The sequence below is a fragment of the Cryptomeria japonica genome, chromosome 11, assembly GCF_030272615.1.
Source record: "Cryptomeria japonica chromosome 11, Sugi_1.0, whole genome shotgun sequence".
Classification (NCBI taxonomy): domain Eukaryota; kingdom Viridiplantae; phylum Streptophyta; class Pinopsida; order Cupressales; family Cupressaceae; genus Cryptomeria; species Cryptomeria japonica.
Window position 1 is genome coordinate 67,685,755 of NC_081415.1, and position 72,089 is coordinate 67,757,843.

General features: G+C 37.6%; 1 protein-coding gene and 1 long non-coding RNA gene across 3 annotated transcripts; both read left to right on the forward strand.

Moving 5' to 3' along the window:
- The first annotated feature begins 32,519 nt into the window (after positions 1-32,519).
- Positions 32,520-48,888, forward strand: LOC131859884 (disease resistance protein Roq1-like). 2 transcript variants are annotated; one of them, XM_059214128.1, is made up of 6 exons: positions 32,520-32,777; positions 33,010-33,512; positions 33,655-34,744; positions 34,856-35,125; positions 47,539-48,207; positions 48,299-48,888. In XM_059214128.1, the coding sequence occupies exons 2-6, from the start codon at positions 33,016-33,018 to the stop codon at positions 48,743-48,745; spliced, it is 2,973 nt and encodes a 990-aa protein (XP_059070111.1). In that variant the 5' UTR covers positions 32,520-32,777; positions 33,010-33,015; the 3' UTR covers positions 48,746-48,888. The 2 variants fall into 2 exon arrangements, with proteins under 2 accessions (XP_059070111.1, XP_059070110.1); XM_059214127.1 differs by lacking the exon at positions 32,520-32,777 and having other exon boundaries at positions 32,785-33,512.
- A 19,836-nt stretch (positions 48,889-68,724) lies between these two features.
- On the forward strand, positions 68,725-69,209 carry LOC131859727 (uncharacterized). The gene is made up of 2 exons (XR_009359309.1): positions 68,725-68,807; positions 68,911-69,209. It is a non-coding gene; the product is annotated as an uncharacterized LOC131859727 (long non-coding RNA).
- Positions 69,210-72,089: the final 2,880 nt, after the last annotated feature.

Genomic DNA, 72,089 nt, shown 5'->3' on the forward strand with positions numbered 1-72,089 from the left:
ATGTTCCCAAAGAGTTCTTCATTCGTGTCTTGTCTACCCAAATAGAAAACCTCAGCTGTGTATGCCAATCCTTGGGATTCTTGTCCAACAACTTCTTGATCGCACTCAATAAATTCTTATTTGTTGACTCAGCCAACCCATTACCTTGGGGGTAGTAATTTGAAGAGAATTTCAATGTGATCCCATACTTGAAGGCCCAATTATAAAACTTCAATGATGAAAACGCAGGGCGATTGTCGCACACAAAGGCGTGTGGACATCCAAACCTTGTAATAATGTTCTCTTCCAAAAAGTTTATCACTACATCTGTGGTGCATAATTTCAGTGCTTGTGCTTCAGACCACCTTGTGCAATAATCAGTAGCAGTAAGGATAGATTTATGCTGAGATGAAGAAGGGGGATTGATTGCTCCGATAAAGTCTAGCCCCCATTGGGCAAATGGCCTCACTTCAAAAACTAGCTGAAGTGACATAGCAGGATTCTTCTCTCGAACAATGGCCACTTGACATGTATGACATGCTTTCACATGTTCATATGCATTTTTAAACAACGTGGGCCAATAATATCCTGCTCTAGCAATCTGATGTGTTGTAGCCAAACCACCTCCGCGACTTGTTCCAAATCTACCATGAAAATGCCGCATAACTTGTTTGGCTTCTCCTTTTCCTACACATCTTAAGTATACCCCCTCATGATTTTTCATGTATAGCACAACTCCTTGTAACATGTATCTCTAGCCCTTCATCCTTAATGCCCTCTTCTGGACAAGATTCAAATGTGAAGGGCATCTACGGTTCAATAAGTATTAAACAACATCATCATACCATTCTCCATGAGATACTTTCTCAAGAACATAAGTTTGTTGCACTAGTTCAGGTCTTGTTGTGGCAATTGTCTGTTCTAACGGTTGACCTCAGCCTATTTTCATCGGTTGTATTTCAATGTCATATTATTGGATCGTGGTGACCCACTTGCCTCTTCTTTCATCCAATTCATTTTGCATTAATAAAGTCTTCACACCCGCATCAGGAACAATGGCAAACACCTTGCTTCTCAATAAATAATGCTTGAATTTCTTGATACCCTTGACCAATGCATAGGCCCGTTTCTCCACATTCGGGTATCTCAACTCCACATCCTTCAACGAAGCACTCATGAAAGCAATTGGATGTTCATCTTTCTCCTCAGTTCTCTGAGTGAGAACTACTGCACAAATATGCTCGAAATCAAAGGAGTACAAATAAAAAGGCTTGGTATAATTTGGGCTAACAAGGATTGGAGCATTAACAATTTCTTGCTTTATTTCCTCAAATGCTCACTTCGTTGGAGCTGTGCATTCTATCTTTGCTCCTTTCTTCAATATGTCATTCAGTGGCTTCACGATCTCAGTGAATCCAGTAATAAACTTCCTAATGAAATTAATCTTACAAAGAATGATTTCAATTCTCTTTGACTGGCAGACAGGCCAATCTTTGAAATAGCCTTGATGCGCTCTAGATCAATAGAAATTCCCTTCTTAGAAATAACATGTCCAAGAAGCTTCCCCTCAGTTACACCTAACATGCATTTCTTGGGATTCAAAGATATTTTGTACCTTTTGCAACATTGGAATTTAGATCATCGATATGATCTTCTCTTCTTTTGGAAAATACCATGAGATCATCCATATAGATTATTATGCATTTCGCTACTAAGTCACGAAATGCAATGTCCATTTCCCTTTGGAAAGTGGCTCCTGCATTGATCAAGCGGAATGGCATTCTCCTGTAGGCGAAGGTGCCCCACTTGGTGGTAAAAGTTGTCTTCAATCTGTCTTCCTCCTCCACCAAATCTTGGTTATATCCAGAGTCCCCATCCAGGAACGAAATCATTTGAGAGCCATTAACAATTTGTAACACCTCATCCAAGGATGACAGAGGGTAATTATCCTTCTTAGAAGCCCTATTCAAGTTCATGAAGTCTACACATAACATTATTTATCCATTTTTCTTTCTTACCGGAGCCAAGTTGGCGACCCACGTCGAGTGCCTAATTGGAAATATTATTCATGTTGAGAGCAATTTCTTTACTTCTTGATAAATCAATGGCTCCAACAATGGATTCACGAGCCTTTGCCTCTGCCAAAAAGGCTTGCTTCTTGGCTTTAATGGAATTGTGTGTGTGAAAAGAGAGTTATCACAGTTCTTCAAATCCTTGTATCCCCATGCGATAACATTAGAGAATTCCTTCAGATTGTTCAAAATTCCTTCTCTCTCCTCTGGGGTACACACTTTCCCAATAAACACATTCTTTACTTGTTTGTCTTTTCCTAGGTTTACAGCTTCACACTCACTACCTTTCGTAGTTTGATTCCTACTCAACATATCAGGGTCAAAGAGTCTTTCTAATTCAATCATTCCATGAGGGATAGTATTTGTCTTCAAGTTCATTATCCCATCAGCATCAAACTTTGCTTCTTCTAGTTCCTCTTCATCAATTATTTGTGTCGTAAACACATCTGAGTTTGTAAGAAAATCCAAAATATGTTTATCATCTTCAAACACTTGGAAACTTGTTACATTGTCTGGTATGGAGGGAACTGAAGTCAATTCCACAATAAATTTATTCAAGCCTTCCATGGCAAGGGACTCCAAAGAACTGGCTGCTTGAGATAAGGCATTCACAATTTCATTATCACCTCTATGTATCGTCTCGATGTTGAATGCATAAAAACTTTCAATCAAGTCCCATACTCTATTATGGTAGCGGCACAAACTTTTGTCATGACAAGCATATACTTTCCTTATTTCCTGCACAACAATTTTTGAATCTCCCAACACATGCAGGGTCTTCACACCTTTTTGGATTGAAAGGAGCAATCCATGGACTAATGATTTGTATTCAACAATATTGCCGGTGCAAGGAAATTGCAGTCTATATGCAGCCAGATAAGCCTCTCTAGTTGGGTTGATCAATTCAATTCCAGCGCCATTCCCATTCTTGGATTTGGACCCATTGAACCTTAAGGTCCATATTTGATCAACATTTTGAACTTGGGGCAACTAAACGATTTCTTTCTTCCTTTCCTTTTCTTGAGAAATTTTTTTGTTTTTTCATCCTCGAGTTCCAGTACTACCTTGGAATAGGCTCCAACATTACTAGTTTCTACCATACTTGTCATTGTTGGGCTTGGCAGGACCATCTTCATTACTTGTTCAATAGCAAGCTTGCACATTTCACAGGTAAACCCCGAGTGAAAAGCATTGTGAATTCTACACCAGTTGGGTAATAACAGATCACGAACACCAATGCCTCAACCCAACTAAGTCTCTTGCTCTACACTCTTTAGGATGAAATCTCTAAAACTATCAAACATGTCCTTGCCTCCACCCAACTATTCCTCAGGGTCATCTTTAATAAGAATCTTTTTGGAGTTAGTCATCTCTTCCTTCTACTCAATCTTTGTTGAGCCATGCAGCATCAAAACTTCCTCAACCTTGGGCCTATAGGTACCTAGATCAGTCTCCAGAAATAGGATCTCATTATCTTCTCTGTATTCAATGATTGTCAAGCACAATTTGGGCATGCTATCAATCATGATCTGATTAGGAACACCCTTTCATGGAAGCCACATGTGAGAAAAAATAGTAGAGATATATCCATTCAAGTTCCTTGACCAATCTCTACTTAATAACATGCCATAGCCATCTGGAATATCCATGACTGAAATATCAATACAACTCTGCACCCTAGGGTCGGCAGCCAATTGCATGTGAATGTTATTGAGTTCCCGGACAATGGGTACTTCAGTCTTGTCAAGTTGGGTGACCTTCTTGTTTTTCTGGAGAGGCATTAAACCCAACTTCTAGCATACGACTAACATTGCTAGAGGCACTAGAGTCTATTAAATAGTTGTGTAAAAGCTTGCAAAAAATCCTAATAGAAACCAAGAAAAGAGCAAGTTCATCCCTTCCTTGATAACAAATTATCGGCTTCCTCCTTTGATCACCATTATTGACAAACTCCTGACTTCTCACTCCCTGCTATGAATCTTGACCCGTAGCCAGTTCTTGGACATTTTCGGTAAAACATGGCTTCATAGGCTCACTAACTTTTTGAATTATTTCTTCTTTCTTTACTATAGGGGCACTTTGCAAAGCCGGTTCAATCGTTGCAACATTCTATTCTTGTGGAGCATTGGGAGAATTTTGAACCATTCCAATAAAGCTTGGGGGCTGTTGCGGAGCTTCAAATGCATCTGAAGGGAATTGTGGCACATCCTGGACAATGTTTGTATTTGATGCCAGGTTCAGATTGTTGGGAGCATTTCTTTGAATATTTGTCACGCCTTGAGGAGAGCTTCTCATCATGGGGGCATCGCTTAGGCGTCCCAACAAAGTATCTCTAACTTAATGAACTTTCATTAGTTCAAACAAAGGCAAGCTTATCTTGATTTTTTTGAATTCCTCCAGAACATAAGAGCTCAATCTTTTCAATTCCTCCGTGGGAGGATTATCTTGTTGTCTCCTTTCCACTAGCTGAGTGGATGGTTGGACTCGTTCACTCTGAGGAGCAATTTCTTGCCTGTACTCCAGTGAATCCCTTGGGAGACTAGGAACATTGCTGGCATTGGGATTTGGAGGAGTTGAGAAATTATTCAGAGGGATAGATGACGTTAGAGGGTCGTGGTTATGATAATTTCTCTGATACACCTTCGGAGTGGCATTTCCATTTGATTGTTGAAATGCTTGAACCTCGCCAACCACTTTCACTAAAACTTTTGATGAACCTTAATACACTGGCACCTCCATAGGGCCATTTGCTGATGCTGGTGGGAATTTGTAAGTTCCCTACATGGTGGCGTATAATCTTCAAACTCAAGTGGGTATTTAAATCCTCTAAAATGAAGGCCTAGTCATATCTTTGTGTTGTGACTATCTCATATCCCGTCAGAGGAGGATTTTCAAGAACCTCAGAATTCTTCATTTCGTGCCTAAAAATATGAGCAACTACTTGGAATTCGTGACATTGTAGCTCAGAATGCTGGCTTGTATTGTGTAGCCTACACCAAGTTGATAAGGCGACTTCTGCCAGGAACACTTTATCTACCAGCCTATTGTTTGAGGGTGGCAGATTATCTAGCGGTGAAGGCACACCCCCATTGTTTGGTGTTGTGTTCCATGTCTTCTTATGGAACTCCTGATTATTATTGCTATTACTTTGAAAACCATGATTACTATTCTGGTTTGCAGTACCATGTCCCTGATGGTTTTCATGATGATTTGGAGGGTTATTTTGATACCCTCTATTGGCTCCTTCGTATGCCTAATAATTTATTTGCATTCTTTGCATCTGGTTATTTTGATTTCTAAGGTAAGTCACCTTGGTAGACAACCTTTTCACTTGTTCTATCAGTTCCTTCATCTCGTCCCTTTCTTCTTGAGTTCTGGATGAAGTAGCTATGTTCTACAGGTAGACTGGCTATGATGGTGGAACTTGTGATATCAGAGCCCTTGGATGAGGCACTAATTGATTCGCAGGAGTAGGAACTGGGTTAATAGCAGGGAGATAATTTCTTGCAGCAGCTTGTGGATTATAAGGCATTGTTCTTGCAGCAGTCACAGGTGATCATAGGCTAATCTTAAAATCTTCATAATAGGCTGCCTTTAGGTCATTTGGGTTAGCTTGCTGGACAAACATAGAGGTGAAACAACCCAAGGTTGCGTAGTATATGTTTCTAGCTACTTCATCATTCACATTGTATGGTGACTGCAAATTGGAATAAGCTCTCTGGAATCTATTGTTAAAAGCACCAATAGGCTCATGTTCTTGTCTTCTCACCTCAATGAATTGCCGATACACTTCTACAGGGGAGACAAGCAACCTAAATTTCTCCAAGAAATCATCCTTCATCTGTTGCCAAGTTCCAATAGAATCTATAGGAAGATTAATGTACCAATAGAATGCTTCCTCGCCCAACGAATACGAAAAATAACCGATAGACGACATCCTCATGCTGGATATCTCTATTCTGGAGAGTATCCTCAAATACTTTAATATGCTCTTCAGCAATGCGATTGACATCATTAACATAGAACTTAGTGTAGAAATGCTCTAGATTCTTTGGCATGCAATGATATGCATTGAAAGCTGAGAGAGGGGAAGCATTTACAGGACGCCAAGCCACTCCTTGGCCTTGTTGTTTTTGTTGTTGTTGTTGTTGTTGTTGTTGTTGTTGTTGTTGTTGTTGTTGTTGTTGTTTTTGTTGTTGTTGTTGTTGTTGTGCCATCACAGGTGCTGGTTGTTGTTGAACAACTGGTGGTGTTGGTGTTTGAATGGGTCCTTGTTGAACACTTGCACCAGCTACTCTCGGTATCAGTTACTATGGTGGTGGAGTCTGAAACAAGCGAGTAAGATCTTCAACACTTGGTGAATCCTAATTTGTGGAGGCAACTTCCTTCTATTGTCCGGTAATTAAGCATTAAGGTAAATTGTGTTAGCGTCGGAAGTTAACCCATCGGTTGTCGGCAATTGGTACTGGGTAACTGACCAGACTCCTTTATATTGTATCTGTTTCTAGTCTTTGGACATGCTATGGTAGTTGAACATATTTCTATCATTGTATGTACTGGCTTATCATGAATCAATAGAACACTTGTGAGTTCCATATATTCTGTGTACTTCTGTCATTTATGCAATGTCTTAACCTAACACCCTACGGGAAAAACATTTGGCGTCGTTGCCTAAGTAAAAACCTAGGAGCAATGGGAAAAGGACGTACTACATGGCATACAGATAATGGGACAACCATTACCAGAAGGAACGATTGACCCTGACAGAGAACCCGACAAATTGTTTGAGGGGGAAAAGACACTCAAGAAGGATTTCTCTTGCATCCTACAGGTGGCAATCGAAACACACGTACAGAGGGAAGCCACCACCGAAGATGTCCCAGAAGATGTTGTGTGGAGTTCGCTTGGAGTAATCCCTACTGTGAATCGGTTGATGAGCCAACTGCCTAACCTTTTGTCGCTCAAGGATTTTTGGCTCTCCAGAACTGAAGGGAAGATATCTACCGAGAGAATCGACGGCAACAAATTCTATGAGAATTTAGGGAGCTCCAAGAAGAGGAGCGCAATACATGAACTCTAACGGTCAGCAAGAATAAATAAGAACACCCCCATTGTAATGAGTATGTTAGTGACATACATTATGTACGAGGGATGAAGTAATAAAAGTTTTTTTGGTTTGGTTGTGTACATGGTATGTGCTTGCTGTGTACGGAAGTGATTTATGCCCAATATACTAAATAAAGACAAAAATAAAAAGATACAAACTGACGAATGGGAAGTGGCACAAAGAACGTTGAATCTCATACAACAGATAGAATGAAGGCGTAGGCTAAGGTAGCTTGTCGATGGACAACCGGCTGAGGGGTTGCTCGAAGGGAACCCAGGATGTGTCACAGAGGTTGCAGAGGCAGAGATAGACGGAGAGAATTACACTCTCTACATTGTTGTAAGGTTGTCCGAAGGGAACCTAGAAGAAGTCACAGAGGGTGCCGAAGGAGAACTCTACAATTCGCCAGAATACCACAATAGGATAAGAAATCACGAAGAGTTGATGGAACAAACAAGATGAAATCTAAACCTGATCGACACTACCAGAGACCTACTAAAGAACTTGTCCATTTCGGAGGACAACTAGAGGGAGACAACCAACCGGAGGGAGACGACCGAAGGTGACGGTATGACCGAAGGTGCCGAGGGAACACAAGGGTATCGTACGGAAGACAATTTGTTCGGTTTGGGGTCACCAAACTTCTCAGGAGGACCCACGAGTGGAGGGTTTGGTGCAAGAGGTAAAGGCAGAGGATCAACAGATACAAGCACACAAGGCATCAAAGGAGCAAGACCCAGCAGTGGGATGGCAAGTAAACAAAAATTGCCAAAGTTCATAGGGGATGGCAAGGAAGACCTCGTACAGCACTGCCGTACATGTGAAACTATTTGGTCTGCCAATGGAGTGATGGACCAGGATGAGTGGGTACAACAATTCCCAACCACATTACGTGGAGTTGCCATAGATTGGTACTCCGATGTTGACAAGCAAAAAGTGGCCACATGGGCCAACCTAAAGAAGGAATTCAAGGAGGAGTTTCAGTTGCTCCGTGATGACAATGAAATCGTAGCTGAGATATACATTACCAAACAAGGTCCCAAGGAGACAGTACGGGCATATAGTCGGAAGCTGAAACAACTGTTGGGTAAAATGGAAAGCCAACCTGTAGATGGGTTGAGGAAATGATGGTTCATTGAAGGGTTGAAATCCTCCCTATGAAAGAAGATGAAAATTGTACCCCCGACGTCATATGATGACACCTATAATAGGGCGATGGACCTTGAGAGCGAACACAAAACATAAAAGAAGAAGAAAAGTAATAAATACTCATCCGGAGATGATGAAGACTCTGACGGGGAAAGCAACAGCAGTGGCGAATCAAGAAAAAAGGTGCACACGCTCCAAAGGGACATGGAACGAATGCTGAAAGAATTCAAAGCCATAAAGGGGAGTACAAGTAAGACTGAAGAAAATGACGTGTAGTGTATGGACTGTAGGAGTGACGGACACACCAAGGGGTCTTGCCCCAAGAAGGCTTTCTGCGACATTTGTCAGATTGCCAAACATTTGACAAAGGAATGTCACTACAATATGAAAACCAGGAGCCAACAAGTTCTCTTCACACAAGAGTAGTCGATCGCTGGAACTTCACAAACCACCAACAATAATGCATCATCTGGCAGATACCAGAACAACTGGTGAGGGGGGAAGACCAATAATAACAATAATAATAGGGGTCAGATCCAATATGATGTGAAGGGATGACCAATGATCCAGTGCCGAGCCTTTAATCAATGGGGCCACTTTGCTAGAGAATGCACCTCAAAAGAAACTCCACAAAAACTATGCAAATGGTGTGGGCTTGGAGACCACGATGATGGAACTTGCCCAAAGTCGGGAGTGAACCTGCTCAACATTTACAGGATGGAGGAATGGGTATTGGCAATCACACGGTCACAAGCAAAGAAGGCCACAGACCCAGACCCCCGCACAGAGAAGCAGCAGGCGCTAGAGGTGAAGGCTGAAGTGGCGAAGGAAATGTTGGCCCAAGGGAACACTCACGAAGCAGTAGTACTTCCTGCTCTGAGGCTGAGGAAAATATCCTGAATCAAATGTTGCAGATTGAAGTACCTATGAAGATGAAGGACCTCCTGGAAACGATGCCGCAATTACGTACGACACTCCTACATATGGTGCAAGTAACCCCACAGAGTTGGGTGACCTAGAATACGGATGTTCCTAGCAGAACACCAACAGACCCATTGGTGCTGACACTATACAGTGGTCGACACCCGATAGTGGTAGAAATGGGAATACTTGGCACCATTTTGACTGACACCATTATTGACGGCGGGTGGGGAGTGAATGTGCTTCCGGAAGAAACCTGGAAGAAGCTTGGCAAGCTGACACTATGCCCGTCAACCTTCAACTTACTAGGAGTGGATCAACATGGTATCAAACTTCTTGGAATGCTCATGGTGCAACAAGTGACCATCGGGACACAACCATTTTTCCTCGACTTCATGGTGATTCCGCTCGCCAAGAAAGGATACGACGCCATTCTTGGCAGAGGGTGGTTGGTGGCGGCCAGAGCGAATCATAACTGGAAGCGTAACACGCTGTCCATGGAGAAAGTTGGGCAAAAATTTATTATCGACTTGAAAACACAACTCATGAGTGAAGAAATTACGTCAGAATCAGAATCGGACGGCTAGGGTAGAGTTGACGAAGGAAAGTACGGAAGGGAACCAGATGAGGAAGGCGTCCTTGGAATCCAAGGATGTTCGAAAGATGAGACTGATTCCCTTAATGGGCTCTTCCACTGGCAAATGGAAGACTACGAGCTGTTGTATGGGTACAACATGTTGGAGGTTGACGAGGAGCCAGATGAAAATGAATTTCCGCCAACGTAGGGGGAATACATGGAAGGGGATGCTTTTGTCAACGAGACACCAACACATAGGTTTGACATGACGAAACCAATCTGGTACGAAGAGTCCGTAAAACCTACAAACCTCAGCACAGAAGCAAAGCCAAGGAACATCCTGGTTGGCGACGACTAGAATCCAGTCCTAAAAGCCACTGCGTTTAAAATATTCATGGAATACAAGGATGTATTTGCCTAGACGTACAAGGACCTCAAAGGGGTGCCGCTAGAACTGTGCTTACACCAAATTTCACTCGTACTTGGGGCCGTACCTATACGAAAGAGGTCGTACAGAATGAATAAAAACTATGCTGCGAGTGAATGATGAAATCGAGCGTATGCTCGAAGCCAAGATTATTTTCAAAGTGCAAACCAGTGAGTGGGTATCACCCATAGTGATATCCCTTAAAAAGGAGGCAAACTAGATCCAAATCTGCGTGGATTTTAGATGCCTTAATGCGGTCATCGTAAAGGACCCATTTCCAATACCATTTACGGATAGCATCTTGGAGGAAGTGGTCGGTCATGAAATTTATTCATTTATGGATGTATTTTCTGGGTATAACCAGATATCCATTGCCAGAGAGGATAAATTAAAAATGACCTTCATAGTGGAAGATGACGTGTACGCGTATAACCGAATTTTGTTCGCGTTATGCAACGCTCCAGCGACATTCCAACAAATAATCCTTCACATATTTGACAAGATGTCAGTAGGGAACTTTAGGGTGTTCCTTGATGACTGGTCCATCTACAGTAACCAGGATGCACATATGGCCGCACTTGGCGAATGCATGGAGACATACAGGCGAGCCCGCCTAGCACTCAATCCCAAAAAATGCAGATTCATGGTGCCTCAAGGGAAGCTGTTAGGACACATAGTGTGTAAGGCTGGACTCAAGACTGACCCAGACAAGATTCGGGTGATAGTGGAAATGGAGGCACCGACAGATGTCACAGGAGTCAAATCCTTCCTGGGACACATAGGGTTTTACAGGTAGTTTATCAAAAAAATTACTCAAGTATCCTGCCCTCTAGACAAGCTGACAAGGAAAGGTGAATGGTACGCATGGGGGATGGCTCAGGAAGAGGCCTTCCATGAACTGAAGTCATGGTTAGTGGGTGCGCCAATCCTGACATATCCTAACTGGGACAAAGAGTTCCACGTACATGTTGACGCATCCAATTTCGCCATAGGGGCTACACGGGCGCAGGTTGGCGATCACGGGCTAGATCACCCGGTCTACTTTGCAAGCAGACTCTTGTCGAAGGCAGAGAAAAGTTATAGCACCACAGAGAGGGAAGCCATCGGGATGGTGTACTCAATCTAGAAATTTCAACATTACTTGCTGGCCACCTCGTTCACATTTTATGTGGACCACCAGGCATTGATGTACCTGGTAAACAAGCCAATTATCCAAGGACGAATCAGTCGATGGCTGCAACTACTTCAGGAGTTTACATTCAACATTATTGTAAGACCTGAGAAGAGCCATGTGATAGCTGACCAACTATCGAGAATCCAGTCAAGAGAACCAGCCGAAGGAGTGAATGAAGATTTTCCAAATGCTCACTTATTTGGCATCGCCGTTCTTCCAGCCTAGTACACAAGCGTGGGGGAATACTTATCAACATCACGGTTTCTGAGGGAGATGCCACCAGGAGAAAGAAGGAAACTGGTACTGAGGAGTAGAACATTCCAACTCATTAATGGCCTCTTGTACAAAATGGGAGCCGACCAGGTCCTACGGCAATGCGTCCTGGAAGAGGAAATTCAGGGTGTCCTCAAGGAAGCACATGAAGCAGGTGGACACATGGGGCCCGACACCACGGCCAGGAAAGTTCTGTTGGAAGGACTGTGGTGATTGACACTACATAATGACGCCAGAGAGTGAGTGATGAGCTGTGATACATGCCAACGTGTTGAATGACCATTGAAGAGGGATTTTATGCCCCTCAACCCATCGAATGCCCAGGAACTGTTTGAGAGATGGGGATTGGATTTCATCAGACCATTAAAACCAAGTAGAGCCCGATGGTGCAAATACATTGTAGTGGCAACAGATTACTTGACCAAGTGGGTCGAGGCACGGGCTTTGTCGGACAACTCAGCGGTCAATACAACAAAATTTATCTATGAACAAATCATTACGTGGTATGGGATTCCAATCCAACTAACAAGTGACAAAGGAGGACATTTTGTAAACCATATAATCCAGTTGCTAACAACGGAGTTCAAAATCTTCCACTCCTTATCAAGCCCCTACTATCCGCAGGCGAACGGGCAGGCCAAGGCGACCAATAAAATAATCGTGTCGGTGATTTATAAGTCTTGCGGAGTGGAGAAGGATGATTGGGAGAAGTGCCTACCATCGGTACTTTAGGCATACCGAATGACTTATAAGGTAACTATAGGACAGACTCCCTTCCAGCTAATGTATGGACAAGAAGTCGTGGTGCCAATTGAATTCATGGTGCCGAGTCTATGAATTGCCATCGATAATCGACTTGGCAACATGGAAAGCCTGAGAGAGAGACTATACGCTTTGAACAAATTGGACGAGCGATGGATGATGGCTCAGTGGGCGACAAAGATGACACAACAAAGGCGGAAGAGTTGGCACGACAAGCATTTGCGAAGAATGTGGTTTACCCTAGGGCAACTTGTATTAAAGTTTAATGGGCGCAATGAGATCAAGCCCAAAAAATTCAAGGTAAAGTGAATGGGCCCTTTCAACGTTCGCGAGGTCGGCGCGAACGGGGCGATCAAGTTGTGGACACTGGATGGGCATGCGGTGCAGGACACAGTGAATGGCTCTATATTGAAGGTGTGCCATGAGCAAGAAGTGTTGGCAATATAACAAGGATATTGAGAAGGTTGTTGATGATTATGGACATAACTAATTAAAGATGTTTTACTGTTTTGATATTATTATTTTGTCATTGATGTCAAGAAATTGATTTTCTAATTCAGTATGATGTTGCCATATCTTAAGAAATATGATATGAAGATTATAAAGAAGTCGGTAAAGACACAGGAAAGAATATGATGAATAAAGGGATAAGTTATTCAATGAGCAACTCTATCGAGTCAGACAATGATGAGATCTTGATGTTTTAGATTGTTTTAACATCATACATAAGTTGTAAAATGTAAAGGTTAATACTAAACTATGTTATCAGGCAAAGAACCTAGTCGGTAAACCCTAAGGAACCTAGTCGGTAAACCCTAAGGTTATCGCAGTCGGTTAATGAAGACAGATTGTCTACCGAGTAAAGTTTAGTATTCATCAAGTTGTAACCAAGCTATAACAGAATGCATTAAATGTTTACATGTGATATTTAATGAAAGAAGCTGATGAGCTGGAGCGGATCGACGATTGGCAAGCCGTGGAAGAAGTTTGTTAACAAATCTAAGGCAATGGAAAGTCGGCAAGAAGATCTACAGCTCAGATTGAACCGCATTACCCTAACACAAGTTCCAAGATGATTGTGCAAGTTCCGAGGCAGGGTAAAACATTTTTCAGATCATAAGATACAATGAATCTGGACAAGATTGAAGATCTGATGGCTATGATTGACCATGGGAAATGTGATCAAGGAGATTAAGCGGTTAGATGATTGTTTATAAGGAACTGTTGATAAACAATGGATGCGGGCAAGTGTATGCACAGGGATGCTACATAGTGATCACCGAGCAGAGAAGCTTGAAGACCTGTTGGAATAACAGAGTATTGATGCCCAGTAGATAGACAAGATTAGTTCTATGTCTAGATTGTGTTGAACAAATAAGAATTTGCTTTAGCATTTTAGATGTAAAGTTGCAGATAGATTGTATTACTGTTAGCTTGTGAAAGTAACAGGAAATCTCTTAACTGAGTGGACTTAACAGTCTTATAAGTAAATCCTCTAACAAGGTGACATTCTAAATGAGTGTTTGAAATCCTTTGACAAGGTCACTTCTAACAAAGTGAAGATCCTAATAGATCTGAGGGAAATCCCTTAACCGGGTCACATCTAGCAATGTGTTTTGTAATCTTTAATAGGATTGACTTTTAACTGAGCATACTCTAGAAGAATATATTTCTTATTGGGTCCGAAATCCCACAGTGGTTTTTCCCTATTTGGGTTTCCACGTTAAATCTGGTGTTATGAGGTTTATATTGTTCATATGCTTTTTTGAGTTTGCATGTTTGACAGTTTTTATTCTATGACTGATATATGTTACCGAGGTTGAATCTGATGATTTCTTTGATGAATAAGTTTGTATGATTCACCTCCCCCCTCTCATCTTGTTGGCTATTGGATCTGTACTTATATTAAGTATCAAAACTATCAATTGGTATCAGAGCTTTGGACTCCGAAAGGAAAGTTTAAAGGCACTTGAGTTAAAGATCCAAAGATGTATAAGAGGGATGCACCTAAGCTGAATAAGTCAAGTTTCTCTACATGGCAGAAAAGGATGAAGCTACATCTATCAGGAGTTGGAGAATATGCTATATACTATCTGGAGAATGATTTTGTTACACCGAGCACCTATCCATTGACTATGGAAGAGATAAAGGCAAAGCAAGAACACATTCAAGCAATGATTGAAATAACATCTGCATTGACCGATTCTGAGTTTAATGATCTAGAAGGCTGCAATGATGCGAAGGCTATGTGGACTAAGCTCATATCTGTATATGGAGGAGATGAACATGTTCAAAGAGAAAAAGTTGATAGTCTAAGAGGACAACTTGAATCTGTGAGGATGAATGAAGGTGAGAACATAACCCAGTACAGTACAAGACTAAAGGAGATTGTAAATCAAATCAAGGGAGCAGGAGGAATTGTTGAAGAAAAGGATGTGACAAGTAAGTTGTTAAGAACCCTTCTACCTACTTATGCAATCCGAGTCTCTGCAATCAATGAATTGAGGTCTATACCTAATATGCCAGTTTCCTTGGATGCTACTAATGGTAAGCTACATGCATTTGAGTTAAGTAATTTTGATAACAGTGGGTCATAAGTAAATAAAATTGAATCTACATTTAGTTCTTTTCATCTGAATGAATCTAATGATTACAATGAAAGAAAGTATAAGTACTCTGGAGGAGATCATAGTGGAGCAAGTGAAAGATTTTGGAAGAACAAGGAGGAGGTACACAAACTGTATGAAGAAATCAGAAAGCAAGAAGAGTTTGAAGCACTATTGGCCAAAAGGTTACCAAGAGGCAAAGGTAAGTATAAGGGAAAACTACCCTTGAAATGTTTCAATTGTGATAAGATTGGATATATGGCTTCTAACTGTCCTAACAAAGATTTCACTGAAAAGAGAGATTACCGAGATGACAGATAGAAAGATAATCATTACAGAGGTCACCGAGACTTCAGAAGAAGAGATAGAAAGACCTGCTTAATTGCTGATGAGGAATTTGAAGATGATAAATTAGATGAGACTGATACAGAGGAAGTTGTTTATGTGGCTATCAAGGATGGATCAGATGAAGAAAGGTATGAAGAAAAAGCCCTAATATCTCACATAAACACTAATGATTCTTGGATTATAGATAGTGGATGCTCACATCATATGACAGGAGATAAACACAAGTTTGTTATGTTAGAAGATTATGATGGAGGCTATGTTAGATTTGGTAATGATGCACCATGTCCGATAAGAGGTAAAGGATCCATAACACTTCTTGATAAAGCAAGATGCAATGATGTTTATTGGGTTGAAGGTTTGAAATATAATTTGTTGAGTGTAGCACAGCTAAACAACACAGGTTACCGAATAGAATTTCATAAAAGAATTGTCAAAGTTCATGACAAAAATGGAAAGTTAGCTGCTACTGGGACACAAACAAAAGGTAATACATTTCACCTTGACTCTACTCACAACAAGTGCTTGCATGCAAAGATTGATAACACCTGGTTATGGCATAAAAGGTTTTATCATGTTAATTTTGATAATCTAATCAAGATAAGTAAGAAGCACAGAGTAAGAGGTCTACCAAGTCTTGAAAAACCTGAGAATGCTATGTGCCGAGGATGCCAAATGGGCAAGATGACAAAATCCAGCTTTACAAGTAAGTCCTACACTTCTAAGGGAATTTTAGATCTTGTGCACACTGATCTTTGTGGTCCTATGAAAGTTCAAAGTTATTATGGTGATAAGTATTTCATATTATTTGTGGATGATTATTCAAGGATGATGTCAGTAATGTTTTTAAAAGAAAAATCAGAAGCTTTTCAAATGTTTAAGTGGTACAAGGCTAGAGTTGAAAATGAAACAGGAAGACAACTGAAATGTCTTAGATCAGATAGAGGAGGAGAGTTCACATCTAATGAGTTCAACCTATTTTGCAATGATCATGGTATTAAAAGACAAGTCTCTGCACTGAGGACTCCACAACAGAATGAAATAGCTGAAAGAAGAAACAGATCTATTGTGGATTGTGCTAGAACACTGATGATTGAGAAGAGGGTTCCACAAAATTTTTGGAGAGAAGCAATAAGCACAGCTGTTTACACCTTGAACCGAGTTCAATTGAAGAAAGGTACTTTGAAGACACCTTATGAAATTTGGTATGGCAAGAAACCTAATGTAAGTTATTTTAAGATCTTTGGAAGCAAATGCTATGTTCATAAAGATGATAGAAATGGAAAGTTTGATCAGAAAAGTGAAGAAGGAACATTTCTGGGATATTCCTCTAGAAGCAAAGCATTTAAATGTCTGATCAAATCATCTAACAAAATAGTAGAAAGTGCAAATGTGAAAATTGATGAATTTGCAGAAAGAACTGATGACAGGAATTCCAAAGAACCAAAAGACTATGATAAATTTGTCTATGTGCAACCAAAAAGTCCTACCGAGATAATTGTTGAAGGAAATGAGGAAGATATCCAGTTACCGAGTGATGAAGAGGATCATACAGAGCCTACCGAGCCTGTATTAGCCAAATATGTCAGAAGACATCATGCACCAAGTCAGATTATAGGAGATAAGGATGATCCAGTAATGACAAGGAACAAACTGAGACAGAACACATGTTTGATATCTGAATTTGAACCAAGAATAGTAAAAGAGGCATTCAATGGTGAAGATTGGATAAATTCTATGACTGAAGAGATTGATCAAATCAAGAAGAATGACACATGGACACTAGTCCCAAGACCTAAGGACAAAAATGTAATCGGTACAAAGTGGATCTTTAGAAACAAGCTAAATGGGAAAGGAGAGGTCATTCCGAACAAAGCAAGATTGGTTTGCAAAGGTTATGCCCAAGAAGAAGGAATTGATTATGGTGAGACTTTTGCACTTGTTGCTAGACTTCAAGGAGTTAGAATATTGTTGGCATATGCTGCTTTCAAAAACTTCAAGGTATATCAAATGGATGTCAAATCTGCATTTCTGAATGAAATATTGGAAGAAGAAGTTTTCATTGAACAACCTGAAGGATTTGTTGAAGACAATAATAAAGATCAGGCATGTAAATTGAACAAAGCTTTATATGGTCTGAAACAAGCACCTAGAGCATAGTATGAAAGACTGCACTCTTATTTGATTAAGATTGGTTTTATAAGGACAAGTGAGAACAACAACATGTACATGAAGAATGATGAAAATGGAATACTAATCTCAGCCATATTTGTTGATGATATTATATTTTGTGGAAATGAATCTTTATGCAAAAACTTTGGTAATGAAATGAGCAAAGAATTTGAGATGTCATTAATCAGTGAGATAAAGTATTTTATAGGCTTACAGATACTGCAAATGAAAAATGAAATTTTCATTACTCAATCCAAATACATAAAGGAAATCTTGAAGAAATTTGGAATGGAGGATTCAAAGCCAGTAAGTACTCCTATGACTACAAACTGCAAACAATCAAAGAATGATGAATCTACATCTGTTGATGAGACACTCTACCGATCCATGATTGGAAAACTACAATATGTTGTTCACAGCAGACCTGATATAACACATGCAGTAGGTATTGTTGCAAGATTCTCTGCAGATCCTAAGGAAATACACATGACAACAATCAAAAGAATTTTCAGATACTTGAAAGATACTGAAGATTATGGCTTAGTATATCAGAAAGGAAATGATTTTGATTTGAAAGTCTATACTGATGTTGATTGGGCAAGCAACATTGATGATAGAAAAAGCACAAGTGGAGGAGCTTTCTTCTTAGGAGAAAGACTAGTGAGTTGGCTTAGCAAGAAACAAGGATGTGTTTCTCAGTCAACAACCGAAGCTGAATATGTTGTTGCAGCACTAAATTGTACCAACATTGCATGGATCAAACAATTGTTGGAAGGTATAAATGAGAAAGTTACCAAGCCAGTAACTATATTCTGTGACAATACTAGTGCCATTAATATTTCAAAGAACCCTGTTATGCACTCTAAGACAAAGCACATATCTATCAAATATCATTATCTTAGAGAAGAAGCTCATGAAAAGAAAGTGGTGTTGGAATATGTTAACACAAAGGAACAAATAGCTGATATCTTCACCAAGCCACTACCAAAGGACACTTTTGAATATCTCAGAAGTAAGTTAGGGGTCCTACCCCTATCTCTTACTCACTGACCGAGTTCGGTGAAAGCATCACTTCGATGAATCTATTGAATATCTTTTAGGGAGCTGATGTTGGAGTGATACACTTTAAGAATGCTTTTCTGAAAGTGTACACTGGAACAATATTGAGATAATACAGAAAATGATACAAGGGATAGGAATTGTAAACAAATGCTCTGACCGAGACTCAGTTGATACACAACAATAGGGAATAACTTCTTACAGAAACAACTTATGTTTTAGTTCTTTTCTTTTTGGCATTATTGTCAAAGGGGGAGAAGACCTACCCAAGGGGGAGAAGACTAAAGGAGGAGAAGACTTGAGAAGATTGAGAGAAAACCAAAAGAGAAGTTTGATGTATGGGGGAGAGCATTTCAGAATCACAGCAATCCAAATTCTGAACGGTCAAATCAATTGGTTTTGCCATCAATGCCAAAGGGGGAGATTGTTGGCAATATAACAAGGATATTGAGAAGGTTGTTGATGATTATGGACATAACTGATTAAAGATGTTTTACTGTCTTGATATTATTATTTTGTCATTGATGTCAAGAAATTGATTTTCTAATTCAGTATGATGTTGCCATATCTTAAGAAATATGATATGAAGATTATAAAGAAGTTGGTAAAGACACGGGAAAGAATATGATGAATAAAGGGATAAGTTATTCAATGGGCAACTCTACCGAGTCAGACAATGATGAGATCTTGATGTTTTAGATTGTTTTAACATCATACATATGTTGTAAAATGTAAAGGTTAATACTACACTATGTTATCAGGCAAAGAACCTAGTCGGTAAACCCTAAGGAACCTAGTCGGTAAACCCTAAGGTTATCGTAGTCGGTTAATGAAGACAGATTGTCTACCGAGTAAAGTTTAGTATTCACCGAGTTGTAACCGAGCTATAACAGAATGCATTAAATGTTTACATGTGATATTTAATGAAGGAAGCTGATGAGCTGGAGCGGATCAATGATTGGCAAGCTGTGGAAGAAGTTTGTTAACAAATCTAAGGCAATGGAAAGTCGGTAAGAAGATCTACAACTCAGATTGAACCGCATTACCCTAACACAAGTTCCAAGATGATTGTGCAAGTTCCAAGGTAGGCTAAAACATTTTTCAGATCGTAAGATACAATGAATCTGGACAAGATTGAAGATCTGATGGCTATGATTGATCATGGGAAATGTGATCAAGGAGATTAAGTGGTTAGATGATTGTTTATAAATAAGGAACTGTTGATAAATAGTGGATGTGGGCAAGTGTATGCACAGGGATGCTACATAGTGATCACCAAGCAGAGAAGATTGAAGACCTGTTGGAATAACAGAGTATTGATGCCCAACAGATAGACAAGATTAGTTCTATGTCTAGATTGTGTTGAACAAATAAGAATCTGCTTCAGCATTTTAGATGTAAAGTTGCAGATAGATTGTATTACTGTTAGCTTCTGAAAGTAACAGGAAATCTCTTAACCGAGTGGACTTAACAATCTTATAAGTAAATCCTCTAACAAGGTGACATTCTAAATGAGTGTCTGAAATCCTTTGACAAGGTCACTTCTAACAAAGTGAAGATCCTAACAGATCTGAGGGAAATCCCTTAACCGGGTCACATCTAGCAATGTGTTTTGTAATCTTTAATAGGATTGGCTTTTAGCTGAGCATACTCTAGAAGATTATATTTCTTAGTGGGTCCGAAATCCCACAGTGGTTTTTCCCTATTTGGGTTTCCACGTTAAATCTGGTGTTATGAGGTTTATATTGTTCATATGCTTTTTTGAGTTTGCATGTTTACAGTTTTTATTCTATGACTGATATATGTTACCGAGGTTGAATCTGATGATTTCTTTGATGAATAAGTTTGTATGATTCACCCCCCCCCCTCTCATCTTGTTGGCTATTGGATCTGTACTTATATTAAGTATCAGAACTATCAAGAAGGACCCAGCCAGCGACACAAGTAAGAAACAATAAATTAAAAAAAAAAACCCGCCCAACTTGTAGTGTACCTACCAAATCAAACGGAGGTTTGATGCCAACACCCCAGCGGGGTCAAGGGGCACCGCCCCTTGAGGGGTCGAGGGGCAGCGCCCCTCACGGGGTCCTGGGGCAGCGCCATTTTACAATCCTCAGAACCACACGAAACTTCATGGCGCACATCGTTTTATTTATTTTTTGTAGGAACTTGTCTTTATTATTTTTGTGAAAATGAAGGGAAATTTGCAAGTGGCGAGCAAAAAAATTTTTTTCTTTAAAAAGAAATTTTATAAGTTGGAAAATTTTAAAAGAATGTTTTTTAAGGGTTTTTTTTAAGTGTCAAAGAATTAAGGGGGAATCGTTCATAGTAAGTCCATACGAAACTGAAAGACAGAGATCCGTATGGATTCCACAAGTAAAGGAAATACCGTACAGTCAATATATAACACTCAACGGATCTCAGAAGAAAAATACGTACGAAAATTAGAGTACGGGAAGGAGTGCCAACAAAGGAAAGAATCTATACATTTTATAGGCAAATGCCCATACGTATCAAGGAAAAGCAAATTCTGTACGAAATCTGGTATGACGGGGAGACAAACCTTCCGTACGGAAATAAAAAATAGTGAAGGGAAAAGTCCGTATGAAATTAAAGTGGCAAGGAGAGGAACAAAACCATAAGGAATTTTTTGGCGACAATGCCAAAGATTTATGTACGGAAAGTGGAGAACTGAAATTTCATACCGAATTCAGACGCAAAGTCCGTACGACCTTCACCAGTAACCGGATTTGGCGTGACAAATTTCGTACAAACCAAGGGGCTACCAGAGTCAAGAAAAAGTCCATACGGATTCAGGGGTGCCAGAGGAAAACAAATTTTTTGAGAAGTAAAATACTGGTCATACGGACCATGGAAGCAGACTAAAAGTCGAAGCATACAAGGCACACAGGGCCAAGTCGTATGGATGCAAGGGGATTGTAGCAAGTACCATTGAGACAAGGGGAATAAGAGATCACAATCGGAAGAAAGAACATGTGAAGGTGCCCAGGAGAGGAAAGATATAAGTTTGGTAGAAAAATAAAAATAAAAAAAATCATTTGATGGCGTCTAGTGCCAGGCAGTTGAAAAAAATGGATTGGAGGAGGAGACTACAGGATTCAAAGAAGACAACTAGGAAACCGTCTACAGACTGTCGTATGGATAAAGGGAAGGTTGTTGTACCAGATATAGGGAAGAAAGAAAGGTAGCCAAAAGTCACAGCGGACACAATCACTTTCGAGGGGTTGAACGACAATGTGTGTAGGAAATGGTGGTTGGAGGTGCAGTCCGCAGATGACAATTTGGTGAAAACACAGTTAGGAAGGGCACGGGTGCATTGGGCCATTCAGATGTCGATATTCGCCATTCAGGATTTTGAACCTTGCCTGCGCATGATGATAAAATCATATAATGATGAGTTGCGCACCTCCTCATTCAAGTACCAACACACATACGTTATCATGTATTTTGCTCCGAATGACTTTGCTAGGGTTTTTGGCATTCCTAACGAAGGGAAGAAGGTGGACAAGCATGCGATGAAGATGTCCGCCAAGAGGAAAAATCAGCTCGTACAACAAATATGCTGGGATAACCTGACCAAAGCAGAGTGGGATAGGATTATGGCATCCAAGGGGAGAGGACTGAAAAAATATTACATAGTACCTGGTGCATGACAGTGCTTTCTTGACTTGATGAAGAGTCATCTCATAGGAGCCAGTAGGGCCTCCGAAACAGCCGTGTCAATGATTGCATTGATGAATGAGCTCCAGAATGGAACGGTGTACAACTGGGCTACTGTGTTGTCAGACCGCATTCATGAGTTCCTCACACTAAAGCACAAGGCATTCTATATGCCCCACCACGCCATTGGGTTATTCCTGGATGCAGTCTGTATACAAGTGTCGGAAGAAAGGCAAGGGTGGTAGCCGCGGGACAACATTGACCCTACCACGCCCTCCATTTTTTACTGGACTCATTTGGATACACACATAGGGGATGCACCATCCAAAAGGAAGCGGAAGCCCCAGATTCAGGTAGTCTCTGCTAGCGAGTAGGATTCGGTCACCAAGAGTAGTTCAGGGGCAGAGTCGGAGGAGACATCTTCTCGATGTTCGGGTGGTGATACTGGATTTTGCCTCTTACATGGAGGTACCGTATCCAGAGTTGGGTACGAAAGAAGGCGTAGGTGGTATGGTTGCCCTCATCCAGATACCGAAGGGGATGCGGGGACTGCCAGGAGGAAGAGTGGTCCGACCTACAAGTGTTCAGACAGGGAGGCTAGTATATGCACCTGCTGTGTTGACTACAGATGGGACTGTGACACCATTACCAGCAGCAGAAGTGATAGTGGGAGCCATATCAACAATCCCTATGTCAGGGTTTGGCCAGCTGCATCCTCGTCCCTCCCTCGAGCAGATTTCACAGGTCCCTAGCAGCAGTGTAGTTCAGTCGAGGGACACAACCCTTATTCGGACAGAGCCAGTGGTACAGTTGATGGAGGGTGGAGGTGGAGAGATCAGGTTAGACAGGGGTGACGTTGAGGGAGATGATACATACTCATGGTTGGAGCAATACTCAGCACCACCGAGATCCCTAGTAGGACCCCCACCTGCCACACCTTACCGTTAGGAGGTGGTTGATTTGGAGGGCAGTGACTCTCCTCATGAGATGTGTGCACAGGGGGAACCTACGGGCCTACTCCAGCACATGGGTGGTGCAGAGGATACTGTGCCATAGGTAGACATTCTGATGCCTAGTTCTATAGAGAACCAACCCACTGCCTTGACTCAGTTTTTGGTAGCAGTAGAGAGTGAGGCACACAGACTTTTGGCCTTGACAGAGGAAGGGACCCTAGGGAAGCCAGCGTTGGAGGGTCTCCTGGCATTTGCTACCAGAGGAGTTGTTGAGGCGTTTCAGTGGTGCTTTGTTGGCAGAGGATGGCCTCGCATGGATCTTCCTGTGATGTTGGAGGAGTGGCAACACCCTGGACAGACTGGAGAGAGTCGGGTGCAGAGCCTACTCAGGAGGATCGAGCAGGCCATACGGGATAGTCATTTGGTGCATAGTCGTGCTCAGCAGGAGGTAGATATCACTAGGGAGACACTGGAGTTGGAGTTGGCTCAGCAGAGAGCCCCGACATGGAGTATGGAGGAGGAGTTGGCTCGTGTTGGTGTCGAGTTAGTAGTAGCCTCAATCGCACGGGTGGTAGATAAGGCTTTGTTGGAGGCCAATCTGAGTAGTACGAGGGTAGAGCTGGATAAGAAGCATATTGACCTGATGGGGGCCGTATTCAGAGTGCAACAGTCTCAAGAGCACCAGTTGGTGGCTAAGAGGGATCTTCAGCACCGTACAGAGCAGGTGTTGCAGCTCCGGGAGTAGTTGGCCTCTTCCTCATCCATGGGACCATTAGGGACGCCATCTCTACCCCAATCCCAGTAATTTGTTGTTTTGGGGTTTCAGTTTTGCTTGTACATCATTCCCATTTTGGTTGTCTGTCGTTCGAAGACGACGTTTCTTTTTGGGGGGGATGATGTTGTCGGGTAATTATGCATTAAGGTAAATTATGTTAGCATCGACAGTTAACCCGTCGGTTGTCGGCAGTTAACCGTCGGTTGTCGGCAGTTGGTACCGGGTAACTAACCAGACTCCTTTATATTGTATATTTTTCCAATCTTTGGACATGCTATGGTAGTCGAACATATTGCTATCATTGTATGTACTGGCTTATCATGAATCAATAGAACACTTGTGAGTTCCATATATTCTGTGTACTTCTGTCATTTATCCAATGTCTTAACCTGACACCCTACGGGGAAAACACCTTCTTCCCACGTTTTGGCTTGAATATAAGCTCTTGAAATTCCTTCACTCTCGGAGTAGATTGCAGAATCCTTTGATGTCTTTCCGGTGTGAATGAATTAATACGCTCGAGCTTCTTGGATCATCGGAGGCGCGAAGCACGTGGAGCAAGTGGAAACCTTTGGCTAAGAAAATCTCTTTCAATATCAACAAAAATCTCAATAGCCTTCTCTCGTTCTCCCCGTAATACCAGCCGAATTTCGTTATATTGTTCTTCGCTTGTGCTTATTCTCTAGGCAAAATCAACTAAGTCCACAATGATGTCTTTCTGATGATCACAAAATCCCAAACCAGGCTACAAAACAGGAGGCTAACTTCTAGTGCTAGGCAACACCATCTTGAGTCGTAATTCTTCCTTGGACAAAAAGATTTCTTCTTTAATGAAAATTCTTCAAGCCCTCCTAGCGCCAATTTTGTTGACGTGTTTTTTAGGACTATGTCTAACATAGAATAGAGTTTCTCATTTATCATTAGGTCATAGGTGTGACGATAACAATTATGTTGTCTTTGTTTGCCCTTGATGGAAACCTAATTTTATGAGGGCATTATACTATGACTAAGTATTGTGATGTTATCTAAGACTCTGATAATTGTTGAGTTGCCTTGAGATCTGTGGTTGGTGATACTCTTGTGAGAAGATCTTTTTGCAAGTATATTGTAAATCTTGTTGATTTTTGAATAACATATTGGATACTTTTTGGAGTATGAGGTGTTTTCCCCACATAAATAATTGTGTTGTGGTATGCATGCTATTTATGTTTATTTTTGTTAAGTTTCAATGACTTTGGTAAAGATTCTAAAAGTTTTTGTTACTTTCCTCTCAAGATTATTATAGGAAGTTGTTTTGTTCTACCTTAGCTTCCTTTCAAGTGGTATCAGAGCTTGATTGCTTTTGGTTTCAATCATATTTCTATGGAGTTTCTTGACAGGAGGATGCATTGATAGATTTTGAGAATTGGGGGACGAAGGGCTTAAGTTTGAGGATGACAAGGGAACGCCGATGAGGGGGTGATGTTGATATACATATAGTACTTAAAAAAATAGTTATATAAATATGTATAAGAATTACAATTTTGAATTTTCAAATGAAACTGTGGAAAATTAGTAAAATAGTAAATAATAAATACTATAATACTTGAACATACTAAAATTTGAAGTGGACATTCACCATTAATAAATTAAGATTAAAGTTTGAACAATGAAAATGTCAAATTCAATTTTTTTATTATATTCATTTTTTCATAAAGATGATTACAATGAATACAATGATGTCAAAATAACAAAATGTAGTGAAGTGAGTCCTCTAGTCATCCCCAAACTTCTCATCACTAGAACTGTTGGACTACGCCTAGTCAAACTTTGCCAAACTAATACCAACCAACCTTTCTTCTATAACTGTAGAATCCTCATCAATTTGTGCTGGCTCCTTTGGCTCTACATTCCTTTGTGTTGCTGAATATTCTTTGTACAAAAGTGTCTTTGATCCATGAGACACAAAGCACTATGTACAACCACAAGCTTCTTTGCTCTCCTACTGTTTAGTATGTTCCTCTTAAGAGAGTGGATGAAGCTATGCGTAGATTAGTTCCTCTTAGTAGCCAAATAAATAGAAACTTGAGATAATAATTGTATGCCAAAGTGGTTGTCAAATAAATCTATCCATGACAATTCCACCACAAAATTGGGTCCTCTTGTAACATAGTTGCCATATCCATCTTGGCCACCTTAAAATAACCCCTAAGAGTGGTAAATTTTATCCACTTAGTATGAATGATACTAGCCTCTATAGGATCAAACATCTTTTTAATGGCCCTAAGCAACCATGCCTTCACTTCAACATCTTGTATGGGTGTAACTGTAGTATGCACCCTTTTTTTGTTTCATATTTGAGTTTGCTTTAGAGAAGTAGATGGAGATGCAGAAAGAGATATTATATTAATCTCATTTGCAATAATAAAATAACAAAGATAAATCTTCACAATGTTTTAAAAATACCCACAACCAACATAAATTTCAGAATTATTTTTAGAACTAAAAGAACAATATATCATCAAAGTTTGAATACCTAGATAGTGAAATCACATCACAATAAAATATTAGACATACCTAATTGATTTGAGTGATTAAAAGTCTGATTTAGCAAACAACAACAAATCTGTAAACGTTAGAATGGGTGCCACACCTCAAAATGATATCAAATTTTCTTTCAAGTCAATGCATAATGATGCTTAGGTCTAGATGACCCCAAACAACTAACAAATGTAGTCTAATCCTAGGTGTCCTCTTAGAACTCCAACATTTTCTCATAGGTTGTACAATTGACAACTTGGAAATAATACAGTCTGCTCCAAAATATGCATATAAACTCTACAATCCTCCTTTTTGGATATTCTTTGAATTTTTTTTTAAGATCTGTACTCAAAAATTAAAGTTTCAATCCAATGTGATGCCCAAATATGATTCTTGAATGAAAACACCAACAAGTCCTCTAGGTTAGGTCTTTCAATGTTCTATATAGGGGTTTTTGTCGTCACAAAGAAAATGAATGGGAAAGTTCAATCCAGTCAAATATGTGATAAAAATATCAATCCAAGCATATGCAAAATGACCTCCAAAATGCCTTTATAAAGGTCTCCAAAACCCATGCCCACTTTAGGGATGCAATATTTTAATTTTATTAAAGTCACCTTATTCCTCCCAATATTTGCGTCCACATCCCAAAATTCACTTTATTAAATAATTTAAAATACACTTATAACTCCTTGGGTACCCCATTAAGATACTTTACTAAATTAAATAATGCTAAAGTTAACTTTTTAATTTTTAATAATATAACGTTATTTAAATTAATCGCTTTGGATCACATTATTTGCCAAGATATCAATGTCAAAAGTATTTACTGATATTCCGCAAAGAGAAATACTTCTAATTGAACACTTGTTGGTGTCCAACATGCCCCTACTAAACTAGAAAATACAGACAAATTGCCCAAATCCGCTCTAGAAAAGGTTATCATGCAAATCTCAACCGACTGAGCTCAATGAAACACTTGTTGTCACCAAATAAACGGGATTGAATGGTCTCCATGAGTCCCCTAACATTAACTCATTAGCATATGGGAACCCACTGGATAGGCTAATAGCTACCATGTTGTTCATGCTTAAGAAGGGAACATTACAATCCGCCCTCCCCAAAATTGCTTTTCCTAGAGAAATCCCAACTTTGGATGCTGCAAGATTTGTACTTTTTCCCATGCTCCATCCTCTATCGATAAATTCTTCCACTTGACCAAGTACTCTTTGATAACTCTCTTCTACGAAGTACGCTCCTTGTAGTCAATAATGGTCTCTAGAATCAAGATTAGCTTACCCTCTTCATCTAATGGTGGCAATTGTAATGAAGGAACCACATTACATGAAATTGCTTTTTTGAGCTTAGACACATGAAACATATTGTGCTCTATGTTGCTAGCTGATAGCTCTAGCTAATAAGCTATTTCTCCAATCCTTTGGAGATTCTAAAAGGACCATAGAATCAAGGCTTAGGATTCTTTGATCCACTCTTCTTGAGAGTGGACTATTTGTATGGTTAGAGACTTGAGTAAACCATATCACTCATCTTGTAGCTATGATCCTTATGATGTTTATCAACATACAACTTCTGCTGATTTTGTGCCTGCTATGAATTTTCCTTCAATGATTTTATGATATCTTGAATTTTCTATAGCAAATATTTCATCTTAGGTACTCTATTATACCCAAAGAGAAAATTAACAAAATTAGGTGCTTTATATATCTCTATAAAGCCATGAACGGTTATATCCTAATAGACATATGATATGTAAACTATAAAATACTCTTCGAGGTGCAACCACTCAATCAATGCTCTCTACTATCTTGAGATACCCTTCCACCCATTTATTCATTATTTTCGTATGCCCATCTATTTGTGGATGGTAACTAGTGCTGGGAGTGAGCTCAATCCCACTTTATTTGAAAATTTCTAGCCAAAAGAGACTCAAGGAATTTTGTCCCTATCACTAACTATGTTCTTGGGCATCTCATGAAATCTGAAAATTTCCTTGAGGAACAAATCAGCTACCTATATTGTTGCGTACGTTGAAAAAATGGCAAAAAATGTGTGCACTTTTTAAACTTGTCCACTACAACATATATGCAACCCTTATCTTTTACAATAGGCAGCCGAATGGTGAAATCCATGGAGATGCATTCCCATTTTTGATTGGGATGGGTAGAGGTTGTAGCCAAATGGTTGGATAAGTATGCTCATTTTTGTTTTGTTGGCAAGGGGGCACTCCTTGACATGCTTAAGTACTTCATTTTAAAGTAATTTCCATGCAAACCTTTCTCAAATCTACTTGTAAGTATTAAAGTATCTTGCGTGACCAACCATACGCATGCATCATGGAAAGTCTTCAATATCCTTACCTCAAGTCATGAATTAGATACCACATAAATTCTCCTTGTACATAATCAACGCATTAATAATCATGTACCAATCATCTAAAATATTGTCCTCAACGATTCCTACCACAAAATAATCCTTCACATATTCTACTAACATTATGTCTCTCTAATTAATAGAGATCTCAACTGAGCATAAGTTAGGCCTCTTAGAAAGTGCATCAACAACCACATTCTTCTTTCCCTTAACATAAACAATATTAAAATTAAAGACCAAAAGTCTACTTACCCACTTCTGCTATGCATCATTGAGATCTTTTTGATTCATGAAATAATTTATGTTGTTGTGGTTAGTTTTGATGATGAACTTGCCCCCACCAAATAAGGCTTGAACTAGACCAACACATGCATTATGGCAAACATCTTCAAGTATCATATATAGAATAACTCTTCTTTACACCTCTCAACTTCCTACTCTCAAAGGTAATCAAATGATTCTCCAATATTAAGACAACACCTATCCCCTCCCCTGAAGCATCACACACCAAAACAAAAAGTTTGGAGAAATATGGAATTGCCAAAACTGGGCATGTAGACATCACTTGTTTGGAGTGACCAAAACACTCCTACACTATATTGGACCACATAAAATCCCTTTTTGTCAAATATGTAAGTCAAGTCACAATATGAGAAAATCCCTTAACAAATATCCTGTAGAACCCACATAGACCAAATAATCCCTTGTCTTGAGAGATTAGTGGGTGTAGGCCACTTAACAATAGCCTTGATCTTTTCAGGATCAATTGTCACTCCCTCTCAACTAATGATGTGACCAAGGCAGAGAAACTCTATCATGCCAAAGTAACAGTTAGACTCTTTGGTGTACAAGGACTCACTCTCCAATATGTTCAATATTTCTTCTATATGTCTCACATGTTCTTCCTAAGTTTTGCTAAAAAATAAGATATTATCAAAAAATATTAACACAAACTTTCTCAAATGCTTCCTAAATACCCGATTCACACAAGACTCGAAAGTGGCTAGTGCATTAGTTAAACTGAAAGGAATTACTAGAAACTCAAAGTGACAAAAATGACATCTAAAAACTATCTTCTTTATATACTCCTTCCTCATTCTAATATGATAGTAACCCAACCTCAAATCAATCTTATAAAAGTAACAAACATCAAGTATCTCATCAATCACAGGAATAAGATACCTTTCTTTTTAGTGTCTTTTTGTTCAGGGCCTTACAATCAATGAACATTTGCATTGTGCCATCTTTCTTCACTAACACTACTACTGAAGAAAAAGGGCTCTGGTTGGGTCTAATGTGCCCCATATCTAGTAATTCCTTAATGGCCTTTTCAATCTCATCCTTATGTCATTTTAGATGCTTGTATGGTGTAGTGATTATTGGTTTGGCATGTTCCTCCAATTCTATGAAATACTTTGTTCCCCTCTCAGGTGGCACTCTAGGTGGTGTACTACCAAATGTCTTCCTATGCTTACATAACAATTTTTGAATATTCAAATGATAATTGTTCTTTTGTTGTTCTGCAACTTTGGGTATTATGAGACACTATGTTGCCCATCCCACCCGATCACGTCTAATCTGTTATTCCATCCTATTAAAGGATACTACTTTGGATCCCCATCTAACATCCCTCTGAGTACTATATTCTTCCCATTTGACTCAAAATTCATTTCTATTTCCTATAAATTAAAAGTGAACTCCACAAATGTTTACATATAATGCATCCCTAAAAGGACATGAGTGTCCTCTATGTTCATTACATAGAAGTCAACCTTGAACTCATACTCTTAAATGTATGCTCAAATTAGAAATATTGTGATTACAAGTGTTCTTATATCCATTTGACACCATCGCCTTGAAACTTTCATATTCTTATGTATGAAGTCCTCTTCTAGTCACAGGGTCCTTTGGGCCCCCCCCACCTCGAACTACGGAGGTGGGTTGGGCCCCTATGATTCTGCAGAGTGGGTGGGAAACTAGCCGATCCGGCAACTATAGCTACCATAGAATTGAAGGGGCCCTCCCCCCCAGCAGCCCCTTAAAATCGAGAGGGGGAGGAGGGCTAGCAGGCTGATTAATGGCAGTGGGAGGCCCTATCTACCTATCTGGCGGGCCGGAAGATAGCCTAAGGGTTGGGAATAGGCCCTACTATTTGAAGGGCGGAATGTCAGGGGGCAATAGTAGGGCCCAACCCAACGACTATCTTACTCTAGCAGGTTGATTAATAAGTGTGCATTCATAGGGAGTTGTCAATTGTGAGGGGGCCCCTACAATTCTATGGTAGTTGCCCTACGCATGCACACAATAACTATTCCCTCCCAATAATAATCCCCCCAATCCCATATAAGTCAGGGCCCTCCCCCCCAACGGCTATAGTCCCTCCCACTGCCATTAATCAGCCTGCTAGAGTAAGCGGCTATAGTTGGTGGGAGGCTATAGATTTGTGGGTGGTAGAAGTGGCCCTTAGAATAGTAGGGGGGTGATAAATGCTTATTATAGCTCATTCTAGCAAGCTACTTAATGAACTGATTAATTCGACATCTGTCGTTCGAATGCAGGGTGGGCCCCTACTATTCTATGGGCCGTTGAAGATGGTTGTCGAGTGTTTCTCCGAATCCCTCTGAAATGATTTGTCTTGATCGCTTGATTGTATTATTATCCACAGATTCACTCTCGGCATATCGCACCGTCACCATTTCCGGCAACTCAGATAGGTAGATAGGGCCTCCCACCCACGATAGACAGTTTAGAATCCATACATAATAGATGGTGCTTTTCATCCTCAGAATTCTGGTCAACTCTGTCCGATGGATGCATCGGGATTGAATGGGTTGGGTGGGAATTGTAGTTACCCTGGCACGAACAAACAATTGGAAGGAGAGGGACTTAACTGAGAGCAGGAGTTGGGCATTTGTCTATACACGTATTATCATCCAGTAAATCGCTCAAGTGAGTCCCTTCGGTCCCTTCCAAGCTTCAATGCTTTGCCAACTATCGAGCCCCACCCAACCCGAATAAATGGGACACACAGTGTCGGAGAGGTTCGATTTGAACCAAAGACTTTTTTTCGAGTACCCACCCTGCATGCTCGAGGTAATACTACTAGAAGTAAGAAGGCCATCTCCCTCCATTCATCGGGGTTGGGAGGGAGAATATAGTTGTACCATGCATGAATTCGAACTCCGACCGGTTCATGGGGGCAACCAATTCCTTCATCCATCCATCCAATCATAGTGCAGTTTTAAGCTCCAATGCCCCAAGGTACGTACCCTCCTTTGAGTCGAGTTGGATTCCGCCCCCCGGAGGGATCAAAGAAAGAAATAAAGTCCCGCCTATAGAATATAACCCCCCACCCCTTATTAATCAATAATTAATTCGGCCCTACTATTTTCTATGGATAAACCTGCTAGAATACGCTAGAATAAGCAAGTCGGAAGGCCCGAAGGGGCTGGTTAGGAGGAAGGCCAACAACCCCTTCCTTGCCTCCCGGACGAGGGAACCCCATAGTTCGGATAGGCCCTCGGATGAAGAGGCTTCTCGACCCGCCTTTCTCTTCATCGGATACCGGATCCACCCTCTCTTTACACCCATACCGGCCCCAGGCAAACGCCGGTGGTGTACTCCTCTATACCTACTTCTTGGCTTGATTGGCTGGTCATGTCCTTCTACCGATACTTATCTTTTGGGGGTACTAATGATCCTTCCCCGGTACTAATGGTAGGGGTACTTATGGGATTTTGCCCAATTGACCAACTGTCTGTAAACCCTGCGGTTTATGTTTCTAAGGAAGGTAGCGGTGCTTGAGGGAAGAAATAAAGGGCTCTCTCTATAGCGGTAAGGGGAAGTACCTATCTATATGGTCTCTGTCTTACGGTATTTAGGTGTCAAGAAATAATTGAGTAAGTCAAGAAATAGAATAAATAATAGGCGGCCATCAAATCCATTTCCATAGCTATCTATCTTTCCTTAAATATTATATGTATAAATCCGGTAGGATCTGTGGTAGCCTGCAATTCCATTTAATTGTAATCTTCCATTAATGGCATCCTCTTCCTCATCTCACCAGGAAATTATGGAACATCAGCTAGAAAGGAAGAGGTGGACTGCAGCGTCGAAATTATATGATGCATTCATCAGCCACCGAGGCCCTGACGTCAAAGAAACATTTGCCAAAGAGCTTTATGAACTTCTTAAGGATCGAGGGTGTCGCGCATTTCTAGATCGTCGAGAGTTACAAGTGGGAGATTCTATTCCTTCTGCTATTCATAGCGCCATATCTTCGTCTGTTGTTCAGATAGCCATTTTTTCTAAAGGATATGCAGACTCCTGGTGGTGTTTAGACGAGCTGGTTCTAATGTTACACCAACGAGATCATAACGGCTCGCTCTTCATTCCTGTATTCTACGATGTTAAGCCTTGTGACCTTCGTCACATCGATAAAGGAGCATATACTGCAGCATTTTCCAAATATGAAGGTAAAGGCAGACACATTCACAAGCTGGACGGATGGAAAAAGGCCCTTCAATCTGCTTCGGAAGTAGTTGGCTTTGAACTTTGCAGTAGTGGAGAGTAAGTTTAATGTTTTTTGCTTTGGATTGATTGCCATTCAACGTATTTTTTGCTTCTTTCCTTTCTTTTCTAGTACATGATATTCAGTTCACCCTATCGCGATTTCATTTTAAATAAATTCTATTCTTGTTCCCGGTTTCAGCAATTTGTGTGATAAGATTGTGTCCTGTGTGGAGAAAGAAATCAAAAAGAGGGCACCGTTACATGTTGCGACATATCCAGTTGGACTGGATGAACTTGTCAAAGATTTCGAAAGGAGATTCGCGGAATCAATGAAGATAGTAGGGATTTTTGGTCTTGGGGGCTCTGGCAAGACAACCCTGGCAAAAGAAGTCTTCAACAGGAAGCGTTCAGACTACAATGCATCTTGTTTTCTCTATGATGTGAGAGAATCACACGCAAAACGTGAATTGCACGTCTTGCAAAGAAAGCTTCTAAAAGATCTGTTCAAGAAAAATGAGGAATTACAACACATTGATGAAGGCACGCAATCGCTGAAGAATTGTCTCAAAAGGGCAGGATCTGACAAGCGTTTTCTTATAATCCTAGATGATATAGATCATTTCGACCAGTTGCGTGCCCTTTTGTTTCGAGATCTTCTCAGTCCTGGAAGCTTAGTAATTGTCACAACCCGTGACCAGGGTGTGTTAATCAGTGCAGAAATCAGTATTTGTTATCCGATGAAAACAATGAGCAAAGATCATGCTAAAGAGCTCTTCTGTAGCCATGCTTTCGGCGGAAAGGCCCCAACCTTTCCATGCGAGCAGCTGATTGAAAGGTTCGTGAAGTTCTGTGGAGGCCTACCCCTCTCACTCAAAGTTTTGGGCACCCATGTTTGTGGAAGGGATGAGAACTATTGGAACTTGGAATTGGAAAAGGTTGAGTATATCCAGCCTAATGATGTTATGCAATCTCTTAAAATCAGCTTTGACGGTTTGGGCCTTGAGGAGAAACAAATCTTTATGGATATTGCTTGTTTCTTTAATGCCAAATTAAAAGATATGGCTATAACAATATGGAAGGCGTCCCAGTGGAGGACGGCCGAACACGCAGTTCAAAGACTGATAGAGAAGTGCCTTGTTGAAGTAGAGGAAAAAGAATCATATACATTTAGGTGGGTTAAAGGAGATGTATTTAGAATGCACGACCACCTGCGTGACTTGGGAAGACAAATGGCGGATGAAAAAGCGGTCCCTCCTCGGTTGTGGCGGTCAGAGCATCTTAGATCTATGGTGCGCAACTCTTTTGTATTTCTGAAATTAAAATCATATAAGGTCCTTGTTTCTTATTTTATTTATTCTAGTAGCAATGTGTGTAGGTTTAACCATGATCCTTGAATGCAGCAACAAAAGGGATTCAAAAAAATCCTACAAGAAACAAATCAGCGGTGTTACGATCATTTTTGGGACTCCTCCCTCAATGCAAGAATTGAATATTTTACAGGAAATTCAAATAACCATACCGGCACATCAACTGCCCTCTTGTGGCTTGGGGTTGACAAGGCACGATGGGAAACAGTTCCTCCATGGATTCCTGTGCGGCAGTTGCAGTATTTAGCAGTTCTTCAAGGATTGTCTTTGTGGAGCACTTCCGCAAGTCAAATCAATGCCCAGGTATTTGTTTCTCTTGGTGCATATTACATCTTTTTCCAAGAGAAAGATGTTTTTGGATTTCATGGCTTTTTATCGAAAATTCAGATCAAAGAACATACATTTCAGAATAGTAATTTGTTGAAGATTGTTTTACCATTGAGATATTAGAATTAGTCAAAATTGAATTGTCCATGTGCTGGATATCTTTCATTAGAGTTTCAGTTGGAATCAATAAGGAACTGTACATCTGTCTCTTGGATCCAGTTTGCTGTCAAGTGTCCAATTATCTCTCAATGATGTACAATTATCTGTCAATCATGACCAAGTATTTTTAATGTTTCGTAAGTCAGTTTGCTATTTAATAGAAAGCTGGTTGAGTCTTCAGAAGATATATATATATATTTGTAATTTGTTGATGAATAATGCATTGTAGCCTTCACTGTTCTATTCTCTATTGTTTGTATCTTTCTTTCTTTCAGTATAATTTTTTTGTGATGGTATTAGAGTTAGTATTCTATAATTTATGTTGGTGCCTTTTTTTATCGTTGTAATGGTAGCTTTGTGGTGTCCAATTATGTATTCTTGTTCACCTCTTTAACTCATTGGATTCTAGATCTTTGTTTCCAGATTAACTTCTCCTTGAGCACAATGTTATGAAGTTCAAACAATAGACTCTTCTCTTGATTGACCTTTAAAGGGGATGCACCAAAGCTTTCCATCTCCATTTGAATAGTATGGATCTGATCCTTTAAATCTTTCTTTTTGGAAAAGATATTTCCAAATGAAGATTTACACCATTTTTGAAGATTTCATTTTATCATTTTCAATTTATGACCTACCATCCATTCCTCAGGCTTTGGAGCGCCATCATTAAGCCACGAGGCCTTTAAATCACAGTGATGGGTCCACATTAATTTAAATATGAAGGGTAATGTGCCCTGAGTTATATCTTGGATCCATCATAGAAAAACAGGGCAAAGATCCAAACCAAAATAGGTAAGGGAGGAAAGATGTCCATGGTCAATAGGCTTTGGAGCGCCATCATTAAGCCACAAGGCCTTTAAATCACAGTGATGGGTCCACATTAATTTAAATATGAAGGGTAATATGCCCTGAGTTATATCTTGGATCCATCATAGAAAAACAGGGCAAAGATCCAAACCAAAATAGGTAAGGGAGGAAAGATGTCCATGGTCAATGAGAATCCAGGAACAAGATAGAAGACATCAATCAAGGTCGACTTGAATGAGGTCATCTCGAGCAATCTCATAGTAGACCAAGTAAAACTTCTACATTCCAAGTCCATGTCAATTACCTTGCCATTAGACAAAAACTCATCAAGATCTAGCATGATATCACAAAAATTAATGACCCCCTATCTTCATAGAGGGGTAGAAGGGGGTGTTGAAATCACCTAGCAGCATCCAATTGGAATTTTAAAATGAAACACATGAATCAAAGAGGGAAGATCACAAGCCCCTTCTTAAAAATGAATTATTAGGCACATAGGTTTTAGAGAGCACACATTCAGATTTAGTAGCCTCATTAAAGAAGAAAATATTTTGAAAATTCTTATCCTTAGAAATAAGAACAACCTTCAAGTTGTAGGTTTCCACATTATTTATTAACGTCATGAAGCACCATCCACATTAACAGCCAAAGAATTAGAAAAAAGGCTAGATAAATTTACTCACCTTGAGAAAGGCATCCATAATCATCTTGTTTTTTTTGAAGAAAAATGTCAAGTTTAAACTCTTTCATCAGATTATTCTACAAAAATCTATTTGTGGGAACCATTTAATCCTCTGAAATTCCTAGAGAGGATGATCATTTCCTAGATTTATGGGAGCAAAGATGCTCCAGAGTACTTTGGCTTCCATTAGCCGCATCTAGCTGCATACATATATTGTTTTTCCCTAGCAGATTTCTTGTGAGTCTTAGAATCTTTTCCCACATCTATCATTTTCTTAGTATTCTTAAAGGAGGGGCTCCCAACCATAGAGGAATCAACAGGAGGAGATGCATGAACATGCACCAATGAAACCATAGAGAAACTAGCAGAAGGTGATTAAGGAGCTTTCTCCTTAACATTCTCACCAAGATTAACCACTAAATCCAAAGTGGAGGGGATTGAGAAGCCGAAGAAAGCAACCCCAGCTGTAGGAAACTGAATCTATGGACCAGCAATGGAGGATTTGACTAGCTAGATTCATTTCATGACCTCAAAGAGAACAAGATCAAGAATAGGCTCAAAATTAGAAACCTTAACCAAAACCAAATCAACCACAGGAGATTGAGCACAATCATCAACCTCCACCAAAGAAACTGAATAGTAAGAGGAAAAAGAATCAAAACCTCTAGAGAATCAAATGAAGGAGACTCTAGAAACTCCTTCATCAAGGGTGAAGTCAACAAATCAATCTCACTAAAAAGCTAAAGAACCAAATGGACTTGCTTCCCCTCAACCAAATCTTTCGACAAAGGGGGAGCAACCAACTCCACAAAATGGGAATCAGAACCACCAGCCTTAGAGACCATAGGAGAAACCATATGGCCATTCCCTTTAGGATATGGAAGTAGGACAAACATTTGGCAACCTCATTGCAAACAAGAATCATATAGGTGAATTAAAGAGGAATAGAGTTCTCAAATTCCAATGGTTGAGCCTATGAACCCAAATGAGATATCATTTCAATCAACAATAGTAAATCCATTCAGGCATTATGCACACATAGAAGCATGCAAAGATTAGCCTAGCTATATGGTTAGTGATTGAATCAAGAGAGGAGTTGGCCTAAGGAGTTAGCAATCCCTGCAATAATATCTTCATCCTAGAACTCTAACAGGAGATATGAAGATGAACCCAAGGTAGGATAGCACCAGCCAAATGAACGTTAGGATGAAAAATCAGTCGCCATTTGCAGAGAAAGAGGTGTTTCTTGCTAGAGAACCAAGGATTAGATGAAATGATATGAATACTATCCTCTTGCATACTAAAGGAGATGAAGAACATCCCTTTAGGGAGCACCAAGATGGACACACTGCCTTTAATAGCCGACAGAGAAGTAGCCCATTTTCAGATAGCCAAAATGTCAAGGCATCTACCCAAGAAATCACCGACTAAGGAGTTATCCATTTTAGCAAGAGACCAATTTGAAGAAGGGTCCTTAATATTTAAACATGCTCAACTCTTGAAATGCTCAATAGAACCCCATCAGTAGGGACAAATTGCGCATTCTTGAAAAGGTCATGTGAAAGCTGAGAAGGATTTTTGACAGATGACACATTCGAGGAGATAAAGGACCCACTTACCTTGCTACTAGGGATGATAATATTCTCATTTGCAACACTTTTTTTCTCTAGAATAGGATGGATTGAAGGATAGGACCCACCAACACTCAAGGTTATCACCTCATCATGGATTTTTGAGAAAAGGAAGTGACTATCTACACTAGTCCCCACAATATATTGACACCAATTTGGAACCATCCTCAGAGGAGCAATCCTTCAATAGGGGAGGACCTTGCACCTTCGCCTTTGCACAAAGAGATTTATGCGCATTGCTTACAAAGCTAATTATAATTTTTTACCAAAATATGATCTTCAATTGATTGTTAAGTTGACAAGTTATTCAAATTTTGATTTGATAGGAGATCTAGATTATGTGTTCGACATAGGGTCTTTCTTTATAGAGCAGTAAGAAGTAACTAGCTATTTCTTTATCATCTACTAAAGTTGAATACAAAGCATTGGGTAGTGATACTAGTGAAGCTTTTTGGCTAAGGAGGATTTTTAAAGATATTGGACAAAAGAAAGAAGGACCAACTCCAATCAAGTGTGACGGTGAAAATTCAATCAAGTTGACAAACAATATAATTTATCATGCATGGTCATATTGTATTGAAACACAACATCATTTTGTAAGAATGAAGATTCAATCTCAAAAGATAGAGCTGCAATATTGTAACACAAATGATAATATGACTGATATATTCACTAACCCATTGGATAGGATAAAATTTGTATCAAATAACAAAATTCAGTTATTTCTTAGGGGAACACTACTACATAGAGGGGTGATTTAAGACAATATTTAAGACAATTTTTGAGCAAATTGTCTCAACTTGAGACAAAAAAAATGTTTAGTATTGTCTTAAAAAATGTCTTTAACCGAGTGTCTTAAATTATCGTCTTTAAAATTGTCTCTATAAAGATAATTTAAAACAAAAGTCTTTTTGTCTTTGTAGAGACAATAGTTGGGATTAAAATCATATTGTCTCTCGAGAGACAATACGTCTTTAGATGTCAACTATTGTCTCTCTAGAGACAATATAAAAAAAATGTATTAAAAAAATAAACAATTTCTTTTAAATATTTTTTTGTGTAGGTTTCAACCTTCAATGTTTCCAAATAGCAACAAAAAGATTAAATGTAATTATTTTCAATATTTAATTTCTTACAAAACATTGAACAAAATACCATAACAAACTTATTAACAATAAATACAATAATAATTATATTTATTTTCAATGTTTTGTATATTACATAATGATGTGGTGTTTCTCCAGAGAATATTGGATACAGTAAATAGGAAATGGTAGCAGAGTTTTCATAGCAGAAGGTTACCACAAGGTTCTTTACAGGAGAAGGTAGCAGTGTCTTCACAGAAACACATAGTTGCCTTATGGCCACAAGCCAAATCCTTCAGTATTACTAACTCCATGAACAGTGGACATGGGCATCCATATTTTTGACAAGTATAGATGAGCACAATAGAATCGAACTTCACATGACTACATAGACTCATTTTTAGCATCTTACAATCCATTTTTAGCAGCTTACAATCCTAGAGGAGGCTTTGGCTCAATATATACACAACAGCCTTTGAGTAGACATCAATATGAAGAAGAAGACAAAGAAGAAGAGGAAGAAGAAGAAGAAGAGTATCGCAATAGCAATAAGAACCAGAAGGTTATGCAGCTGAAACCATGGAGTTAAGAAAGGCAAACTATTAGAAGAAAAAAGTATAGTTGATCCGAATGCAAAACCACCCACTTTCATGTTTGGGAAAGGCATCTCCTACTTCATCATCAGTTAAATCAACATCTCTCACATACTTCTTCCACAACCAATGTTGTTTTGTTCAATTGGCATATTCTTTGTCTTAGGAAGGAGAAATAGTACAAATATGGTCATGAATGAAACCCAAGCAGCCACATTTTTTGACAAATATGGATAGGGGCATCCACATTTTTTACAATAACATTTCCACCCCATCTTGCTACAGAACCTGGACCTGAGATAGTATTAAAACTACACGAGTAAAAAAATATTCTAAAAAGATTGATTAAAAGGATGAAGCAACATAAAATAAAGTAACCCCTCAAATGAAAGACTGAGAAAGTTAACGCTAAACACAATTTCTCAAAAATAAAGACTTACCTGAGTGGGAGACATATCCAAAGAAGCAACAAAGTTTCTTGTAAAATTTCTTTCCATGCTTATGGTGTAATTGGATAATTGAACATTTAATAGTTTGATAACAACAAGTAGAGGTCTAACACAGCTACAATGACCATCATCAAGTATCAATGGGTCCAACACTTGGCCAACAACACATGATGGGCAATCTACACAACAGCAATGAAAAAATGAAATAAGTTATAGAATTTCCATTTCCTAGACCTGAAAACACACCCACTTTTATGTTGAATATGATGGGCTATGTAATTTACAACCTCTCTTGAAATTTACACATATGTTCACCATCACTGTGCAGTGGCTATGCATGGCAGTGACACACTATGTATGTTCGAATTTTACAAGAATGACTAGACACAACTTAATAGTACAGAGTCTACAGACCAATGAGACGATCTGAATAACATCCTAGCTATGCAACATAAACCTGTCTCAAATTTTTCAATCACATATCAAACAGTAACAACCAAACTTTCATGTAACTTACTGCAATGACTTTGTACCTTGCAAGGATAACTGATAAAATCATCAGAACAATCACATCCTATTTTCAGTCCTCGTTTGCTAACAAAGAAATAAATAATGATTGTGATCTAGTTTAGAGACTTACATTTAAACGCATAAGAGATATGCAATTTCTAGGATGTGACCCATTTTCAATGTGTGCTACTTCTTCCACCAGGTTTCTGGTGGACAAAGTATCCCACTTAGCCATTACAAGAAATCTTAGTTCAGTAGAGAAAACAAAAATATCATGAACAAAAGACAATGTAGCATCTCGAAGGTATTTAATACATACTTGTGATGTAGTTTTCTCGTCCTTGAGAAAGTTAAATACTTGGTGTGGAAGAACAGGAAGCTGGAACGAAGCTGCCACATAGATAATTATGTAGCCTGGTCCATCAGCACATCCAAATCTCAGCTGCTTTATTCCATGCCTGCAACATAAACAAAAACCTTTTACTTTTCAAACACACGTTGGACCCAATTTTTTTGTTTTCAATAAAAAATATGAATCTTGATGCAGCTGCATCCAATCTACTACTAAGTCTTCATTCACAAAATAAAAGAGAATTGAAAGCATTTAGATGTTTTGAAGACAATTAGTCTTGTATAATTTGATCTCCTAGGACTTGGACATGAACTTGTTATATACCAGTGGATTGTAATATTGTAAGCAACCTGGTTTATCACTTGAACCACAAGGTTGTCACCATTATTTACATAAATGGCGGGACCTGGGAGCTGCCCACTGATAGTCACAATTTGTTGTTGCTTGCACAGCCTGGTCACGTTCACAGTCTTAACCTGCAAGCCATGAAAAGAAACCAAATTCACACCCAACTAATATCATTTAACTTTTGCTTATTAGAAAGTTGAACATGACTGAAACTTGCAGTAAAATTGTATCAGACGAGCCCCCCATGCTGCTCCTGGTTTCATGAAAATCACACAGACAAAAAATAGAGCACTACCTGATGTTTCCCAAAGGTATTAACTGTGTGAGTTTGGGAATTATCTTTTGTCATGGATGATGACTCTAATAAATCTACATGCCTATAACTGCAAATTTCATGACTAGACTAATCATGAACACTCACAACTTTAGAATCCTTGTGCCCTATATTTTACATAAATTACACTATTCATATACATCTCTAGATCAACGAGAGATTGATTGCTTTTATTTTCTCACCTTTCAAATATGATTTTTTTATTCATAAAGTAATAATTAACCAAGGACACTACAAACAAGAAAGTGAATGCCAATGAGTTATTGGCATAACTTGAATCACTCTCTTGGATTGGTGGTTAATTGATTAAATCATTTAACCCATAACCCACAAAGTTTAGTCGTACATACTAAGGAAACCCAAATACTGGTGTTGTTTGATCATGGCAATTGTTGTTTTTATTCCAACAACACCTGCAATGGAAAAATATTACATGTAATAAAAAAATTGAATACAAAATGGTACTTATGTGCAATATGCTCCACCTAAAATTTTATTTCAAATATTAATGTACTGTAGATATGGTGTCAATTTTCTTACCCATAGTCAATGCACTGGCAAAAATTATACCAGAAAGGATGAAGACAATAATTGAAGCCCTTCCCAAAACTGTCACTAGCTTCCGCACCATATATTGGCCCCAGAATTTGGATAAAACAGAAATGCCTATAAGATACAATGCTGAAAAGATGTGTATGAGTCAGTATCTCAGTAAACTTTGTCAAAGAAAAATAAAAAAGAGTTCATATCTTTGAAATGATTAAGCTTTACACATACCATAACCAATTGGAAGCCTATCAAGAAAATATAATTCTATCACAGAAAATAAGGAAGAAAACATTATCACAAAGGTTGCAGTGGCACTTGCTAGATGTGTATTATCACATTACAAATCATTTATAGATGAATTATATGTAGCTATATTAAGAAACTAAAGGAAAATGGAGAATTCTTTGAATTACCTATGAAATTACACCAAGTTCAAGAAGTAGAGGTCCTAATAAGAACCCACCACCAGAACCAAGCAAACCCCCCACCATGCCACCAAGGATACCACAAAATGCACAAAAAACTAATCGGATATTAAAAGAGACTTCAACATAATCAAGCATATAAACTTAAAAAAAACTCTGATAGATTCTAGAGGCTTCAATTTTCCAATTTTATGTCATTCAACAAACGGTAGTATGCTGCTAGATTTAACAATTAGCTGGCATTACTTGGATTCTTTAAGTGAGATGGCTTGTCTTTCAAACTCTTATAAAGAGCATAACTTTTGTAGCAGTAACCATCCTGTCCAGAATAGCCCAGTTTATTTTTGCAAACAATAGATAGATGGTGTAGGTTCGGGATGGAAACAATTATAAGAACTGCTGTTGTAAGAACGTAAGTCCTAGAAAATGGACTATGGAAATCTAAAGGCCTATGGAAACCATTACACAATAGAATGGACTATGGAAATTTAAAGGCCTTAATTAGGTGCCAAAGATATTAAATTTATGGATCCTCGACCATGCAAGATTATCCAATTTCACTTTTCATGCTCAAAATTTCAAACATAGGGCCTAAATACTAAAATAAATCAAACCATTTATTACATAGATTGAAAAACCATACCAAGCTTGCAGAACTGGGCATCATCATCCATAGGTTCCTCCAGTGCCAAGAAGTCCAACCATTTAGGTGCCCGAATATTTTCATAAAATTCATCCCTCACAAATTTTTTCGTCAATGTTCTTCCAATCTATATTCAAGAAATCCATTCCTACAAGCAAAACAAAACACCACCACAACAACAATAATAACAAAAACTAAAAAGAAATCAGTAAATACTGCAGAAGCAATGTGAAATCTAACAAGAAAGGAGAACAACAGTTTGTGCATGGTAAAAGTAGTTAGAAGTACATGGAGGTACTAAAGTTTAGAAGAGAATTGGTTGCAAGCTTCAGATGCATTCAAGGAAGCTACAGGTTTCAACAAGAAGCAACAATCTTCTACTCAAAGCAGCAAATCTTGAATGGTGGATCAAGCAGATTTGGAGAAATGTAAGCAATCTCCTAAAGGAGCAACAAGAAGATAACAAAGAGCTTTCCAGAATGATTGAAGAGTTGAAAGGCAACCACCATGTTAGGTCAAGTAGGGTCATGATGATGTAAGCGTTTTCAATGAAACTTACAAACCCTGATGCATGCATTAATAATGTCCTTTGTTATATCCTGCATGGGAACGTAGTTTTTATTTTCACTCTTATAAGTAAATTTTTGACTGTCATATGAGGGGCATTTTTATTGTTAATCATTTTGCCCTTTGGAAAGATATTTCATCAGTCTATCCACTGTCAAAGATGAGGTATTAACTGTCATTGGCTGCCAAGATCTATTCACTGTTTCAGAAAAGTAAAAGCATATCTAGGGCCATAGAACTGTAATAATGAATAGGTAGTTATCTTAAATAGTAGAATAGTAGAGTGTTATGCAAGAGGTTTTGTGACTGCACAAAGAGATCCCACACTTTTAGAGTGTAAATACAACTATTTCTAGATGAAGTCACCATGAAAGATGTAATGACTTCATTAAAATGTAGTCACCACACTAAGAATGCTCTCGATGATAATTTTAACTTTTAAGATCAATGACACTTATTTTTATCAGACATTTGATTGAGAGATCAGTCAAAAGTAGATGTTAGTAAACAAGATAGTGTTGGTGATTAACAATGAGAAAGTTTCATTAAGAATATGGCAAATAATCATGAGAACACAGCCACAAGATACAAAGACAGAGAACTCACATGCAAAGGATAAAAGTTCTAAGCAACATTTATAGTTTAATGCTATCAGATTTCCACAATCCATGCTATAATTCTTGCTATCAGATGATAAAAATCTTGCACACAATCAAATCCAGAAGCTTTATAAGAATTATAGCATTTATAGGTCCATCAAAGGAGGGAATGACAGTTATAGAGAGCTAGTGAACTAGAAGTCCAGTCCCTTCAAAGGAATAAGTTGTGATAGAGGATTGTAAGGTAGAACTACACATGGTAACAACACAACGATACATGTTCTAGCCCTCTACACATGGTGAAGCGCTTGACAAGAAAGATGCAAAGGGTTAGTGAACAGTGAACAGTGAACAATAGAAAGACAACCTTGAAAGGTAATTATGAGCAATTGTGATAGTCATAACTTTTAAATGCATAACCATTGGGGAAAAGGTTACAACTAAGGACATTCACTTCAAACTCTCAAGGTTAAAAGAGGGAAACCATTTCATTTGAAGTAACCCTTTGAGAAGACACAATCAAGATAACTATCATAGTCACAATCTTACTGTCAAATGATCAACGATTTCATAGATACAAAGATAGGTAGGTCCATATGGTTTTTGAAGCAGCAACGACTACCTTTTAGTCAAAATACAGAATAGTTTAGAACAGGAAAATGCAGTCTCAAAACACAAATGAATGAGAACATTTTTGATAAAAAGATTGAGGTATATACACTGTCTCAGGAAGGGCATACCAGTGAAGCGGTAGTCATCTAAGGGACAGTCATTTCTCCTCATTGTTTCAATCATAAATTGCAAACTTGACGTGTTGTCTTGCCTCCAAATATTTGCAGTAAAAAATTTCTTGTAAATCGCACAGAGTATTTTAAAAAACTTGGCGAGTCAATGTTAAGAAATTGTCATTGTAAGGAAACACACCAGATGCTGAAAAAACACTGTATAAAAGCAAAAAAAACATGATTTTTTTTTGTCGATCTTTAAAACCCCCATTTGCACTTGTTCAACAAACACAACATGAAGGAAGCATTGTGGACCAAATTAGTACAATTTTTTAGGCGATTTGAATAAGATTTTTTTGGAATTTCAGATTGCATCAGGTTTTTAGAACAGAGACAGCTATCTCAAACTCTCAAACAAAACTCATCCCAAATTAATTCAAAGATTTTTTATGCAAGCATTAATATCGATGAAATTTTGCACAAGGGTAAAAGTACCTGCATCCGGATATGCGTCTTGTGAAGGAGAGAGAAATATGGGGCTCGCTTCCAAAAAAGCCACAAGAGATGCCAAAATCAGATCTGGATACGAATCCCCCAATTTAGATTCAAACCTCAGCAATTCCTCTGCATCCACGGTAGCAGAAAATAATATAGAGATCCTCACTATTAATAATGTCAAAACCACGATCCAGCTCAGAATCAAAGCCAGATCAAAACCCTGATAAATTGCCACACTGAACACATCTTTGTCTAGTAACACGTCACAATTGGCGTGTTTCTGTTTCACCAAAAAACCCATCCAGACAAATTTTAGGAACACATGGTGATGGTCAGATGCGAACAATAGAACCAAGGGGACAAGGATCGCCAAACCTAAAAGGGTTTTCCCATGCAAAGGGGGGAGGCGACAAGACAACATTCGAGGCAAGGGCAGAGCTTCCAGCAACACAATCCGGGGAGTGCCGTGGGCGATGAGCAGGCTGATCTTCTTTCTCGGGTTCTTCTCCATGCCAGGGGGAAATGCCAATATCAGTAAAGTTTCTATTGCATATAGAGACTCCACCTTCATTTTATTGCATTCGCGAGAAACCTAAACTGGATCGTCTAACAGCGAGCAACTTATCTCATTCGAAAAGGGTTTACTCAGCTACACGTTGATTGTCCAATAGACAAGCAACCAGTCGATGAGCAGAAAAATGGGCATTTGATTGCCTACCTAAGTATAGAACCCCGTAGGCGAGAGGGTTGGGCAGGCCAAGGGGGAGATCCCCTGCTTTATTCGACCCGAAACCCTCCCTATCTTCGACGGATCTATCACCTGTGTCTCTATTCCCACTTGTTGTCGTCAGCAAGCATCTGTCCGTAGGGGGTTTGGGTTCAAACGCCTCACATTGCTGATGAATGCACTCATCCAGAACTTGATGATCCATTCAATGAGTCATCAAAAGATAGAGCTGCAATATTGTAACACAAATGAATGGGTAAGAATGAAGATTCAATCTCAAAAGATAGAGCTGCAATATTGTAACACAAATGATAATATGACTGATATATTCACTAACCCATTGGATAGGATAAAATTTGTATCAAATATCAAAATTCAGTTATTTCTTAGGGGTCGAATGTCGTATAATAAATCAAAACTGACTTCTCCATGTGCTGCATATGTGTGAGTTTCAATTGGAATCAATAAGGAACTTGTATCTGTCCCTCAGATCCAGTTCAGTTAGTTGTCAATCATCACCAAAGGTATTTTATAAGAAAAATGGTTGAGCCTGAAGTGTGTATATATTTATTTATTGCAATTTGTTAATGAATAATGCATCGTAGCCTTCTGTGTACTATTTTTTGCTGTTTACATCTTTCTTTCTGCAGTATAATATTTTGTTATGAGAAGCAATTCATTTTTTAAAATTAATTGTGAATTCCAGGACGGTTTCCAGTTAAGATGGCTGATTCTTCGCCGTTGTGGCGGATTGCGAAATCTTCCAGAATTAATACAAATGTTAAGTGGACTGGAAGAATTAACAATACTAAATGCACCCTTCCAGTTAGGCATTGAAGGTACATCTTTGTCAAAATCACTTGGAAAACTCAGAAATCTTAAAACTCTGACGTTTGATGAGGTGCCATCATATGGAGAACTGGCTCTGAACAACGGTAGAGGATCATCTCGTTTTGAGTTGAATAACCTTGAGATGATAACCTTCAAATTTGTAGGTTTTTCAAAGTTGGTAATTAGTGGAGAGGTATGTCCCAGCCTAAAACATCTGGAGATTGCAGCAATGAAGGAACTAACTGAAGTGGAATTAGAGCTGGTAAACACGCTGGATATACTTATATTTAATTATTGTGAGGATTTGAGAACAATATCAGGGTTCTCTTCTCTAACAAGCCTTCGAGAGTTATTCATAAATGGGTGTTATGCGTTGAGAGAGTTTCCAAGTCTTGCACCTTTGCGTCGGCTCGAGCGCCTTGAGATTGCTGTATGTGATGAGTTGGAGAGTATACAAGGTGTCCAAGACTTGCAAGGATTGAAATTTCTCGTAATTCAAGCGTCTCAACATGCAGGCGTATTGAATTTCGTTTCCGGACTAAAGGTGCGACCTACATCGTCTTCTGAATGTTTGATACTTTATTGCTTAGTTAATGTCGGGGAATTTAACTCTACTGATTTTCCAAATGTTTCAGAGACTACCATCAGACTATACCATTATAGCATGGAACGCAGTGGATGAAGCTGTGTCAAGATTAAATCTAAAGTTATTTTCTGACGTGATCGGTTGCCATGAAATTGCTGAGATTCAGAATAGTAGAGAATATTGTGAGAAGTTGGAGGAGATTCGAAACCCATTAACTGCAATCATTATATGCGCTTTCCATATATCGCCTGGTTGCGCTCATTTCCTGGAGGAATTCGGTGCTCATTACTCTGAACTAGAACGTGGTTTTCATTCTGATGTAGAACGGATAGTAACACTTGTACACACAGGGCAGCGGAATCTGAAAATAAATGGACCTGTAGATTCCGAAATTCTTGGAGGGTTTATGGCTACTGTGAATAGAGGCGAAGAGTCCAAAGCCTTGAGTTTATTCAAGGTAATTATTGACCATTTATACCAACAAAGTATGCAGTAAGTATGCTCTTAACTATAAGGAAGGTTCGATGCCATTACTGTTCACATTTGTACGGACTCTTTTTGGGGTGAAATTAGTGGTCTAATGAACCTTTAAATTCTTCTTTTAATTTGAATTTATTTTCGCTTATAATATAATTAAAAAACAGTTTATTGATAAAAATAAATTCTTTTTATTTCTAAATTTTCATAAAATGTATTAGTTTTTTTATTTCTTTGTAATTTTATGTTTTGGTATTAAAATAGTCATAAGTATGGATATCAAGTTATGTTAAACATTATATTTCGATGTATATAACAGAAAACCATTTTCTTTATATCCTATGTAATCAAGTTTTCTTATTTCTTTTTATTTCTATTCTCAAACTATGTTTTATGATCTAACTATTCTCACAAACAAAATATTCTTTGTATACATCTCTATTTATTTATTTATTCTATTTGAAAATAAACTACAATAGTAATTTATACATTCCAAAACGCTTAAAATAATCTCTTTACATGTCAACTGAATTAATCTCAAATTAAGCAAAGTAGGTTCATCCAGTTTGTGAAGATGTTTTTAGGGGATGCTTCTACTTGCATAACCATTAATGGCTGCTATTCCTCGGCTTTTGGGTTATACAAATCTCTTCGCCAAGGTTTTCCTTTGGCTCCCTCCTTATATATGTTGGTTTGCCAAGGGATTTGGGTATTTGCTTGCCAATGCCATCTCTGTTGGGCGGGTTAGGGGAATCTCCCTACCTGAGTCACCTACTCAGCTTGTCAATGGCCACTTTGTTGATGATTCTTTTCTCAACCTCATTGAAGATGAACACAATGTCTAGGAGGTTCTCCAATGTCTTGACACTTTTTTTTTTAGCTTCTGGATCGAAAATTTAATGGCACAAAACCTAGCGCTATTGACAATCCTTCCTTTTGGCCCCCAGTTGGATCCTCTAATATGGGTAGAAGTTGATAGGTCATGGTGAAATATTTTAATTTCTAGGAATTCATTTCACTTTCCAGGGATTTCCTATGGATCTCTGGAATACATGGTCCTTGCCAAAATAGAGAAAAATTTGGCATACTAGATCACCAAATTTCTCTCTTTAAATATGAAGTTTTAGATCAGTTGGAAGATTTCGGTGGCAACTCATGTTTACTCCTCTTCTTGTTGGGCTCAATGCAAAATTTCTTACAATAAGCTTGAGAATATTTTCAAAGATTCCTTATGGGCCTCTTCAGTTAACCATTATGGCTTTCATAGAGTGTCCTAGGAGATTTGTTGCCTTCTACAAGATTCCACCGGACTTAGGCTTCTTTCTGTTGGTATTTTGGTATGGTTTTGTCATTGATGTCAATACCTACTAAGCATTATCAACTCCGGCATTTTGGAGAATCAACAACATTCACCGGCAAGCACACAGTCACTGATATCTGGTACACCGGCAGGATATAATATTCACCGACACTTGGAATGGCATGGAAAACACATGGTTATGTCGAAGACATCTTTTGGACACCTTGTCTTAAAGATTGGTTTATTGGAATAATTGTATTTGCATATTTGCTATTACCGGCAAATAGGTCCAGGGTATACACTGGCAGGTTTATCTTTTCGAGATCAGCACGACATGCTATGGAGATGATTTATTATTATTGTAAATGCATTAAGCCGACATGTTCAATCGGTTATTGCATCGAATATTGTTTTGTTTGTAAAATGTTTTTATTGTAATATCTTGTAGAGCCGACCTACTAAAATTGGTCTTAGGTTATGGTATAAATGTAAGATCTTAATTGTAAGATCGGATGTGGAATGTGGAAAGGAATTGTAAAAAGGTATATGCGAGATTAAACAGAGCTATACACGCAGATATCATTTGAAGGTGAAGCTAGGTTTTTGTGAAGACAATCAGAACTACACCGATACTGAATCCAGCATATGAAGATGTTATTTTAAGCAGTACATTCTTATTGGATTTAACCATCTAATTGTAGTTAGTGTGACTCCCATTGAGCAGTGAGCTCTAGGCGCTTGGCCTTTTTGCATGTGCAGACCCCATTTGTATACACTTACTATATGCAGTAGTGTCATCTGATTGTGGGTAAGGTTTCCCACCGTGGTTTTTCCCCTTACAGGGTTTCCATGTACAAGTTTTGGTGTTATGTGTTGTGGATGACTTTGTTCCTTTTGTTTCATGCATTAGAATCTCACCGGTATTACAATTAACTATTAAAACTGTCTATCGACATATTAGATTGGTTTACAGGTATAAAGTATTAAAGTTGTTTAAGTTGCTTTTGGTTTAAATTTATCAGACAATTGATTCACCCCCCCCTCTCAGTTGTCCCCAGGACCTAACAATTGGTATCAGAGCTGAGTCCTCTTTTTGCAGAAGTTTAACAACTTGAGGAGATCCAATGTCTAGCAACTATTTCAGGAAGGACAGTCCTAAACTTGATGGAACCAATTATGGGATATGGAAGATCAGGATGGAAACACATCTGAACTGCATTGGAAAAGATATCTGGGAGGTTACAAAAAATGGATATACTGCTCCTACTACAAGTCATCAGAATCCACCAAATCTGACTAAGGATGAAGAAAATGATTGCAAGGCAAGAGAAGCACTTTTGAGGGCATTATTAGATCAACAAATCATGGGACTATCAGATAGGTCTATTGCTAAAGCTATTTGGGATCATTTGGAAACACTGAATGAACGAGATTCCACGGTCAAAATTGCAAAACTTGAAAGCTTCTGGGTCATGTATGAAAATCTGAAAATGGAAGAAGATGAAAGAATTTCTGCTTTTATGGAAAGTGTAAATGAAAATTTTTTGGGTATTAAATGTTGTGGAGGAACCTTAAGTGAAGATGAAATTGTTTCAAAAGTTTTAAGAGGATTGCCACTAGCATATAAGATGAAAGTTACTGCTATAAATGAACTAAGAACAATGCCTAACACATCAGTAACTAGGGATATATTGATTGGAAAACTTTCAACATTTGAAATTGAGGAATTTAGTCCTGTTGCTACTATAAAAACTGACTTAGCTTTTAAAGCATCAACATCATCTGCACAATCATTTGACAAGTCTGATTGGAAAGCTTTTTATGCAAGAGAACTTGAAGAAAGCAGGAAAGAAAATGAAGAACTTGAAGAACTTGAAGCACTATTTGCAAGAAAAATGCCTAAAGGTCCAATTGGAAGTAAGTATGAAGGTAAAGCACCCTTTAAATGTTTCAACTGTAATAAGATTGGTCATATGGCCTCAAGATGCCTTGATAGACATGCTAGCTTAAGAGAAGAAGTTAGAAGGACATACAAGCCTAACCCTGAATATCAGAGATATAGATTCAAGAAGAATAAGGACAAATCTTGTTATGTTGCTGATGAAGGAGTGACTGATGATTCTGATGAGGATCCGACAGACAATGGATGGGTTTTTTTTGCTATAACAGAAGATCAACCGACACCTACTGTTCAACCGGTAGAGCGGGCCTTGGTAGCTAAAATTGAAGTAAAGGATGAATGGATCATTGATTCAGGATGCTCACATCATATGATTGGTGATAAGAGTAAGTTCCTAACTTTTCAGGAGTATAATGGAGGTCTAGTAAGATTTGAAGATGATAAAGCTTGTTTGATCAAAGGTAAGGGTTCAATATCTATTGATGGTAAGCATAATACTGACAATGTTTACTATGTTGAAGGTTTAAACCACAATCTTTTGAGTGTTGGTCAATTAGTTGAAAAAGGATTTCAGTTACAGTTTAAAAATGGTAAATGCAAAATTATGAACAGAACTGGTTTGGAAATTGCAACCGATAATCAAACTAGAGGTAACATCTTTCATCTGAATGACAATGAAAAGACATGCTTGATTTCTCATATTGATGAAAGTTGGCTATGGCATAAGAGACTCTGTCATGTAAATTTTGATTGCATGGTGAAGATCAGTACTACTAAGGCAGTTAGAGATCTACCTAAGATTGTTAAACCTTACAATCCAGTATGTAAGGAATGTCAATTTGGAAAACAAGTTAGAGCTACTTTCAAAAGTATTCCAGAAAAATCCAATAATACTCTTGACTTAATTCATACTGATTTATGTGGTCCAGCTAGAACTAAAAGTTTACAAGGAGATAGATATTTTATGCTAATCATTGATGACTATTCTAGAATGTGCTGGGTTACTTTTCTCAGAGAAAAATCAGAAGCACTTGGGAAGTTCAAACTATTCAAAGCAATGGTAGAAAATGAAACCGGCAAGAAAATCAAATGTTTAAGATCAGATCAAAGAGGTGAATTTACATCTAAGGACTTTAATACATTCTGTGAAGTAAATGGAATCAGAAGACAACTATCAGCACCCCAGACACCACAACAAAATGGAGTTGTAGAAAGGAAAAATACAACTATCTTGGATGCAGCCAGAAGTATGTTATCAGAAGCAAATCTACCACATGTATATTGAAGAGAAGCAGTAAGTACAACAGTCTATACATTCAACAAAGTTCACATCAAAGGTGAAACCGGTAAGAAACCTCATGAACTATGGTTTGGCATTACTCCTACACTTAAGTATTTTAGAATATTTGGAAGTAAATGCTATATTAGAAGAGATGGGTATATTGGAAAATTTGATCCTAGAAGTGATGAAGGAATATTTCTTGGTTATTCATCTAAGAGCAAGGCATACAGATGCTTTAACAAAAGATTGCAGAAAATTGTTGAGAGTACAAATGTAAAGATTGATGAACAATTCAGAGAAACTTCAAGGTATACAGACTCTGAACCAGTAACAGAAATACTGACAAATGAATCTGTACAAAATCCACTGCTCCAGAATGAAGATCTAGTTACATCGGTATCATCTGAAAATTCCACTGTGACTGAGGAACAACAGCAAACAAAGACACCTCGGTATGTAAAACTAAATCACTCTGAAGATCAGATAATTGGAAACAAGCATAAAGGAGTTATGACAAGAGGAATATTGGCAAATGAAGAGGTATGTCTTATTTCTCAAATTGAACCATCATCTATTAATGAGGCATGCGAAGATAAACACTGGATTAAAGCTATGGAAGAAGAATTAGAACAAATTGAGAAAAATAACACTTGGACATTAGTTCCCCGGCCTAAAGATAAAAATGTGATTGGAACCAAATGGGTATTCAGAAACAAACTTAATGAAGATGGTAAGGTTATCAGAAATAAAGCAAGACTAGTGTGTAAGGGATATTCTCAGAAAGAAGGAATTGATTACAATGAAACCTTTGCATCGGTAGCTAGAATAGAGGCAGTTAGACTATTCTTGGCTTTTGTAGCACACAAGAACTACAAAGTTTATCAAATGGATATTAAATGTGCATTTTTGAATGGAGATCTCGAAGAGGAAGTCTACATTGAACAACCTGATGGATTTTCTTTGACAGATGACAAAGATATGGTTTGTAGGTTAAGGAAAGCCTTGTATGGATTGAAGCAAGCTCCAAGAGCTTGGTATGCAAGGTTAGATAAGTATCTTTTGAAGATTGGTTTTTCTAAAGGTATTGCAGACAACAATTTATATTATAAGGTGACTAATGATGACATCTTGGTTATAGAAGTTTTTGTTGATGATATAATCTTTGGAGGAGAAAATGGATTATGTGAAGACTTTTCTATTGAGATGCAGCAAAAATTGGAAATGTCTATGATTGGAGAAATAAAATTCTTTTTAGGATTGCAGATCTCACAAACTGATAAAGATATATTCTTGAGTCAATGTAAGTACTTGAAGGAATTACTAAAGAAATTTGGAATGGAAAACTCTAAACCGGTAAGCACACCTATGACTACAAATGACAAATTATCACTAAGAGATGAATCTACACCTGTTAATCCAACTAGGTATAAATCTATGATAGGAGGTTTACTGTATTTGACACAAACAAGACCTGATATCATGAATGCAGTATGTATTGTTTCAATATTTCAAAGTAATTCTAGAGAAAATCATGAATCAGCAGTAAAAAGGATTTTCCGGTACTTACAAGGCACTACAAATCTTGGATTATGGTATCCTAGAGATGAAAACTTTGAATTATATGCATACACAGATGCAAATTGGGCAGGAAATGTGGATGATAGAAAGAGCACCACAGGTGGAGCATTTTTCCTTGGAAACAGACTAATTTCTTGGTTAAGCAAGAAACAAAGTTCTACATCTTTATCAACAGCTGAATCAGAATATATTGCAGCAGCAACAAACTGTACACAGGTATTACGGCTTAAACAAATGTTGAAGGACATAAAGGTAAAATGCAAGGAACCTATAACTATCTATTGTGATAATACTGCGGCAATTGATATATCTAAGAACTCGGTATTACACTCTAAAACCAGACATGTTTCTATAAAACTGAATTTTCTAAGGGAGAAAGTTGAAGCAAAAGAGATAAAAGTGGTTTATGTGAATACAAAAAAGCAGATTGCAGATATTTTTACTAAACCTCTGCCTAAGGCAACTTTTGAATATCTCAGAGATCAGCTTGGGGTTATATCCCCACTGGTAGAGACTTAGGAAGTTCATGATTGTCATCAACCGACAGAATTAACAAGAGAAAATCTTTTACTCCAGTCTTTGATGAGGAAGCTACTTCTCAGGGGGAGTAGTTGGTATATTGTATTAGTTGGTATTTTGTAAATGTTCTTACTTTGGCATTTGATGTCAAAGGGGGAGAGATTGGTATGGAAAAACATAAGCAAGACACATGTTACTCTCAGGGGGAGAGACTGTTATTTTAAGGAGAGACTATTCATATCTGAATTCTGGTTATAATTTCTTTTTTGGGGGAAATTATTGGTTTTTGGTATTTGGCATTTCTGTTTTGGCATTTTGATGGTTTTTCCATCTTGTGTTGCCATCAATGCCAAAGGGGGAGATTGTTGGTATTTTGGTATGGTTTTGTCATTGATGTCAACACCTACTAAACACTATCAACTCTGGCATTTTGGAGAATCAACAACATTCACCGGCAAGCACACAGTCACTGATATCTGGTACACCGGTAGGATATAATGTTCACCGGCACTTGGAATGGCATGGAAAACACATGGTTATGTCGAAGACATCTTTTGGACACCTTGTCTTAAAGATTGGTTTATTGGAATAATTGTATTTGCATATTTGTTATTACCGACAAATAGGTCCAGGGTATACACCGACAGGTTTATCTTTTCCAGATCAGCACGACATGCTATGGAGATGATTTATTATTATTGTAAATGCATTAAGTCGACATGTTCAATCAGTTATTGCATCAAATATTGTTTTGTTTGTAAAATGCTTTTATTGTAATATCTTGTAGAGCCGACCTACTAAAATTGGTCTTAGGTTATGGTATAAATGTAAGATCTTAATTGTAAGATCGGATGTGGAATGTGAAAAGGAATTGTAAGAAGCTATATGCGAGATTAAGCAGAGCTATACACGCAGACATCATTTGAAGGTGAAGCTAGGTTTTTGTGAAGACAATCAGAACTACACCGGTACTGAATCCAGCATATGAAGATGCTATTTTAAGCAGTACATTCTTATTGGATTTAACCATCCAATTGTAGTCATTGTGACTCCCATTGAGCAGTGAGCTTTAGGCGCTTGGCCTTTCTGCATGTGCAGACCCCATTTGTATACACTTACTATCTGCAGTAGTATCATCTGATTGTGGGTAAGGTTTCCCATCGTGGTTTTTCCCCTTACAGGGTTTCCACATACAAGTTTTGGTGTTATGTGTTGTGGATGACTTTGTTCCTTTTGTTTCATGCATTAGAATCTTATCGGTATTACAATTAACTGTTAAAACTGTCTACCGGCATATTAGATTGGTTTACAGGTATAAAGTATTAAAGTTGTTTAAGTTGCTTTTGGTTTAAATTTATCAAACAACTGATTCACACCCCCCCCGCCCCCCCTCTCAGTTGTCCCCGGGACCTAACACTTTCTACTTAGAAGAAAGGTCTCTCATGTTACATGACAAATGGATCACATGAACCATCTCTAGCAATGAAGCTTTGAAAATCCTTGTCCAACATTGCCTTTGCTTCAAGGTTCAGAGATGGTCTCTCATTCAACCAACACAACATTTGGTGGTCTTCGCTCATTTAGATTCAAGGGATTCCCTTGGCCTGGGTGCCTAGATTTCATGGTACTTTCTTTCATAAGTGTGGAATTCATACTCCTTGGGACATTTTTTCTAGAGCTACTATGAGTCTTTTCTCATGGGAAGATATGTGAACCCAATTCTAGCTTGGTTGGCCATATCAACAAACATATTCAACTCAATCATATCTGCTCTACCTATGATATGATACACAAGCTAGGTATTCATTCTATGAAACCTTGGTGGAAAGATTGGCATTGGTTCCCCAATACCTCCTTTCGTAGTTACAAACCCCTAATGGGACACCATTGGCTCTCTCTACACTAGCCTATGGTGCTAGCCTTAAATATTTAATGATATTTGTAGTCCTCTCAAATGGTTTGGAGTCACAAATTTCATAATATTTGGTCTACTATCATTGAACCTAAACTTGCTCATTTTTCTTGGTGTATTCTTTTCCAAGGCTTGTTATTGGGTTCTCATCTAAGAAATATGGTTATCCCTAATCCATGTTGCCCTTTCTATGGCCAACCAAAAACTTTCATTCACCTCTTCTGGTGGTTCTACCACTATGCTCATAATTGGTGGACTTGGATTCATGATTTCCTTCAAACTTTCCATGCAGAACCCTTTTCTTAGCATATAGCCCTTCTAGGGGATTTTCCTCACATCCCTTTCAAATTTACTTAAATTTGGCATGCTTTCAGGTTGGAAATCCTCTTCACAATATGGAAAGACAAGAATGTTATTTTTTTCTCCATAGCTCTATTGATATTCATGTCTCACTTTTTACTAAAGCCTATTTATGTAATAATATTATGCTACAAATTCAAGTGCAAGTCAACAAGGTTTCACTAGAAGTGGCCCAAACCTTCATACCCTTTTGGATCATTGGGGAAATGTTCCTTGTAAGATCCCTAGAGTGCCTCTAGATCCTTCTACCCATACCTCTATTAGTCCTTTAGCCTCCCGTGATCGATGTCTGACCCATGGCTGTCGAAGTGGATGTAGCTCTTCTACTCGACGATCTCAAACCCAATAGTGTCAAGCTCCCTATCGCTAGTCTAGTGGTGGTAGTGCTTTCAATAGGTGGTGCTCCACCTCTCTATCATGCAGGGGTTTTACCTCCTAGTCAGGCTTGGGGGTGTGGAGGGTAAACGCACAAAGTTGGGTCCCAATCCTGCGGAAGTCCGCGGGTTGGAAAATGAACCCGCTAGAAACAAGTGCCCGATTTTTACAAATCGGGAACCCGTTTAGCTTCGGGTGCCCAAGCCATAAAGAAACAGGTGCCCGTTTAGCAACGGGTGCCCGAAGCTAAACGGGCGCCCATTTATTTCAAATCGGGCAACCGATTTGAAAAAAACGGGCGCCCGTTTTTTAAATGTATTTATTTTCTTTTTAAACCATTTTCTATCATTTTTATTGTTTGAAAAACAGGTCGGCGTTTCTGAGGAGCACGAGTACCCGTTTTTTTCACCCTAGCTGACCCACTAGACCATTTTTACCTCCTTCCAGGTATTTAGTTTTATTTTTTATATTCTATTTTATTTATTTTTATTGTTTTTCATAAAAAAAATGTTAATGTATTGTTATTTTTTAATTTTTATGTTTTAAAGTTCGAAAATCGTCTTTTATTTTATTTTATTTCATGTTTAAAATAGTTTTTAGTTTTCAAATATTGCAAAAAACATGAATAGTAAAAACCGTAGGAAACAAACAAAAAACAAAAACGTAAACAAACAATAAACATTAGACACAAAAAACAGACAATAAACCCTTAACAGAAAAACGAACACTAAACCCTAAATGGGTATGTGCAGGATCATGGTGTGCCAAAACAGGCCCTTAAGTGGCAATGAAATTTCAGAAAAATCAGAGTTATGCAACTTGACATGAAAATTTGAATAAGTTGTGAACATTATTTTTAAAATATGTAAGAAGAGAATATATAGAAAATTGAATGTAGTTTCTAAGCTACTAGTTGTTTTTTGGAAAAAAAAAAATCCTACTTGATGAAAATTTCAAATTTCAATGCAATGGTATTAAAATTTCAGGAAAAAAATAAGAAGTGGACATATGTCTGACCACCCTAATCACAATCAAATCTTAATATTTTTTAATAATATTTATAAAATAAGTATTAGACTCATGTTCAGATGTGACACATTTTTTTTAAATTTTTTTTATGAATTAAATAATTATTTATGATTTTTTTACTACAGCTTTTCAGAAATTCAGAAACTCCTACCTCTGACCACCTTAACTTGGTCAAAACCTTATGAATTTTTTTTTTTTTTTTTCCCTATAGTAGATGAAGCATAGGATGTGACGCATGTTTTGGTTTCAAAAAATGTTATACCGTTTGAAAGTTATGAGTGTTTTTCAATCAATATATCAATCAGGACTATTGTTAGAATTCAATTAGAAAATAAATAATAATTATTTACTAAAGTTGAAATAAGACAAGCCTTATATTGTTGGAAAGCTGGGAACGTCCTTAAAAAACCCTTTTCGTTTTATCAATTTTGGCTACAAAAAAGTTGTCAGCCACCAGTGTAAAGTTTGGAAAATCAAGGAATACTGAAAAACACGTTTTTTCAGTTGACTTTCCAGGCTTGTCACTTCCAAGCCTAATACCAAAGCATTCCCAAGCCGAAATTTGAAATTTGAAAATTTGAGTAAAAAAATCGGATATCGGATATCGGATTTTATCCGATATCCAATTTTTGTACAAAAATTTGCGGTCCCCAAATAATTTCCCTTTGTCGCCATTTATGAAGTAAACTACCACATGGCAGAAATCTGATATCCGATTAAATCAGATATCGGATTTTATTGGTCATATTTTAGATAGAGAGAGAGAGAGAGAGAGAGAGAGAGAGAGAGAGAGAGAGAGAGAGAGAGACCATAGGACCCCTTAGGATATAATATGACCCCTTAGGACACAATATGACCCAAAGCGACCCAATATGGTGTCATTAGGGGTCATATGGTGTCCTAAGAGGTCATAAGGGTTCATGGGACACCATATGACCCCTATGGACAATATATGACCCCTAACGACACCATCGGACCCCTTAAGACACCAAATCATGTCATTAGGGGTCATATTGTGTCCTACGACCCTGTAAGACACAATATGACCCCTAATGTTATGATTTGGTGTCTTAAGGGGTCGATTGGTGTCGTTAGGGGTCATATGGTGTCTTGTGACACCATAAGACCCCTTAAGACACCAAATTGTGTCGTTAGGGGTCATATTGAGTCCTACGACCCCGTAAGACATAATATGACCCCTAACGACATGTTTTGGTGTCTTAAGGGGTCCTATGGTGTCATATGGTGTCCCATGAACCCTTATGACCTCTTAGGACACCATATAAATCCTAGTGACACCATATTGGGTCACTTTGGGTCATATTGTGTCCTAAGGGGTCATATTGTGTCTTAAGGGGTCCTATGGTGTCCCAAGACACCATATGACCCCTATGGACACCATATGACCCCTAATGACACCAAATCATGTCGTTAGGGGTCATATTGTGTCCTACGACCCCGTAAGATACAATATGACCCCTAATGACATGATTTGGTGTCTTAAGGGGTCCTATGGTGTCATTAGGGGTCATATGGTGTCTTGTGACACCATAGGACCCCTTAAGACACCAAATCATGTTGTTAGGGGTCATATTTACACCATAGGACCCCTTAAGACACAATATGATCCCTTAGGACACAACAATATGGTGTTATTAGGGGTCATATGGTGTCCTAAGAGGTCATAAGGGTTCATGGGACACCATATGACCCCTAACGACACCATAGGACCCCTTAAGACACCAAATCGTATCGTTAGGGGTCATATTGTGTCCTACGACCCCGTAAGACACAATATGACCCCTAATGTTATGATTTGGTGTCTTAAGGGGTCCTATGGTGTTATATGGTGTCCCATGAACCCTTATGACCTCTTAGGACACCATATGACCCCTAGTGACACCATATTGGGTCGCTTTGGGTCATATTGTGTCCTAAGGGGTCATATTGTGTCCTACGACCCTGTAAGACACAATATGACCCCTAATGTTATGATTTGGTGTCTTAAGGGGTCCTATGGTGTCATATGGTGTCCCATGAACCCTTATGACCTCTTAGGACACCATATGACCCCTAGTGACACCATATTGGGTCGCTTTGGGTCATATTGTGTCCTAAGGGGTCATATTGTGTCTTAAGGGGTCCTATGGTGTCCCAAGACACCATATGACCCCTAACGACACCAAATCATGTCGTTAGGGGTCATATTGTGTCCTACGACCCCGTAAGACACAATATGACCCCTAATGACATGATTTGGTGTCTTAAGGGGTCCTATGGTGTCGTTAGGGTTCATATGGTCTCTCTCTCTCTCTCTCTCTCTCTCTCTCTCTCTCTCTCTCTCTCTCTCTCTCTCTCTCCTTCTATCCCTCTCTCTCTAAAATATGACCAATAAAATCGGATATAGGATTTCTACCATGTGGCAGTTCAGTTCATAAATGGCAACAACAGTTCATAAATGGCGGCAACAGGAATTTTTTTGGGGGACCACATATTTTTGTACAAAAATCGGATATCGGATAAAATCTGATATCCGATTTTAGTACTAAAAACCAAAAAAAAAAGGGTTTGTGGGCCATTCTGTAGATTCCAACGGCCGACAGTCTGGGTCCTATGTTTTCTGTCAAGGATCACGGGGTTTCAGACAGCTAGAGACAAATTTGTGCTTTTGGGAGATTTTTAAAGTGAAACTATCATTGTCAATCACGAAGGAGCATATGTCTAGACATGTATAATCACTATAAGTTATTTAAACTATTCATTCAATCATATTTGCATTCAATTACCTTTCCCTTGTCTCCAATTGCACTACCAGATCCTAGATCACATTGCACCGCACTCGTGCTGCTTGTCCCCTACAAGAGTAAAATAAGATATACATGCAAGTTACTACATAGTCTAATTAATACAAATATAAATGATGAGCATGTATGTACAATAAAATACAAACGACTAGGTGCAATAATATATGTACCGTCAAGCTATCGAGGCCAAATGAAATGGCTGACAAGGTGCCCTCCTGAATCTGTCTCAACTCATCCTCGGTCATCAACTGTTAAATAGACCATGTAAATAAAAATTAGTACTTAATATTATCTAATTTATAAATATTTAATTAAAATATAACATGAACTGTGAAAACACAAATCTTACCAATACATCATCAATGTATGATGACGGTGCCTCCTCGCCTCTAGCATGTGAGGACTCCCCAGGGTATCCTCCAGTCCGTGTAATAACTTCTGGTGCATCATGCATCTCATGCACCTCGTAATCTGCACTGTCCACAGTAGGATCAACGGGCTGTCCAACTGGACCCAAGCATACGTGCCCACACATGACACAACTATGGGGCACGCATATGTGTGGAGTTGAGGATGACGTGTCACCGCACCGGATGCACCGCTACCATCAAGAGTAGGCTGAGCTACTAACGCAGCCTGAGAAACCAAAAGGCTACTCAAAGAGTGAATAACTGATATGGTCCATGAAGCTGCCTCACAAATGATATCAGGATGCTAAACTGCAGGTGGGGGATCAATAGGAGGAGGGGGGACATATGGGCCCTGGACTACTCTGACTTCCCCAGGTCTATTTTGGGGCATACCTAAACCTACACCCTAGAAAGGTTGGATGTCAAAGTAGTTCACATGTTTGTGTAAAACAAACTCAGCATACAATTTTTTTATGAAATAGAAGGGGATATCAAGATTGTTGTTGGGTGGTTTGTCGAAAACCATCCACCAACGATCCCAAAAGTTTTTCACAGTCCCATCATTTGTGCACCATTTGATAGAAAGTTTTATTTTTTTTGGATCTACGGGCTGACCAGTACAGGGATTGACAAACGATGAGGCGATTTCGGCTTTGGATATCTCAAGATCCTTGACATCCTTATACGACAAGCCATCTGCATATTTTTCCTTCATAGAATCTCGCCACAAAAGGGCGGCATTGTGCTCCTCAGTCATGGTTTCCATACTTTTTACGATCGACGTGAGAGGATCAAACAATGGGTTTAGATGAGGGATCCTACGATATACTTCTGCAATCCCCCTCAATTCATTCAAATTTTGTGCAATCAAATCTTGAATTGAGGGGGGGTTTGGCAAATGAGGGTTTGGTTGTTGCAGTTGTGGTTGGTCAGTGTTTTCATTATTATCCCCCATTTTTAACCTAATTGAATGTAAACAATTAAATTTAGTTAACAAATTTAAACAATCAGGTATTTGATTTAAAAAAAACCATATTTTCAATGAAAAATCAAATAAATATTCACAAAAAATACAAAAAATGAATGAAAATGATTCAAAACGACAAAATTCTTACCTCTAAATCTATTTTTTAGCAATTTTTTGTCAAAACACCAGATATCGGATGGAGCGGATATCGGATTTTGACGAATTCACACGACCCATGAGTTAAAAATGACTCACAGGACTGTCACTGTCGAAATATAAAAGTCTCAGAAAATCGGATATTCGATTTCAACACTTAAATTATTTTTAAATAACATATATAATATAATAATATATTATATAATATATTATATTATATAATATATTATATTATATAATATATTATATTATATAATATATTATATTATATAATATATTATTATATTATATAATATAATATATTATTATATTATATAATATAATATAATATTATATTATATTATATTATATTATATTATATTATATTATATAATATATTGTATTATATTATATTATATTATATATAATATAATATAATATTATGTTATATTATATATAATATAATATTATATTATATTATATAATATAATATTATGTTATATTATATATAATATAATATAATATTATATTATATAATATAATATTATGTTATATTATATATAATATAATATTATATTATATTATATATAATATTATATTATATATTATATAATAATACAATATTATATAATATAATATAATATAATATAATATTATATAATATAATATTATATTATATTATATTATATTATATATAATATTGTATTATATAATACGTAACATATAATATATTTTTTAAATTAAAATTACAAATAAAAATCGAATATCGGATAAAATCCGATATCCTATTTTATCCAATATCCGATATCCGATTTGCATAGGTAATTACCAAGCCAAGGTGTACTGACACCCAGGCCAACCAAAAAGTCAACACGGATTTTCGTGTTTTTAGGCGAGTGAAGAAGGCTATTTTTTTCACATCGCCACTTTTTGGCCCCTCTTGATCCTCTACTAACCCAAATAGAAAAAAACAAACAAGCCCCAGGAGAAATTTGACTATCTTGGTTGATTAACCCTAAACCCTAAACCCTAAATTATAATCTTTAATTAAAACCCTAAACATTTATGTTATCAACCATTCGTAATGGTGGCTATATTTAGTGTCAAAAATTTTAACGTTTTCATGTCCTAAGCAATTGAGTTGGACACCATGGATTAATGTTCCTTTTATAATTGCTTCACATCAAAAAACCCATCCTTATCCTTCTGCCCCACACCTAGATTGGTCACCCAATCAACCTCTATTGTTGGCCCACCATGCCACCTAAAATTCAGCCAAGCATCCACCCAAGCCATATCTTCCTCTTTACTTCTTAATCATCTTAATATGAACGCTACCAAGTTCGACCAAAGAGACCTCTCCACTACATCCCATATTGTACTAACTACTCTTTCCTTATCCTTGAAAACTCGCATGTTCCTTTCTAGCTAGATAGGCCAAATGATGATGATAGGAGTTTAATTCCAAATGAACCACAAGATAGGACTAGACATATTAAATTTCAAATAGTCCAAAATATTAGGGAGATTGTGTGGCATCGTCCATTCAATCCCCCATCTTTGCAAAAATGAATTCCATTTTATTTTTGCAAATTCACATTGCACAAAAGGATGATCATAATCTCACTAATTTCCTTACATAAAACACACTTGAAAGAACCCCAATGCCCCATAAGTTGTAGTAAGTATTATTGGCCATTACATTTAATTTTCAAACTAAAAATTGTGAGATATGCATTATAAGTGTTGTAGACAAGGTTGACATGGAAATATCCATAACTAAAATGGTTTTATTATTTTCATTAATAACAAAAGGAAAAATATGTCGAGCTAGATGCATACCAAACTATTCAAGTGAATTGGATTTTCAAATTTTGAAGTGATTAATTTGTCCTATCAACCCCGTTAGATTTGATATGTTTGAGTAAATTCAAATCGCAATACCTAATTATAGGCTTGTCAATTACCCTCGTCACTCAGTAGTTTTCTTTTATATCTAATTAGATTCTTGGAAAAGAATTAGTTTTAATCATTTAAGTATGCATTCATTAGTTTTAATTATTAATAATTTATTATATATAAAACAACATTAATAATATACATAATAATAATATATTTCTAATAATAATATTAATTAAATATTTACAAATTATATTATATAATATTTTTTATTAATGATCTAATATTTAGATTAATAATTGTGACCAAATAATCAATAGAGAAACCATTTTACAAAAGAATCATAGTTATCCCAAATAATCTAATTTAGATGAGTTATGTATTCTAATATATGACAAATTTTCTTGGATAGGTTTCATTATAAACCCCACTAAATTACTTAAAAATTTACACGTCTATATAAATTTATTTTGCCAAGTATATATTAAATTAAAAAATTGATTATATATTTATGTGTGTATCATTTTACATTTAGAATGAATTGATTCTAAATTTTTTTATGATAATTGCTTGTATTTCATTACCAAATATTTATTCTAATTGATATAATTGATGTACATAATTAAAATATATTTTGAAAATTATTTAATATGTAAATAAAAGTTGATCTTAAGTAAATAAATTATTTAATATGATATAATAAATTTCCTCTTAATTATCACCATCGAAGGGTATGTGATCTTCATCTACAAAGGGAATGAAACAATCTACAATAGGATCCTCTAGGAATGGAGAGATATGAGGGTCTCCATGGATCTCCTAAAGTCTATTCCAAAGTGTGTGGGGGAAATCAATATCCAATGCAATACACATAGAATCATGATCTTGATAAGTTAGATCAAATCACTCCTACATGGTCAATGATGTTACACCAAGATTATATAATTTCTAGTGTTTCTAGTTTAGGTATGACTCCATACATAAAAGGAAAATTATTACACCACCTTAAAACTTATCAAGATACCATTTTACAAAAGAATCATAGTTATCCCTTTCTAATTTTACCACAAAAGGATGAATAGAGAAACCTATGATACCTCCTCAAATAAAACCTTAAAAGATCAATAAAATTAATACATATCAAACATATCAAACAAATTCATCTCATATAAGACGGTCATTTTCAAGTGCCAAGATGTCCAGGTAAATGACTTGAATGTGAAATCACAAAAAATGGTCATTCATTCAAGCTTCAAGTTAGTGTAGTAGTACTAGTTGCGATCACTAAATCATCCAATGATTCTAGAAAAGAACACAAAAAAGTAGTACATGTATTGACAAGTTCATAGATATAACTTATGACTTTAACTTATGATTGTTTTTTATGATTTTGATGGAACTTATAAGTTAATTCATCTTTAGATGTTAAAAAGTATTGTTTGAGTTACATGGGCATTATGATGTTTTATTTTGTATAATTATTCTTATACTTTGATTTAAGTGGATAATATTTCTTAAATGATGCTTATTATTACCCACCTATTAATAATATTATAGATCTATATGTGAGTTTCCTTTTTTTATATTCAAGTTGCTAAATTGTATTTAGTTATAAGTTTTTTTGGAAGGTGAAATGTAAATTAAATAGTTTGTAATTGTAAATTTTCATGTTCAATGTAATTGTAATTGTAAATTTTCATGTTTGTTTAATTGTAATTGTAAATTTTCATGTTTGTATATATATGCAGATTATTTTCACATGATGGATGAGTTTGAGATAGATGAGCTATTAGGTCTAGTACCACCTCCACCTCCACCCCCTCCATCTCCACCTCCACCTCTAACTCCACCTGATCAGTTGAGACAAACAATTAGGATAAATATTGATGCTTTGATTAGAGATATTCATACTATTAGGCGCGAGCCTCATCCACCTCCTCAGTTGTTACGCCTTGTAGATAGTATGCAAGGCATTGTGCAATCTATGCAGGCATTAGATAGCGAGCTAGATAGCTATCGTAGTTGGCATGAGGGATTGCGTGCATTTTACGCTGATGGCCTCAGATACAAACAAGTTAATGACTTAAAAATAACAAAAAAGGATTTGAAAAAATATTTTGTGAACCTTAAGACGGGTGAAGAGATAGATCCGAAAAAGCCACGGATCTCTATTTGATGGTGTAGGCACCTGGGCATTGCTAGCCACTTTTGGGAGCAGTGGTGGATGGTCTTTGACCATCCACCACACTCCAATTATGAGGTCCCGATGTATTTTTTGAAGAAATTATGAGCCGAATTTGAATTGGGCAAAAAGCCCAATTACTTTGATATTAGATCGTTTCAGGGGGTTGGGAGAAGCATGCCCTAGGATAGGCCAAGAGCAAAATTGAGCGACAGGGTTAGAAACTATGTGCGCGATGATCCATTGGTTCCTCTTCCATCACCAGTTGTTCTAGCACCTGCCCATCATCGAGCAGTGGATTCTACTCTAGGTTCATTGAGTGCCCCGTCGGGCAATTTGGTACAGCAATTGTGGGAGGTGAGGGTTGCCCCCCACTTAGCACATGTTTGCATGAGCTGTGGGGATGTATGTAGGGGTCCATAGAGTGAGGCTGCCCTTGGAGGAGATAGTGATTTTGATGATGCTGATGCTGCCCATGGTGGTTATGATGATGCCGAGGAGGCTGCACATGCTGATGCCATCTTTTCATATGTTGATCTCATGTGGGCAGACGATGATCAGCCTAAAAAGGTACAAATTTATTTGTATAATTTACAATGCAATATTAAATTCCTTATATATACACATATGAACCATAACATGAGTCAATTTTTTCTAAACAGAGGATGGATCATACCACATCATTGAGGAACCGACAACATGTTACCTCAATATCTAGAGATGTTGGTGCCCCATTTACGGTATGCACTTTCATCTAGATACATTGTATTGATATGTACATTTAAAATAAACAATAAATTTTTTAATGTATGATTTACATATGATATGTTTTTTCAATTTTGTGGGGTGCTTCATGTAGCACTAAGGTGGGTAGTTCTTCACATGACCCGTGGACCACTGAGGCTCAGCCTCATATACCACTAGTATGTTTTTCATCCATTAATTTGAAGTGTTTGCATGCTTACTAATTTATGTACAACATTGATTCATGTTCGTTATTTTTTGCAATTGTAGGCTTCTGGATTGTTTGATGGTGCATCACATGTACGCCTTCGACCATCAATTACTTTGCCTGCATCACATGTATGCTTTTCTATGATAATCTTGTAGTCTATATATATACTTTATAATTTATGTATATATACAAGTTTGATTCATGCTTTATATATGTTGTTCAGGTCCACACCACTACCAATATTGGTACGGCTATGGAGTTGAGCCAAATGCAACCATCGACATTATCATTTGAGGCACGATGATTACAAAAATAATTTCTAATTTTTTTATACTGTGTACCTGGCTTTTATAGGGATTATCAAAATTGATGTACAATGTTTTTTTTTTGCAGGACTTGACTGCAACCACTTTTCTTGTTCATGATAGTGGACCTCCTTGTACCAGTGAGGGCATTGTAGAGCACGGTCGTATGGTAATTTATTTTAAATTTTTAATTACTTTATAAGTGAATTATGCAAGTAACTTCTTCTCATGTTAAATATTCTTCTCATGTAAAATCTTTTAATAATGTACAGGAGGGTGCAGACACTGATACTGCACAGGAGGGTGGAGTCATTGATACTGCACAGGAGGGTGGAGACACTGATATTGCACAGACACAGGATGGTGCATCTCAGGACCACGTGCAGCAGGATGATTCATCTCAGCCACCTTCACGTGGAGTGAAGAGGACTGCAGATGAGATGCACGCGAGTTCTTAGATTGTATATTTTAGATCATGTCATGTTATTGTATTGTGGATTTTTTTATGATGACACTTGTTATGTTATCCTGGGACTTGTTATTATGTAATTATATATAGGACTTGTTGTTATGTGTTATGTGATTATATATGGGACTTTTTATTATGTCATTTCCTTGATATTATGATATCAGGTCGTGTTATGTGATTTGGCGCACTCTAGTGATTATATATGTGATACATTGTTTTGTTATTATGTTATTTGGACTTGTTTTAATGTCATTTCCTTATTAAGTTATTATTTCAAGACTTGTTATTATGTCATCAGGAATTGTTATGTGATTCTATATAGGACTTTTTATTTATGACTTGCTATGTGATCTATTTATGACTTTATATATTAACATTGTGATTCATCATCTTATAGTGCAACAGTTTATAATTCAATGTGCACAAAATAACATTAAGAATAAGATAACTAATACAATGTTGTTTATGAAACCAAAATTGTATCAAATGTAGACAAATACAATGTTAAAGGGACAAAGAAAAACAATTATCATGATTAAATATTTAAAAGAGTTCACACAAGTAACACAAACTTACATGCGTATAAATTTGATATGAAAATTATAAAAGGATTATTAATTATAAATGAATCTCATAGAGGAATCTAATAGATTGATGGAACTAAGGCTAACCAAATTATTAGGAAGCTACAAACATAGTATCGACTTTTCTCTTAAGTTGACCACACTACTTTACTAGTGTATGGATGGTTTATTAGCGTGGATAGTAGTGGTATAAAAAGCATGGACTTCATAGTACTAAAATAAAAAAGCACACTATAAATATAGATTTGTCATACAATGATAAATATAGAGTCGGGTCATATTTAAGACATAATTCTATCTTTGAACTTACAATTAATCTATGAAGAGATTATGATAAAATAAATATATCATAAAAAATTAGAAATCAATTGTAACACAATTACAATGTGCACAAAATAACATTAAGAAGAAGATAACTAATACAATGTTGTTTATGAAACCAAAATTGTATCAAATGTAGACAAATACAATGTTAAAGGGACAAAGAAAAACAATTATCATGATTAAATATAAAAGAGTTCACACAAGTAACACAAACTTACATGCATATAAATTTGATTCAACCTAATGTACCATTTGCATCCTCTCTCTTCTGTAATGCGTTTATGATTGCCTCATGCTCTTCTACTGAAAGTGTCCACAATACCTTATTAGCAGGTCTACCTTTGTATCTTTCTAATTTGATGTTTGTTGCCACCACCAAATGAGAATAGTGTATAATCTTCTTTTGTGATTGGTAGTCTTCATAAGTTGGTAAGCCATTCCTTCTTGTTAAGTATTTGTGTAGCCATGTACCAACTACCACAACAGACCCAACTGGATACTGAAAACCATCATCATCTACTTGATCACATATCAACTTTTTCTTAGGTTCTACACATCTAGCTAGCCAATACTCAACCTCCTCATCATTATCCTCAGGTGCAACAACAACATACACATGTCCTAGAAAACAAATTTAAGTACAATGTGTAGAAATAAAACTTGTTAGAATTTATAATTCAAATATGTAATCATAAATTAAATGACAATACATAAAAATATATAATTTAAAGTTATAAACAATAAATTGAATTAAATTACCAGGTTGTATGAGGTCTGAAACACGATCATAATCTTCTAATGCAAATGCATGATCGGGGTCTTCATTTCTTCTAACATCTTCATATTGTGTCTCAGTAGGTGTTAAGGATTTGTGTTGCCATTCTTCGACCCATTTCGTATTCTCGCATTCTTCCCATTCACCTGCAACACAAAATTGACAAAAACATGCAAGCTCTCTAGTCCATATAGTCCAAGTGTTAGAATTAGAACTCTTAAATGAATGCCATCTAGCTGACCCATTTATTGTATCACAATCATATCTTGGAAGGATATTCTCCTCTTTAACTAGCTAGAAGAAACATCTAATTGTAGAGTTCTGACTTGATCCTGTGGATAAATTTTCACTACACCAATCCACAATTGCACTTGCATTTTTAAATTTAGCCTTTTCCTTGAATTTGAGTTGCTCTCTGCAAAGGGCTCTCTTAACACATGCACCGGCACCATCATGTTCTCCTTTCCCATGTCCAGCCTCAAAAAAACTCCAAATGTGTTCGATATTAGTTTTCTTATGAATCCTACTCAACCAATAAAACATTCTAGCATTCTTGAATTGCCCTGTGCAATTATCAGACCATATTAGATGTTGTGTCATCTGAATTTCTCTCTCCCTCAAATTCTGAAAAAAGGTCTTGAAGCAAAACTGGACAAACTCAGATTAGTGTAATTTATTATCACTCATATAGAAATGGTACTCTCTCAAAATTTTGCGATCCTCTTGTGTACTATTTGGTGCATGCCTATAGACAATATGGACAAAAATTGATACCTGCACTGAATTGTAGTATTGTGATTGTACCTCATCTTGTGGTGCAAGCGTGTAGTTCTCTGCAAAGTCAACAACTGAAAGTATACTACCAACAGGAAATGTATCCTTACATATTCGAAACTGACCATCGAGCCATCTAGCATTTTGAGTGTGTTTAACATATTTAGGTATGATGTTACTCTTGAATTCATTCATAAATGCATGAACACTAAATTTTTCAGTGATTAGATCGCATCGTTTTCCAACCTTTCCATCCTTCAGTGGATACTCAATAGTTTTAAATCTTTTAACATCAATTAATTGTTGTCCAAAATCATTTGAAAGATTTTCATGCAAACATTCATCCAACAATGCAAGATTGCCACATATATCACATACACTAGAAACACATGCATTGAAAAGAAAATTTTGTTCATTTAGTGGGTTGCAAAACAAACTTGAAATAAACTCCTTTATAGTTTCAGGTGGTATATTTATACCACATTCTTGGAACATTCCATTACTATGCATGGTAACACGTATTTA

Bases quoted from the DNA above. Each gene is read 5' to 3' on its own strand.
- LOC131859884 (XM_059214127.1), top strand. From the start codon at position 32,983: ATGGCATCCTCTTCCTCATCTCACCAGGAAATTATGGAACATCAGCTA. The intron at 33,513-33,654 runs GTAAGTTTAATG...TCCCGGTTTCAG, and splicing joins GAACTTTGCAGTAGTGGAGA to CAATTTGTGTGATAAGATTG. The intron at 48,208-48,298 runs GTGCGACCTACA...CAAATGTTTCAG, and splicing joins ATTTCGTTTCCGGACTAAAG to AGACTACCATCAGACTATAC.